The sequence below is a fragment of the Crocuta crocuta genome, unplaced genomic scaffold (assembly GCF_008692635.1).
Source record: "Crocuta crocuta isolate KB4526 unplaced genomic scaffold, BGI_CrCroc_1.0 scaffold229, whole genome shotgun sequence".
Taxonomy (NCBI): domain Eukaryota; kingdom Metazoa; phylum Chordata; class Mammalia; order Carnivora; family Hyaenidae; genus Crocuta; species Crocuta crocuta.
In genome coordinates this window covers 10,914,407-10,986,495 of record NW_027536464.1, presented here as the reverse complement: position 1 = coordinate 10,986,495, position 72,089 = coordinate 10,914,407, and positions in this window count along the sequence as shown.

Genomic DNA, 72,089 nt, shown 5'->3' with positions numbered 1-72,089 from the left:
ATTTGGAATCACCTCTTCTTTCCCTTCCATCAGGAAAAGTGGCAAGTGAAATGATGCTGTCTTTGGAAATCTGTGTTCTTTATACAAAACTTGAGAAACAGTACTCTTCAATATTAAAAGTAATATTTAATGGACATGTTTCTATATGGATTGGGAATTATGACTTTTTTTCTCTGTTTTCAAGTGTTTGGAATACCTGGCCCTTTGACTCAACGCCATGAGTGAGTTTCAGGAGCAATAAACAGTGTCATCTTCCTCCTAACACTCTTTGCTTCTTGACAGTGTTAGAGGTGAGGGTCTGAATTGGAAAAATTGGTCTATTTCCCCTTTCTATGTCTGAGAAGTGGAGAGCAAGAAGGAGGGGTCGAAAAGTTGCATTCTTCAAACAATCCACATCCCAGAATAAACAGTATATATATAGTCATTTCTGGATAATTATATGTTGGCAATGCTTGCTAACTAGTTTTGTCTGACTTCTCAACCTAGATTCTTCACCATTATATTGCATAGCAACACATTCCTTGTACCCAAAAGACATTTGGGGCCTCGTCATCTTATACATGTGGGGAGACAATGATTGCAATCTTTAATATGGGAAATTTTCTCTGCATGGGAAATCCCTCCTGTCTTGCATTTGAATGCCTCATTGATGCCTCAGAACCATGTGGTACCTTTTGAAAATTATGTTTTCTATGGGAACTTAAAATATCACCATAAATTTATGGCTTATGACAACATAAATTAATTATCTTACAGTTTTGTAGGCCAGAAGTCTGTTGTGGGTCTCACTCAGCTAAAATGATGGTATTGGCAAGCATGTGCTCCTTTCTGGAAATTGTAGGGGAGAATCTGTTTCCATGTCTTTTCCAGCTTCTGGAGGCTGCTACCATTTCTTGTCCCATGGCTCCTTTCCAATTGTGAAGCCAGCAATGGGGTATTGGGTCCTTCTCATGTGTATTACTCCAACGTTCACGTTCATCATTACATCTTTTCTGACTCTGACACCTCTTCTGCCCCTTCTTACACTTACAAAACTCCCTTGTGATTACATTGGGCCCCCACAGATTATCTGGTATAATCTTTCCATTTAACGTTGGCCTATTAACAAACTCAATTCCATTTGCAACCTTTATTCTCCCTTGCCATGTAATGAAACATATTCCTGAGTTCTAGGGGTTAGAGTCTGGACATCTTTGGGGGGCCATTATTCTATCTACCATACTGTCCCTCATCTTAGATTTCATTAATGAGGGGCAGAGGTTGAGTTTTTGAACTGGGTTAGCAAGGGTTAGCTGATCTTGGCAGAAGTGAAAAGGATATTGCTTGGATAAATGGTCAGGAGCCTTACCCTAAGCCATCTTTCAGAGCAGCTCTACAGAATCAGGTAAGAACCGAAAGATTCAGCCTATAGGATTCCCAGAAGAGTGTCATAAATGAACACCATGTTTTCTAATATAAGTATAGTAGGACTAAAAAGGAGGGAATTTACATTTACCGATTCTACATTCTTTGGTTCTAGTCAATAAATATTTTATTATTCTTTGTACATATTTGCTTTTGAGAAGACAGCACATTCCCTGAGAGGGTGATCTGGGCTCCTGGGTTTCTACCTTTGCTCAGTCACTGAGGACAGTCCATCTGTGGGTGGGCGCCTCCCATTAGTCCCTGTTGGACAGTGTAAGAGGGTGTTTCAATCAAGGCTGTGTTGGTTGAATCTTCCCAGTCCAGTTGTGGAGATGTGCTTTAACTCCTTTGAAGTGTCAAATTTCCTCCTTTCTCATTTGAATTCCAGAATTCTAGCTAGGTGGGCAGGTTTTCGATTTGACCTCTGCTGTTGCTCTGCTTAGCCTGGACTTCTGGATTTGGCTCCTGAATTCAGCTCTTTTACCTTTGCTCATTACATCTGATTGGGCCAGTTACTCCAAATTGGATTTTCAATACTTTTTTCTTATTCCTCTGTTCTTACCCACCGTTTCTACCTTCACTCCTACACTCAGGTCCTCCCAAGGCATGTAGACCTCTGTGCCAGGTCTCACTGACCTTGCCAGGTTTTATCTCAGTCCTTTCCGATTTTTCTCTTGCCGACTTCCTGTAACTATGAACAGATACTTAGACAATGGTAGCCTCATTAACGTAGAAAGAGNACCCACTGTCTCTCTCATTCTCTCTCTCAGAAATAAATAAACATTAAAAAAATAGGAGAAACAAGGCAAATCATGGTAGAGCACATTACATGTAATTTTCTAGCAATGCTTTATAAAGAATCGAAATATAAGGAGTCAGTCACTCATTCAGATTTTTATGTCACAACTAGAGTACAGCTGTGGAAAAGAAAAGAATCTCAAGCACTGTGTAAAAAAAAAAAATCTCCCTTTAAACTGACAGGCATTTTTTTTTTAATAAAAATTTTTTTGGCTTTTATGTGTAAAACTTTCCCAAATTNGAGTGCTTGTGTTTCTTTGGGATATTTTCCAGACTGTCAAGAATGTTTGGGGTGGCTTGGGGATGCAGAGGGCATGTGTGTCTTCAGGAGTGAAATGAAGAGCGCCATGGGGTAGAAGTTCAATGGTCAAAGGCACTCTGAAGCCAGTCCTTCTTCTCAAGGGGGAAAAATATATATATATATACATATATATACATATATATGTATATATATATGTATATATATATGTCCACAGTGGACATGTGGCCCTGGGGCCTCATATGTAATAAAATTCTCTAAAGAAACCCTTCACAACATGAAAGGGATCTGGCTGAGAGTATTATAGACTTAAATGAGAATTTTACAGAGAAGACACGGCAAGGGCTAGAGATTCATCTGCAGCCCGCACATTCCTGTACAAACCTTTAGGCCGCAGCTCTGGGAGTCACGGAATGTTGAAAAGTAAATGGTTTCAGAGTTAGGCAAGTGTTGAGAGAAGTACTGTGCTTCAGTGTCCTCCTATCCGTCTGCTGGTTCCCAGCCAAAAATTTTTTCCTCAGAATAGATGTTTGGTCATGTTTTGTGCTCCGTGAAGTCAGGTGAATTTGGATCATGGCTTCCCTGGTTGCTCTCCAAGTGACTCCAATGTATTTAGCCTCTATAGACCTTCTATGTAATATGGGAGTAAGAAGATACTAGCCTTTATTGTGGAGTTCTGACGTGCATGTGAGGTAATACATGTCAAACATTTAGCACTCCTCAGGGTACACAATAGGGATCATTAAAATTGAACTGCAGTCATTATCATTGCTAATATTATTGTGGTTACTTGAACTCAATAACTTAAGAGAAGCTTATAGCAGAGGCTGGAATTATGTTTCCTGATCTTGTCCTACGTAAGGGTTAACTTGCACATAGAAGCAAGCTCTCCCTTTCACTTTCCAGGGCACGGACTTCAAAGTTTAGGCTCTCTACACCCTACAATTTGAATTTGAACTACTTTTGGTTCAACTGTGAAATTGTGGTATGATAGGGCTTACTCAGCCAGACTTACTTTTTCTATTTTCCCTTGCAGCTGGCTTGGCATTACATAAATCTCAAAGCTGGTTTCACACTCCATTGTATCAGAGGTTAGAGGTCAATTTGAAACATGGCAGGAGTGGACAGTAATAGCATTTGGCACCTACAGCCCCCTTTTATACAGTGTGAAGCGTTTTAGAAATACTAACCTCAGTGGGGTGCTCAGATTAGTTCTGTTCTGAATTAGTCCCTCCAATCTGGGTGGTAAAATGCAAGCAGGGAGGTTAAATGAACTTATTCAGGTTCAGAAACAGAGAGCTTTTCGAAACCGATATTCATATTTAGAACATAAGCCTTCACTGCTTTCTACTCCTGACCCTTCCTCTTGGCCTTCTCTGGGATTAAATGCATTCTGCGACATTTCCAAATCTTCTGTACGTATGGGGAGATGGCATTCAAGTGCAATATTTGTCTACTTTTTTTCCTCTTTCTTGGTGGATTTTGTTACTGGACAGAGCGCATCAGGAAGGGAAGAAGGGAAGAATCTTGCCCTGGGTCTGCTACTGGTCACCACAATGTTTACAAAGTCATCAAAGTGAAGGGATTGCAAAGACTTCCCAGGGAACTGGCCATCCTAACTGGTGGCCCACAGGGGGGCTTTGGGGCCTTGGTCTTGGAGAGGGAACAGTTCACAATTGATGCTGAATGTTCACTTTTATTTTCTAAAAGTGGAATTTTCAGATGACACCACCCTCCCCTCCCCCACAAGGAAATTTCTAAGGCTGCTGTTGTTGGCTCCGCCATCTTTCTGAGGTGGAAATGATACAGAAGAAGGACACGAACAAGAAAAAAGAGGAGCAGGAGGAGAAGGAGAAAAGGGAGGAGGGAAATATGATTTCTCTTAAATTACTTAAGATAAACATATCACGTGGTAAAAGTGAAACATCATAGCATTTCTTTGCTTCTATTATCATTTTTTTTCTAGTATAAGAAAACACTTCAAATATTTAAATACAGGATCAACCATAACTGCATTTGAATAACAGGTAAACATGTTTTTGGGGGATGTCTCCAATATGAATGGATGGTAAGGTGATCCAATCACAGACAGCTTCTTTCTATTTGGTGTCCCTGCTGTACAATGTCATGCTGAGCTTTTGAATTTATAATAAGGGGAATTATTGTTTTGTGACTAAAAATTCTACCAATGCTCAAATTATTGACCCATCCATAACACTAGAGATCTTTTGGTTATTTGCCTCACCAGTTTTTTGATTGGTAAAAGTTATTGTAGATTGTGTTTTAGTAGGGGCTTTATTTAAATTTTTCTCCTATCACTTGGTAAGGAGTAGCTTTCCAGTTGTTTGCTATGAATGTGTCCACTTTACGAAGCTAACAAATGCCTTTTTAACATTCTGCACAATGTGTACTCCTTTTATCATGTGACTTTCTATTCAACATTGGGTTCAACGTAGCTATAGACAAAGGCAGCCAGGGGAGGTGGGACTTTATTGCCTTAGCTTCCTGGAATGTTGAGTAGAAACCCCACATCCCAACCTTTACAGTTAATGCTAGAACACACACCAGTGTTCAGCCTAGGCTCTCAGTAAAACATCAAAAGTTGGGAGTCAGTTCTGAAATGTTATTTTAGGGAGTGTTATAGATGTGTTTCTGGAAAATTTTACGTAGTGCTATTCAGCTGTTCTAATGAGTGTCCAATGGGAATGAATGGTGAATCTCAATGTTTCTTAATAGCTCTTAAAGTCCCATCTAGATAAAAAGTTGCAAAATACACATCTTTCTCATAGACTTGTAACATGGGGGTAACATGTTCATGGAATCCTCAAATATGCATTCAATTAAAATCATTTGAATACAGCTCACTGGAGCACCTGGCTGGCACAGTCAAATGCCTGACTTTGGCTCAGGTTATGATCTCATGGTTCATGGGTTCAAACCCTGCGTCAGGCTCTGTGCTGACACCTCAGAGCTGAAGCCTGCTTTGGATTCTGTCTCTCTCTCTGCTCTTCCCCCACTCATGCTCTGTCTCTCTCTTTCCTCTCTCTGTCTCTCTCAAAAATAAATAAACATGAAAAAAATAGAATATAGCCCATTTATTGACATTCTACTTTGAGAAATAGAAAGTCAGTGCCCATCAGACTTCTAGATATTCCCTCCTATGGTTAGCTTTTATATCTCCAGGCAACTAGGGCCAGTAAGTCTGAGTAGATATGATATTCAGCATCCTTTCCTTTTCAGATGCTAATGGATATCATGGAGAACCTCAAGCATTAAACTATTCACCTTTGGGCAGCACCAATTAGTTTTGCAAATCAAGTAAATTGGCATAAGATGCACTTTAAATGGGTATACGATGTCCTTAAAGTCACTTGGAGTGTCATTCTAACTTGAAAAAATGCCTTATGGGGCCAAATGGAAATCTTTCTCAGTTTTCTCTGACAATATTCACTGATAGATTAATATTGAAAATGGCTTGCCTTACTTAGTAGTTTTGGATATTTCTAGTTTACACATATTCTATTTTGAGTTTCATGCCATCAAGAAGGGAATAGGATTTTGAAGAACTATCTCTAAGCCACAATTCTTTTATGATATTCCCAGATTCTTTGATAGTCTAAGTTCATCTAACTTCTTGGTAGAATAACAGATACTCCAATCCACTGTGTTCTTAATTCTGTTTAAAATCCTTCTGGACAATGAACTTGCAGAATGAAGGATCTTTTACTATATTACTGTATCTCAGCTGAAATTCTGTGGACCATTTACCAGTTTAGAGTTGTGAATTATCTTGAGCCCCCATCTAATTTAGGGGGGAAGTCTCCAGTACCATTTCCTAGTGAGAAATTATTATATTTTTCTTTTTCTCATGAAGGTGTAATGTCAAAAAAACCCCAACAAAACCCCTCCAACAGTCTTCCTGATGTTTGTTGGGTAGTTCTGATGGTATTCCTCCTCACAAGAGGGTGATTTCCCAGGAAGGTTTCAAATAGTTCGCGGCACCCTAGGCAGCTGTGTCTTCTGTGTTTGAATGGCTCTTTCCACAGTATGTGTCTTCATCACCAACAACACCCTTGATGGCTGCAATCTAGAAGTGCCCTAAGGAACACCTACATCATGGCTTTTCACACTATACATGGAGAATGACAAGTTTTCATGCCTTATTTCCAAGGAAAGAAAATACTGACAAACATGTCTGCTGATTAGGCAAGTCAGCTGACTACAAAGTTCCTAAATACTTTCAATTTCTATGCATATAGTACCATGGATGGGTAATAAACAGTTTGGAGACAGCATTAGTACCTGGAGGAAATTTTCAGTAGCACTGACCTAGGTCTCCTTGGTAGAGGACGTCTTAGCTCCACGGTCTGGACAAACTAACTTTCTGGCTGAACCATGCAATGGACTCTGATATTCAGAGTTGGCTCAAGTTGCTTTGGGAAAGAACTTCCTGTAACAATCCAATATGTCATCTTTCTCACAGTCCAGTCAAGTGTCCTAGATTAAAGGTTTGTTTTACTGTATTCCTTTAATAAGGAGGTGTCTTTCTGCTCAGAGAATACCCTTCAGATTTCTTGTTTCATTGTACTAAAACCATGTGAATTAAAGAATTTAGAGAATTTGGCAAAAGTCCTAAACTCCTCTCAGATTTCTCCCACGTGACAGAAGGACAAGTAGGCAATTGAGTATCAGAAAGAAGGGGGGGGTAAATGTTTCCTAGGGGTGAGTATGTAAATCACACATTAATAAGAATTCTAGGCTATGTGTATTAGCATTCATACATGGACAATGAAACTTTTAGAGCCAGGGAACAGTTGCACAATTTTAATACAGGAAGCTACTTGTCTCTATATATGTGAAAACATTATTTATAAAAGGATGATAACAGCAGCAAAAGCTTCTAGTAAACAAGCCAGTTCTTAGACTTTTATTCTGCAAAACAAATACCGCAATGCTGTCTTTCCAAAATTTGCTATTCTGGATATGTCTTAATTGTGCAATTTGAAGAGCTTAAAAAAATTTTTTTGTAACCTCTTTTTTCCTTCTACTCAATTGTTATTCCTTCTAGTTCTTTTTCTTAAGAAACCAAAAATTCGGTGGTGCCAACAGAGACTTAGTGGGTCTTCGAGGAATCTTTCTTATGCCATTTTTAGCATGTAGGACAAATCTTGTTCTATGATTACTAAGAATTTGGAAAAATCAAACTCTCTTATATATATTTACAGATTAATAAGTGAAACTGACTGGTAGGATTTTTACCATCTAACTAAATGTAGCTTTGACATAAAAACAATGAGCTTCTACTGGATGGTTATGCTCACCCTAAGGCAAAATATTTTGGGGTTGGTCAACTCAGAAGAATTTCTGAGGAAATTTCTTTTCCAAGGAAAAGGAAAAAAACATATTTAGTACATAAGGACGATGTGTACTAATATCACATCTTTTATCGGAAGGGAGATTTCAGGCAGCATGTCATTAAAAATGTCAATTAATTGAATTAAGAATCTCTCAATAATACGCAGTTAGCCACCTCTAAGTTCTTTAAAAAAATTTTAATGTTTGTTTATTTTTGAGAGAGAGAAAGAGCATGAGCAGGGGAGGGGCAGAGCTCCAGGCTCTCCAGGCTCTGAGCTTTCAGCACAGAGCCCAATGTGGGGCTTGAACTCACCAATGGTGAGATCATGACCTGAGCCAAAGTCGAATACCTAATCAACTGAGCCACCCAGGTGCCCCTCTAAGCTCTTTAAGGAGAGATAAATAATTCTTGCCAGGTAACAAAATAGAAAAAGTTAGGAGTAACTTGCCTTTCATGCTGTGAAACTTCTTTGGATGCAACTCATTCTTTGCAGATGAATCTATGGTAGTTTTTCTACATCTTTGGAAGGCATAGATGCAAAATGAGAAATTCTCATAAAACACTATCGTGATGATCCAGTTCCCTGTAGTTATTGACAGAATTCCAATGCAAGGAAGCTTTATTGGTGTTTTCCTGTCTTTAACTTTTAAAGAGAGAAAGAACAGAGAAGGGCTTTTTGTGTGCTCTAGGCAGGATCTAAGGGAGATATTAGGGTTAAGATTGATCCAATCTATGGTGAAGTCACTTCTGTTCACATCTCCCTTGAATCAGACACCTTACCTTAAGAAGTTATGGGGCGCCTGGGTGGCTCAGTAGGTTAAGCGTCCGACTTTGGCTCAGGTCATGATCTCACGGTTCGTGGGTTCGAGCCCTGCATCAGGTTCTGTGCTGACAGCTAGCTCAGAGCCTGGATCCTGTTTCAGATTCTGTATCTCCCTCTCTCTCTGACCCTCCCCTGCTCACGTCATCTCTCTCTCAGAAATAAGTAAAAAAAAAAAAACCATTAAAAATTAAAAAAAAAAAAAGAAGTGACGAAAGGAGAGAAACACATAATCCTCACCCTATGTTTTTGGAAGACTTACAACAAAATGAAAGTTTTCTACATGCATAGAAAAACAGCTTATCTAGGGAGCTATCCTACATATATGGGGAAGAAGCTTATCCAGGGAACATTTCTAGCTGTTTTAGTCACAATGAAAGAGAACAAAAGGAAATCTAGTGTTCTGAGTTCTTGCATCCTGCTTTTTAAGGGAGCCTTGTGATCATTTGGGTTTATTGATTTCCTGAGTAAATGAAGGTACTTTTTCATTAAGTCCCTTGCCAATGCCCCATCCCTTCCTGTGTGCCAGGACCTGCGCTGGGGCTGGGGGACAATGAAACAAGCGCCTTCCCTCCAGCAGTTACCCAGTCTGGTGGAGTGAGACAATTACTCACAGCACATACAAATGGTAGGGATATCATGGGAGTACTCAGGAGAGGCATATAATCCAAGATTTAGAGCTCGGAAATAGGTGTCCAGGAAGTGGCGATGTCTCCTTGGGACCAGAGAAAGAGTAAGAAGGTGGAGCAAGGTGTTGAGCATCCTGGTGGGAGAAGCACTTCCCAGGCTGCAGTATGAGTGTGAAGATCGGGAGCGTGTGGGAACGGAGGGCAGGATGGCAATTCACCAGGAGAAGGGGTGGGAAGGGAACTTCTAGAACTGGAGGGGGGCTTCAAGATCCTGTCACTCACATGCCTTTCAGATAAGCTAACTGAAGCAGGGGAGTGGGATTATCCAAGCTCAGATCATTGGTTAAAAATTAATCAGGACTAGAACTCAGGTTTCCTGACTCCCATTCTCTACTGGCTTGTACTCTTTTCTTATAATTCTACTGACTTGGTCATTTTGCTCAAAGCTAAAATGCATTGAAAAGAGCTGATAAAGGAAGGGAAGGCTGAAGAAAGAAGATAAGCCAACAACAACACCCCCAACAACAAACACCTCTAAATTTTTATGATAAAGATGGGTAGTCATAATGCTAACAAAGAACAGATTAAATTTAGAACTTCATGTTTAATAAAGCAAACAAGTGTGTCATTTGGTTTAGGAATATTTAATGTAAAATGATTAAAATTAAAATACCATGCCCTTTTCAAAAAAGCATTGAACATCTACTTAATAAAATATACATAAGGGGTGAAGTTTTAATATCCTAGAAAAGTATTTTATATAGAACACATCATTCCCTAATACTAATAGATAAATAAGGTATCGGAATCCAACCGGAAATCTTGAGGAGACTGTATTATCAAAGGAGAACATATGCTCTGCATACTTGTCCTATCATTCTTCAGCTAATCCTGAATAATATCTATAAGAATAATACCATTCTTAGACTACCTTTGCACTTGACCCAGATATAACCAAGAGCTTAAGGATGGCTTTGGGAACACCAAAAGCATCATATGCAGAGCGCAAACATCTGTAGGGCAGCAGTTAAGGGGACAGAGAACACTTCTACTTAAGGCAAATCAGTAATTCACTGAGAAAGGTGTTGATGCTTAGCTGAAAGATTTTTTTTGAAGAACAAATATATCCTAAAATGAAAGAAATATAATTGACTACTTGATATCAACTGAAAATCCTCAGAGTGGCAAGAATATTTAGAGTAGGAGGGCAGGCAGTAAACCCTGTGGAGGCAGTTAATGATTAATGTGGGAACTTCAAATTCTCTTTTACCAGGGACAAAGCTACCCCTGGAATGCAAGCACGTGTGCACGCGCGTGCACACACACACACACACACACACGGAGTTAGGTCCAGTTAAAGCTCTAAAAGTAGGGCAGGCGTAAATTAAAAAAAAAAAAAAAAGTCACACTGACATTGCAATATGAAGCCAGGATTGGGGACCACTGCTCTAACCCAACCAGGTGTGTGTGTATGTGTGTGTGACTGGATGTGTGCGTGCGTGAGTATACCGGAAGGGAATAGTTAGGGGCACATTCAAAGGGGAATTCTGAAGGATGAATAGGAGTTGCCCAGATGGTGCAAGAACACATAGATGACCTGAAAAGGCAGCTGGGTTCTGGGAAATGGAGTGAACGAAAATAAGGCTGGAGGGACACAGAGTGTGTCCTAAGTGGGGACTCAATCCACACACAGTGAGGAACCACTAAAGTGGGACCGTCGGATTTGCGTTTTGGACAGTTCACTTGAATGACAGACCCCAGATATTGGGGTAACTCTAGCTCAGAGTCCTCATCAACTGTGCAGCGTTCCTTCCTGAGCTGTTTCATGTCAGTGACTTGCATTGATAATCTTTCCACAGTTCTGGACGACACACAGTAGGAGGAGAGGGAAGGAGATGACAGAAGTGAGGAGATAAGTAGGTTTAGGTTCTGGTAGAAAAAAACTACCTTAGCCAGATCCTGTGGTGGGGAGCTCCTCATGCTATCCCTCGTGGGGCACATAGGGATATAGGGCTCCTTTCACTCTTCGTGTAGGGGGCTAGTTTGCCCCTGCATGTGGCTTGTGGCCCTTTCTCTAGGCTGTTGCTACTCCAACTGTGAGCTCCTGGACCAGCAGCATCAGAATCACTTCAGAGTTCTCTGGAAATGCAAAATGTAATACTCTATGTGGATCTACTGAATCAGAAACTGCATTTTAACAACATTCCTAGGTAATTTTTGTGCATTGAGTTTGAGAAGCATTACTCTAGAATAATGTTTTTCAGGTTTTTTAACCCAAACCCTCCCACAAGGCAAGACATTCATTTTACGTTGTGACCTGGAAGATGTGTATGCATGCACACGCACCTGAAGAAAAATTTTCAGGAGGAAAAATGTATGTGGTCTATAACATGCTGTGCTGTGCTATTATGTCCGATTCTGAAAAAAAAAATATTGGGGGCACCTGGGTGGCTCATTTGGTTAAGCATCCGACTTTGACTCGGGTCATGATCTCATGATCTCATGGTTTGTGAGTTCAAGTCCCACATTGGGCTCTGTGCTGACAGTGCAGAGCCTGCTTGGGTTTCTCTCTCTCCCTCTCTCTCTGCCTCTACTCCACTCACTCTTTCTCTCTCTCACACAATAAATAAATAAACTTAAAAAAAAAAAAGACTGGTCAATACCCACTCCACTGATTTCATAAGTCACCAATAGTTTGTAATCCATCTGGTTTGTGTTCCTGAAGAAGCAAAAGAAGCCTAGCCGTGAATTAGAATACAGGAAGTACTTTCCCAGTTTTCAGGAAGAATAAATTACATGGAAAACACTTTGTCAATTCAAAGATTTTTTTTTTCTATAAACTTTAAAAAATGTTTTTTATTGAATATTTTTTAAAATTTACATTCAAGTTAGTTAGGATATAGTGCAACAATGATTTCAGAGTAGATTCCTTAATGCCCCTCACCCATGTAGCCCATCTCCCCTCCCACAGCCTCTCCAGTAACCCTCTGTTTGTTCTCCACATTTAAGAGTCTCTTATGATTTTCCCCTTCCATGTTTTTATATTATTTTTGCTTCCCTTCCCTTATGTTCATCTGCTTTGTATCTTAAAGTTCTCATCTATACACTTTTAAAAAGATCTGGCTTTTGCCATTACTTGATTGCTAGCAACTATCTGTAAGCATAATAAAGAATAAAGGGAGACAAATATTCATGGAAAAAGAACTACAGTCAATCATGCTTAGTCTAATTAAAAAAAAAGCAATGTGATTTTGATTGAGATTCCATTATCATAAAATTAATATTTCTTGGGATAACATTTTTTTTGATATGAAAAATTTGACTTAATGATATCATTAATTTATTAGTACTTAATATCACCTGATTACAGTTGACAATCACTATTCTGGAAAAATATTTCTCAAACTATATTTTACCATAGTGTGATTGGCAGGGGAAAAGACCCCAAGGCCCACTTATTCTATCCATTCCCACCCTGTGGAGGGAAAAGAATATAGTAATAATAGGGAAAATGTAACTGTATAAGCACATTTTTGTGGTTTGCCTTAGCATAGTGGTGGAGATGACTCGTATTTGAATCACAATGTATACATGACTTAAAGCCTAGTGATTGCAAAATTATGGTCTTCAAGTACCATTGATAGAAGCATATATCACTATACATGCTGGGGTTAACCAAACAATCCACAACAAAGTTAACTGTGAATAGAGAAGTTAAGCCAAAAGTAATTCCTAAGTAGAAGGCATTTGGAAACCATGACCATGTGAAGACCGCATCAATAACCAAGGATGCTTCCTGAAATCTGCAGGAATTTGACAAGTTGTGCAACCTTCTAGCGTTACATGGTCATGTAGGATCCTGAATTAGAATCATCAGGAAGCTCTACTCAAACAAGAATTAAATTTTGCCAATACACTATTTTGGTAACTTTAACTCATTCCTTCACTAGGTGGCCAATACGTGATCATTCTGTGTATGTAAAAATGACAGTATATGAATTATGCATCATTTCGCTGTAAGAATCAAAGAATGTGCATTACCAGGAGACCCAGTGTAGATTAGAATCCATATTTCAGAGCCACTACAAGAGAATCATTTATGATCAAGGCCCCAACTGAGTTATCTAGTGACAACTCTGGAATTTTATAGCTTTTTAAGGTGATAGATTCCCCCCCACCCCTTGCTTTTCAGAGAATATAGGAAAACGCACTGAGATTTGCCTGGGAACTAAGCCCGAGTAATTCTACATATTTCCACCTTCTCAGTCCTGTCTAGGCCAAGGATTACAAAAAAGTTTCATCTCACAAGCAAGATCTGATTGATTTGTAATAGATGCCTGAGGGGTTGTGTTGAAGCCAGAAAGGGGTATCTTGACTGATCAAGGATGTTGGCCATGGGTATTGGGCAAGGGAAGGGCAGTTGCATGCCTTGATTTGCCCTTTTTGTTACAGGCTCTCTTCTAAACTCTGAGGCGAGGCATGCATGGATCATGTATGTCACTTTGTTGAGCTATGCTTTTGTGATACTATTAGTTAATTGAGTCTTGACTTCCTCCTCACCATGTCCAGACTCATCTAAGGTTGCCCGATAAAATATCGAGTGTTTAGATAAACCCGAATGCCAGGTAAACAACAAATACAGTTTGGTTCTAAGTACACCCTGAATATTGCAAAGGACATGCTTCTACAAAAGATACTGTTTATCTGAAATTCAAATTTAATTGGATACCTTATATTTTTATTTGCGAAATCTGGTATGTTAAATTTAGCATTTAGGACACTTGATAGTGTCCTAATCTCTGGATTTATAGGTCACCTATCTCTCACTTCTTCAGGGAATGCCAACTCAACTGAGCCCTAGAATAGTTCTGGGTATCCCAGAGTGACCCAAGGTAAATATGCAAACTAATCCTGAATTACAAAAGTTTGATAAATCCACGGAATGTAGAGAAGGGGAGTAGGGAGGAGATTTAAAGGATTAGGGGGTCAGTGGAATGTAGGAGTCAGGAATGTTCAATATTGTAGGTTGGGATTAAGCTGTCTGGAGGAGGCCAATGTAGGTAAAAGCAGTTGGGTAGGGGTGACTCTTCGGCAGGGATTTAAGAGGAGGAAAGCAGTGTGGCTTCGTGTTCGGTCTTTTCAAACCTCCAATGACTTCCACATTAAGAGTTTCTTGAACAGTGGGAAGCAGCAAGAACAAGGCATTTCCTGGGGCTCAGGCTGGCACTTGGTTTAGAATGGAAATTATAATTCTATGTGTGATTCTGAAACATGGTGGTGATAATCTTTGGAGTCCTGTAAAAGCATTCTAAAGTAATACTCTTAACACATTAACAAGGAGGGAGGTGGAGAGAAAACACATTTGTTCACAGACTGCCAGGAGCAACTCTACTCTTTCACTCTGCTTCTCTTTTTGTCTCTCTCTCTTTCACTCTATCAGGTTTCTGGGAGTAAAATCTATTGGTTGATGTTTGCTTCGAATGAAGTGTGTGTGTGTGTGTGTGTGTCTGTGTGAAAGAGAGAGAAGGGGGGATATAGTTCAATTTAAATGATGATCATTTTCGGTAATAATTCAGATTCATCTTAAGCTTTGTAAAGCAAAACAATGGAAAAGCTGAAAACCAGAGAATAGTGAAAGATTAAATTTGTGACTAGCCATAAAAAGATGGACAGTTAGGCACTACTGTTAAAACTAATTTCCCCCGTGGTTTCATTAGATTTTCTGTATGCAGAAGAGCTACACTGCAATGTGGTGGATCTTTTTCATCTTGGTAAATTGCACGAAATCAACAAAGTGTCTAATGGCTGTGATTTGGAACTGTGATTGAGTTCTGTGTTATCCATCTGAATTTGCAGTAAATGTTTGACTTTGAGCTTATTAGAATTCAGCACGGTCCTTTCTTTTGCCTTATTGGCATGTTTTATTAAGCATGGAGATACCTGCAGCGTGCCCAAAAGACTTCAGGCAAAATGGGGTTAAAGATACTCACCTGATCATTTTCACATAGAGTCTTGATATTCAGCAATTTAGGATAAAATGCGTCCACTAGCTCCCAACTGAAGCCTCCCGTAAACTGCCTCTACTGCCTTGGCTTCCAAGAACTCTCTGTGGTGTTTTCTAAACTACAATGGTCATTTTTTGAATTACTTACTGCAAGGTCCCCAGGAAGACGAAGGCAGGGGAAACAGATTATGTACCAGGCAGCTGAATTTCTTCTAAAGGCTTTTCCTTTTAAAGAAACTTCCTCCTTTCCCAGGTTTATAAACAGCCCTTCCTGTGATTTTTGCAGCACAGAGTGTGGTGAGCGCTCCTGCTAGCTCACAGCACAGCCAGGTGCTAAGCATCTGAGGCAGTGAGCTCCTGCCTCTTCAAGCTGCCTCCTCGCTCTAGGTGTACAGTAGGCATTGTGTCATTGTTTGGGAAGCCAGGAGGTTGGCTGTACCTCTCACACACAAACCTTCCCAATTGGTCTTGCAGGTAGCAAGATAATCACTTAAATGAGAACTGCCAATGCTCTGCTTCTGTTTCTTTTCCCTGCTAAGCCAGTCCCAGGGGTATCAAAAGAAGCAGGGAGCCCAGCCAACATGGTGCATTATTGCCGTGTGGCCAAGACGTCCCGGAGGATGCAGCAGAGATAGTCTCTTTTTCCATGATGAGCAAGGGCAATTTCTATTTTCTTCATATAATTTCTTTATGTAACAGTTGAATTTCTGTCGTGGTAGGTAAAGTATAGTGATAGAAGATATTCTCCATGGAAAAACACGTGACACTCATTCAGGTACATATTTAATGAAATGGATTAATAGTTAGTCCTTCTTCTAGAGGTGAAAAAAAACAAATATTGGGGAACACATCCTATATGCATGATTACTAGATTCTGGATAGCCCTATAACTAGAAATAAAATGAAATTTGTCAGTGAATAGCTGAGTAACTGCTCTACCTTCATAATTATGGATTTGATTTATAAATTATGTTAATAATTTGTATCAATGCCAGAATTGGTGGTATCAAAATTAACCCTGACTTGTGCTTCTGTGTGATTACACCCCTATCTAAGTGTTTGCCAGATGCACCTCATTTCATATGCTTTATATGATAGAAAAACATGTATACCTTGAATCTCAAGAAATCAAACTACATTTTAACTTTATGATGGAGGAACAATTTATGACGGTTGATATTTGCATAGTGATTACTATGTGCTGGCACAGTGTTAAGCACTTTGCATGAGTTTTCTAATGTTAATCCCTGCAGCAACCGTAATGATTTATGATTTATAAAAATCGCCATTTGATACATGTAGAAACTGATCCAGAAGGGTTAAATAGTTTATTGTAAGTATTTATTGTAAGTTCAGATTCCAACTCAGGTGGCCTGATACTCTTGGGGTCCATACTTTAATGGCGATAAGTGATCTGGACATAGTTGTCACATAGGTAAACCTCAGACTTGCCATGGTTCAGACTAGAGCCAACTAGATAATTCTGGCTAGACAATTGGGTACCCCATTCTTTCTTCAGTGCCAAACCTCGCTTGTAAGGTCAACATTCATGAAGTCAGGCTTTGTTTGTCATTCATCTCTGTATTGTGAACCATAGTTATCATGAACACAGAAGTTAAGGCATTCAGTAACGTTGCTGAATAAACGGGTAGGGTATTTATAAATGTAAATTAATTTTGTGGTGTTGTTTTTGTATTTTGCCATATGTAAGAGGTTAAGATAACATCACTATAGTTATCAATATTACTCTACTTGTCTTTAGAGTCTTTATCCTGCCAAAATGGTAGAAAAACAATTTTAGTCAACTTAGGTATTCCTATACTTTTCATATGCACTGTAGCTATGTTTGGGGGGTGAACTGAAGGCCCAAAATAGGTAAAATGGGTACACGGGTACTCTTTCCAGATTCCCTTTCCAGCATGGAGGTATCCATTCCTTCAGCTGCCAAGAGTGTTGTCTGTCCACAGCTCCCAGGCAGTTGCATTCCATCCTGGGACTTGACCTTGGCTGAAAAGAGGTGGCCCAGGTTACAGCCTTTTCCTGAAGGCAGGACACATCCGATGATGGTTGAAATGGAGTACAAAGGTTCAGTCCTCAGCTTCATTATGGGACAATCCTGAGAGTCCTGCCCAGCCCAGAGATCCCTACAGAATTGTCTGAGACCTCAGTTATAACTGCATTGCACTTCATTTTTCCCTCTGCCCACATCAGCTTTCTTCACTTCCTTCCATTTGTTCCCAAATATATTTCCCAACAATTAACCCTCCAGCACACAATTCTCTCTTCTAGGGGACCTGACCTCAGGCAGTAGGTATCAGGAGCAGCCCTGGGAAGGCAGGCTCTAGAATGAAATTTGGAAGCTAGACCACTTTAAGCAAAAACTCAGCCATAGGTAGGAACACGAACAGTCACTGGCATACTGTGGCTGTGCTGGTGTTAACATTTTCACCAGAGGTGAAATGGAGATGTGTTATCCGTGGGGGGTGGAGAATGCATCATTTGGTACTATTTCTCAAAAATTTGAGAGCTATGGGGAGAGAATCTTACTTCTAAGGACTTTGAAATTGGATAGCTGCTATTGGGTGCTATGAATGCACTGCAGAAAGCTGAGTCGTTCATCACCAACTGAAGGTCAAGTGTGAAACTCAGAGAGCCTCCTTGACTCAATATAAGGAGACTTTCATTTCTTGCATTCAGAAGCCAGAAAAATCTGATGATGAAGATAGGTCTTTATGATAAGTGTAGCGGAATTCTAGGTAAGGTCCAATTCTCAACTCTAGCAAATGTGCTAGGTCAAGGTCAAGGCCTTCATTAGAAATGCATGAAACAACATATCATAGTGAAACTGGAAAAATATAAAGATAAAGAGAGAATTCTGAAAGCAGCTAGGGACAAATGGGCCTTAACCTACAAAGATAGACACATCAGGGCAGTAGCAGACCTATCTACTGAAACTTGGCAAGCCAGAAGTGAGTGGCAAGAAATATTCAGTGTGCTGAATAGGAAAAATATGCAGCCAAGAATCCTTTATCCAGCAAGCTTGTCATTCAGAATACAAGGAGTGATAAAGGTTTTCCCAGAAAAACAAAAACCGAAGTTCATCACCACTAAACCAGCCCTACAAGAGATGCTAAGGGGAACTCTGTGAGTAGACTGTTGCAAAGACCACAAAGGACCAGAGACATCACTACAAGCATGAAACCTACAGATAACATAATGACTCTCAGCTAATATCTTTCAATAGCAACACTGAATGTAAATGGACTAAATGCGCCAATCAAAAGACATAGGGTATCAGAATGGATTTAAAAAAAAGACCTATTTATTTGCTGTCTGCAAGAGACCCAGTTTTGACTTGAGGACACCTTCATATTGAAAGTGAGAGGATGGAGAACATGTATCACACTGCTAGAAGTCAAAAGAAAGCTGGAGTAGCCATACTTGTATCAGACAAACTAGATTTTAAATTAAAGGCTGTAACAAGAAATGAAGAAGGGCGTTGTATCATAATTAAGGGGTCTATCCATCAAGAAGAACAAACAATTATAAATATTTATGTACCAAATTTGGAAACACCCAAATATACAAAACAATTAATCGCAAACATAAGCAATCTTATTGCTAATAATACGGTAATTGCAGGGACTTTAATACTTCACTTACAGCAATGGACAGATCATCTAGTCAGAAAATCAATAAAGAAACAATGGACCTGAATGATCACTGGACCAGATAGACCTGACAGATATATTCAGAACTTTTCATCCTAAAGCAGCAGAATACACATTCTTCTCAAGTGCACATGGAGCATTCTCCAGAATAAATCACATACTGGGTCACAAAACAGCCCTCAATAAACATAAAAGAATTGAGATCATGCCATGCACAATTTTCAGGTCACAATGCTATGAAACTTGAAATCAACCACAGGAAAATGTTTGGAAAACCTCCAAATGCATGGAGGTTAAAGAACATCCTACTGAAGAATAAATGGGTCAGCCAGGCAATTAAAGAAGAAACTTAAAAATATTTGGAAACAAATGAAAATGAAAACACAACAGTCCAAATACTTTGGGATGCAGCAAAGGCAGTCCTAAGAGGAAAATACATTGCAATCCAGGCCTATTCCAAGAAACAAGAAAAATCCCAAATACAAAATCTAACAGCACACCTAAAGAAACTAGAAACAGAGCAACAACAACAACAAAAAACCCCAAGGCCAGCAGAAGAAAAGAAATAATAAAGATCAGAGCAGAAATAAACAATATAGAATCCGAGAAAGAGAAAAAAAACAGTAGAACACATCAATGAAACTAGTGCTGTTCTTTTGAAAAAATAAACAAATTGATAAACCCCTAGCCAGACTTCTAAAAAAGAAAAGAGAGAAGACCTAAAAAGATAAAATCATGGGTGAAAATGGACTTATTACAATAAACCCTTCAGAAATATAAGCAATTATCAGAGAATATGATGAAAAACTATATGCCAACAAACTGAACAACCTGAAAGAAATGGACACATTCCTAGACACTCACACCTACCAAAACTCAAATGAGAAGAAATAGAAAATTTGAACAGACCCATAACTAGCGAAGAAATTCAGTCTCTTAACAAATAAGAGTCCTAGACCAGATGGCTTCCCTGGGGAATTCTACCAGGCATTTAAAGCAAAGTTAACACCTACCCTTCCCAAGATATTCCAAAAAATAGACATAGAGCGAAACTTCCAGACTCATTCTGTGAAGCCAGCATTACCTTGATTCCCAAACCAGACAGAGAACTCACTGCAAAGGAGAATGATAGGCCAATATTCCTGATGAACATGGATGCAACAGTTATCTCAACAAGATACTAGCAAATTGAATTCAGAGCATATAAAAAGTGAATAAAAAGAATTATTCACTATGATCAAGTGGGATTCATTCCTGGGCTGCAGGGCTGGTTAAATATTTGCAAATCAATCAATGTGATACATCACATTAATAAAAGAAGGGATAAGAGCCACACGATCTTGGCAATAGATGCAGACAAAAGCATTTGACAAAATACAGCATCTTTCTTAATAAAAACCCTCAAGAAAGTCAGGATAGAATGTACATACCTAAACATCATAAAAGCCATATATGAAAGGCCCACAGCTAATATGGTCCTCAATGGGGAAAAACTGAAAGCTTTCTCCCTGAGATCAGGAACATGACAGAGATGTCCACTCTCAACAGTGTTGTTTAATATAGTGTTGGAAGTCCTAGCATCAGCAATCAGACAATAAAATGAAATAAGAGGCATCAAAACTGGCAAAGAAGAAGTCAAACTTGCACTTTTCACAGACAACATGATACTCTATATGGAAAACCCAAAAGACTCCACAAAAAGGCTGCTAGAACTGATCCATGAATTCAGCAAAGTCATGGGGTACAAAATCAATGTACAGAAATCAGTTGCATTTCTATACACCAATAATGAAGCAACAGAAAGATAAATCAAGAAATTGTTTCCATTTACAATTGCACCAAGAACCATAAAATACCTAGGAATAAATGTAACCAAAGATTTAAAAGATTTGTGTGCTGAAAACTACAGAAAACTTATGAAGGAAATTGAAGAAGACATAAAGAAATGAAAATAACATTCCATGCTCATGGATTGGAAGAATAAATATTGTTAAAATGCCAATACCACCCAAAGAAATCTACACATTCAATTCAATCCTAATCAAAATTGTACCAATATTCTTCTCAAAGCTAGAAAAGAAAACAACCCTAAAATTTGTATGGAACCACAAAAGACCCCAAATAGCCAAAGTAATATTGAAAAACAAAAAAAAAACAAAAAACAAAGCAGAAGGCATCAAAATCCCAGACTTTAGCCTCTACTACAAAGCTGTAATCATCAAGACAGTATGGTATTTGCACAAAAACAGACACATAGACCAATGGAATAGAATAGGGAACCCAGAATTGGACCCATAAATGTATGGCCAACTAACCTTTGACAAAGCAGGAAAGAGTATGCAATAAAAAAAAAGACAGTTGCTTTAGCAAATGGTGCTGGGAGAACTGGACAGCAACATGTAGAAGAATGAAGCTGGACCACTTTCTTAAACCATACACGAAAATAAGCTCAAAATGGATGAAAGACCTAAATGTGAGACAGGAAACCATCGTAACCTTAGAGGAGAAAGCAGGCAACACCCACTTTTATCTCAGCCTCAGCAATTTCTTGCTTGACACATTTCCAAAGGCAAGGAAACTAAAAGCAAAAATGAACTAATGGGACTTCATCAAGATAAAAAGCTTCTGCACTGTAAAGGAAATAATCAACAAAACTAAAAGGTAACTGACAGAATGGGAAAAGATATTTGCAAATGACATATCAGATAAAGGGTTAGTATCCAAAATCTATAAAGAACTTACCAAACTCAACACCCAAAAAACAAATAACCCAGTGAAGAAATGGGCAGAAGTCATGAATGGACACTTTTCCCAAAAAAGACATCCAGATGGCCAATAGACACATGAAAAGATGCTCAACATCATTTATCATCAGGGAAATGCAAATCGAAACCACACTGAGATACCACCTCACGCCGGTCAGAGTGGCTAAAATGAACAGCTCAGGAAACAAGAGATGCTGGCGAGGATGTGGAGAAATGGGAACCCTCTTGCACTGTTGGTGGGAATGCAAACCGGTGCAGTTGCTCTGGAAAACAGTGTGGAGTTTCCTCAAAAATTAAGAATAGAACAAGCCTATGACCCAGCAATAGCAGTACTAGGAATTTATCCAAAGTAAACAGGAGTGCTGTTTCATAGGGGCACATTTACCCCAATGTTTATAGCAGTGCTTTCAACAATAGCTGAATTATGGAAAGAGCCTAAATGTCCATCAACTGACGAATGGATAAAGAAGATGTGTAGTTTATATATACAATGGAATATTACTTGGCAATGAGAAAGAATGAAATCCTGCCTTTTGCATCAATGTGGATGGAGCTGGAAAGTGTTATGCTAAGTGAAATAAGTCAGTCAGAGAAAGATAGACATGGTTTCACTCCTACGTGGATCTTGAGAAATTTAATAGAAGACCATGGGGGAAGACAAGGGGGAAAAATACAGAGTTACAAACAGAGAGGGAGGGGGGCAAATCATATGAGACTCTTAAATACAGAAAACAAACTGAGGGTTGATGGAGTGTGGGAGAGAGGGGAAAATGGATGATGAGCATTGAGGAGGGCGGTGGTGGGATGAGCACTGGGTGTTGTATGTAAGCGATGAACCATGGGAATCTATCCCAAAAACCAAGAGCGCACTTTACACACTGTATGTTAGCCAATTTGACAATAAATTGTATTAAAAAAAGAAATGCATGAAACAGTGAGACTTGATAATAAAGACACCTAAACTAATGCACATAAGAAGCGTGAAACCCAGGTTCCTCTAAAAATTTGGGCCTACGGAATTGGCCTTCTCATTTCTGTTAGAAGACAGAGCTCCCTCTCACTTGAAGATATCTCAGTAGCCTCTAACTTACAAGACAATATGTACCCTACTTGCTGTAGTGTTCCGCATCCCGCACCCCCACTTCCCTTACTAGCCACCAAATTAGGAACCAAGTTATGATATAATCCAGCTAGGGAAAATGTTATCCTGCTAAGGAAGTAAAAAGGTTATATGCTGACATTGCTACATGGTCTAGCTAATATATACCTGCAAGGGCCCTGAGAGCAAATATAGAGATGATTCTGGGAGCCTTAGACTGTAAAACTGGACAAAGAAAAAGTGATCAATACAGGAATACTTTCCCAGGACACAGAATTTATCACCTGACCAGAATCCGGGAGTCTGCACTAATATATGGCTAGGAGGGCTTTTATGGGTTTGAAAAAAAAAAAAGAAAAGAAAAGAAATGGCCTATGCAAAATGAAATGCAAATGTCAGAATTTCCTGGGAGACAATGGAGTAATGTATCAAAGGCTTAGAGGATTCGGCATGCTAGATGTACCTTGGATATTCCAAGAAAGGCTGGAGAGCTCACCAGCTAACTATGTTCTGTATGAGGACATGGAATACTCTTCCTTTACCAAAGTTATAAGGAATATGATGGGGAGGGGGCACTTACCTTGTTGGGAAGTTCAGTAGTGGCTGTACTCTGTATGTGGGGGCTAATGATAGAATCCATAATACAACTTGGCTTCCTAATAGCAAAGGGATTTATAAGATTCCAAAATACTAGAGACCAAGTAATAAAGCTTAACCTTTGGATGAAAGAGGGTTTAAGGTTTGTAATAAGGGTCGAAGTTGGAGAGCAGTGGAGAAGACTGACATGTGGAGAGCTAAGTTGTTAAGAGAGCATAATATCCTAGGAGTGAGATAGATGGATGGCCAATAAAGATATTGCCCAATCTATATGATGAAAAATAAACAAGGGTGAGTGATCAGGTGGCTGAGGGAAGCTATATCAAAGAAAATCATGATTCCTCACCCAATTACTGGATCTATAATCCTCATATTTGTCACTTGGCCTGTGGAGATTAGAACTATCTTAGCATATAATATATAAGGCCAAAGAGAAAAATTTAAAATTGTCCCTGTCCCTACTCCACACCACTAGCCCAGCCAAGAGGTAAATAAAAAGCAGTGTCACATGCCGGTAGAAATGGGAGATATTCATGTCACTTTTAGAGACTTAAAGTGTGCATTATAGCCAGACTTTATTGATCAGTTGGGCCCATCAGAAACCAGATAGGTCCTGGTGGATAAGAGTGGACTACTTCAAACCTAACCAAGTAATAGCCCCATTTGTGGTTGCTGGGGCCAGGTCAGTTACTTTGCTAGAGCAGATTAACACAGCCTCAGTACATGGTGTGAAGTGATTGATCTGGTGAATACATTCATTTTTCCATTATTAACAGAAAGAGGTTCAGCACAATTTTCATTTATATGAGATGAAAAATAGTGTACATTTGTTCTGTTTTCTCAGGGCTAATCAATCCTCCCAACTTTTGTCATAATATAGTTGAAAGGGACTGGACCAATTGAATATTCTGCAGTACCTCGTCCAATATATTGATGAGATAATGTTAATTGAACTGATAAAGCAATAAATAGCAGATCTTTGGAGTTCTTTGTAACATACATGTGTTCCAGAGGATGAGAGAGAAAGTGTACCAAAGTTCAAGAGCGTGCCACATCGGTGAAGCTGTAGGGATCGAAGGGTCTTGAGTATGCTGTGAAATTCCTTGCAAAGAAAAGAATAAAGTATTGCATCTTGCATCTCCTCCCACTGAGAAAGGAGCACAATACTTGGTAGGCTTCCTCTGTTGCCATTGCCTACCACATTTGGAGATGTTGTTCTTACCTATTTATGGGATGAAAATCTGACCTCAGCTCTGCCAAAATACTTGCAGTGAAGGATGTATAATAATGCTTTCAATCCTTGATGTCATCTATCAACAGGTACCCATCATCCCATCTGGTTTTTAGCTACCACTTTCCTAGTGAAGATGTCATCATTCCCATCTGTGAGGTCTGTAAGTTTGGGGATGTCCTATGAAAGCACAGGAGAATTATTCTGCTTTTGCTGTGCCATGTCAGAAACATGAGCACCCATAACGTAGTTCTTGACTTTTATATCTAGGAGCACTACACTGTGTAGCCATTCTCATTCTTTCTCTTTCTTTGATTTTGCTGCCTGCCTGCTGCTTTTGGATTTTCTAATACTGAGGGGGTGTGCTCTCTTGAGAGACCAGTTGGCCCCTATGATTTGGATCAATCCATTTCTCACCACTTCCTTTCTCTTCCCCTTTATCTTTTCTCCCCCCACCCCCCCCCCCCCCGGNGGGAGAAGATTTTCAGTGATTGAGGGACAGGTATTGGCTGAAGAATTCACTTCTTAAGTCCTCAAAGTGCCTAAAGTCAGGAGTGTTTTCAATTCCCTTAGGGTAGAGTCTTTTGAAATAGAAAAGAGAGTGAGTGGTCTTCAGTACTTTTGCTTCTGGCCTGCTGTATGCCTCCCCTGAGAAAATGAATAGAGAAGGCTTAGGTGGTTGGATTGGACAAAGGGTAAAAGAGTACAGAAGTAAAAACTCATAAATATCCATAAAAGTCAGTTCATATATTTCAAAAATATAATCTGGCTATATCTAGCACTTCATTGTAGTGGATATATACTTGCCCTCCAATAGTCTGTTAAAGCAGCATCGATCTCTCTCTCTCTCTCTCTTAAAATCTAGGGCCTAATATACTATTTTGTGTGTGAGTGTTAATCATTGTTGTTTTTGTTATTGAAATTGTTAACTATAACCAACACACGATAATAAAATGCTTAATTTGTTTTTTTCTTTTTACAAATAGTTTATTGTCAAATTAGTTTCCACATAATACCCAGTGCTCATCCCCACAAGTGCCCTCCTCCATGCTCATCCCCCCTCCCCCCCACATCCATCAGTCTTCAGTTTTTGTCAGCATTCAAGAGTCTCTCATGGTTTGCGTCTCTCCCTTTCCCCCACCATTTCCCCCCTTGTTCCTCAGTTACGTTCCTCCTAATCCTCCTATACGTACAAACATAAAATGCTTAATTTGAAACATAAATATTGACATTAGATTCTTGAAAGTCAACATTAACCCATACCAGCCATACAGATGAGAATTTGCAGTCTTATCCTCATATCTGACTGACGTAGGCTTTCTTTCATATTTTGAAACTTAAAAACACCTTTCTTAGGATCCACAAGAATCTATTTACAATGTTCACGCACTTCAATTACTCACTGTAGTCAACACTTGTAAGTAAATATCTCACTTCCTGGTTAGATAATGAAATTTCATGAATGAAGCTGATATTATGAATCAAAGTGTTGCCAATGAGAGGAAATGAACCAAATCCAGGGTTTAAGTGCACCTTGTTTGCTCCATTCGCCCCTGAGGAAAGTGCCAAGGGGGTCTGAGGTAATGACATTTTGGCTTTATCACTAGAAGTGAATACTTGATCAATAGAAATCACAGTGTTCGAGCACATTGTTAAGAAAATGCGTGTAAAGCTAACAATAATGTACCATGTCATGACTCTGAAGTTGTCAAATATCTTCAAAGATCTTTGAAGTTGTCAAAGATAAGTACAACACTGAGTTGTATGGGTTCAAGAAATGGACATTTTTCACCCAACATGTGAGACTGTAAATTGGCCCGCTGTTTCAGAAGGGCAATTTGATTAATTTGGGACAGGAGCCTTAAAATATTTATTTTCCTTTTGATTTAGTAATTTTATATTCAGGGATTTATCCTAAGAAAATTACCAGAGATTAAGCAAAGCTTCATGTACAAAGATGCCAAGTCAATATTTATTTGCAATATTGGAAAAGTATTTGATAATAGAATATAGTCAAACAAATGATATCATGGTAATAATATGGAATAACATAGATCAATTCAATTTTTTCACAACATTTAATGACATAGAAGATACTTCTGACGTTATATTAAATAAAAATACTGTATTTACAGAATCATCAGAATTCTATAAGAAAGGAATAACCTCTCTGGGTGGAAAAAAAAATCCAGGAAAAACCAACCATGCCAACCCTTTGATCTTGGACTTCTAGCCTCCAGAGCTATGAAACAATGTATTTCCATTGTTTAAAGAAAAAAATAATTCCAGTAAGAAAATACATCCAAGTGTCATCAATGTTTTTCTTGGGGTAGCAGAGTGAAGGGGAGTTTTACTTTTTTCTTTATAATTTCCACATTTTCAATTGTACACATTGGCTATGTGTTACTTATAATTATGAAAGAACAATGGTAGCATTCTCATACAAGGGATATTTGTCTTTAGCAACAATATTGGTGCCCTTCATGTGGTGGGGAAGAAAGCATTCCACATGCACATAGAGCCATGCAATGATGGATATCTGAAGTTTATTGCCACAAAATGCCTCACCATTCTCTATCCTATTCTCAAAATCTCAGTCCTGGGTTTCTTTGGCATACACATATTATGAGCACAGCATTAAAAGCTCAATCTCTTCCTTTGTAAGGTGCCAACACAGATTGATTTCTTTTGTTATTCCTTGATGATTACTTACTAAAATGCTTCATTCATAACTATGCATAATTTGGAAACTTCCTTCTCTTCTTGGAAACTGAAAACATGTTAAGCTCTAAGCAAAGCATAGAATTTTGTGGCCCATAGTCTTTCTCAACTGCTGAGGCATGAATATTGACTGGTACCCAGGGGGATATTTATGAGAAAGGAATTTGAGCATCACCGGGTAAAAAGAGAAAATGTCGATTTCTAGAGAAACAACAATAGCAAGATCCTAGTTTCCATGTCTACCACATTAGAAAAGGAATTATAAATTACTAAGAACAGAAACTCATTCAGTGATGAACACAATGCAAAATTACAATGTCTAGTATTTCTCCAGGGAAACTGCTTTCTTCATCTGATTCTATATATCCTTTTTATTTTGATCCACTCCTTCCAAGATGTCTTCCAGCACAGGTTTTTCATACTGCAATATAGAAAATAAATAGACAAACAAACAAATAAAATGTTCTAAATCAGCCATATGTGCTTTAGACATACAGAATAGAGGGGGTTTTCCCCTTTTTTCTCCTTTCCCTCTTCTCTCTATCCTTCTAACCCTTCCTTCCTCCCTTCCTTTTTTCTTATTCTTAGTCTCTTGCTCCCCCTCTTTTTTTTTTTTGCTTCCTGATTTAGGTTGTTACATAAAGTCTGATCCTACTTGTGCCTTTGGAGGTAAAGATATATAAACTCTGAATTTCAAACACAGTACTTTAATGTGCACTAGGCATAACTGCTGTGCTAGGAACATGTTCTTCTCCGTGAGATGGCAGCTTTGTTTGGGATTCACCTTGTGATGTGTCTGCTTGGACAAGGATATTGATGGAATTTTTAGACTTTCCTAATTTTTAGACTTTGAGATGCCTGGTGGCTGTTTTTGAATGATTTACTCACCATGGGTTTAAAACCAGGGAATGTCTTGTTTCTTGTTTCTTTCAATAATTTTACCAAACATCTGCTAAGAGCTCCCAGGAGTATATTTTGCACAGGACTGAAAAATGACTGCCGGTAATGCTAAGGGCCTGCTACTTCCAGAATACGTAACACAGCTAATATGCATTACGGTTTAATAAATCCATGAATGGATATTATGTGGAGATTGCAGACCAGCTGTTCCCGGCTAAAATAAGCCAGAGGAACAGGATCCTGCAGCTAGAGGGATTTGGGTTCAAAACGAGGAGCTGGAAGAAGTTGCTAGGGAGATTTTTGAATCCCTGAGGAAGATCTTTACTTAGAATGGTTGAATGTTGTCAGCTCTGGCTTGTGATTTCCAAGTCTTGCGAGTTAAAAAAAGAACAAAATATCGACTTGGATTTGAAACTTAGATGAAAATCATTTTATTCACTGGAACAGGTCCTCAAGCAGTACTGAAAATAAGGAGAAAATTTCTACTCAAATTTTCAAGAGTTAAAATAGGCCCTGTTCACCCTCTCCTTCTCTATCTCAACAGAGCAAAACCAAATCCCCACAGACGGGAGAAGTGAATTCAAACCCCCACGTTACAGCTTTCTCGCTGGGACTCCCAACAAACCCCTGCTCATTACCCAGCCAACCAGCCCAGTCCTGCTTTCAGACTGAAGCAACAATGCTTCCTTCAGTTTGTTCTGTAATCTTCTAGTGTCGAATGCTTTCTTGTCTAGTGTCTCATTTAATCTTCCCAACAGCTCTACAAAACAGGTATAATTATCCCATTTCCCAATGAGAAAAGTAAGAATCAAGGGGTAACCTATCCAAAATTACCCGCTTTGTAAGTGGCAAAGCCAGAGGAAACCAAGTCCGTAAGGATGCTCCTTAAGGGCTCTTTGTACTACAGCTCAGTAATTTTGATGCACTCGTGTGTGTGTGTGTGTGTGTGTGTGTTCCATCTTATCACAATGTGGTTTATTCATTTGGAATGACTTTGGATATCCACTCTCTTAAGAAATTGCAAGGGAAATACTCAGGCTGGAGCTTTCCAGAAAGTGCGCTCAATGTAGACATTCTTACTGATCCATTCATTTGAAGCATTGATGATCTGATTTTTCCACTTACCAACTGTGTGGCAAGTTATTTAACATATCTCAATGTCCTCATCTGTATAAATGGAAATAATAAGGCACCTACCTCAAGGGGCTATTGTGAGGGAAAATTGAGTTCAGAGATACAAGGTGTATGGAAAAATCTTTGCTTGGAACAAAATAAATGCAGTAAAAATGTTGGTTAATATTAAAAATTTACCATTACCTGTAGACTCCAAGCTGGATCTTTCCATGTGGCAGCAGAATAATTGACTAATTTTATAAGTCATCTACACATATACCTCTTTTTAAGACATTGGGAGAATGTAGGGATGCATAAAAAAGTAGCGTCTGCCACCAGGAGGTATGTAATGCAGTGGGACAGATATGGAATATATGCACATTTCTGTAGTCCAAGGCACAATAAGTAATGTCAGACCAGAGCACAAAGGAAGGAGATATTCTTAACAGCTGAAAAGATATGATAAGATTTCTAGGAGTGGAAGGACTTTGAATATCTTGTTTGTCTTGAGTTTGAACAGGATATGGTTTAGTGCCTGCTGCACAGAAGGTACTCAGTGGATATGTGTGAAGTTGACTGAGTATGACAGGTAGAGGTCAAGGGTTTGGGAAAGCATCCTGGGAGGGCAAACAGTATAAGCCACATGTGGAAGCATGAAAAGGATCAATTTAGGAAGTTAATGGCTACTGGATTCACATATTGGGGTAAGTGGATAAAAAAATGATAAAAGTAGGTTTAGTCCTGGATGCTGGATAGTTTCAAATAACATTCTACAAATTTAAATTTTATGTGGTACCAGTGGAGGCATGCAGAACATCAGATAGTTCTGAGAAGGATCTGGCATGATTAGATACGGACTATAGGACCATGCCTTTTATGGTTCTGAGGAATGTTAGGACTGGTGATCTGGTATCCAAATACTACCCTAAGGTTGTCAAGGAAAATATCCATGTGGGGGAATCAGAGGTGAAGAAAAAGAAAATAATATTTTATTATTTTATGGACAAATATGTCCTCAACTCTTGAGAATTCTAGTAAGATGGACTGGGAATGTGGCTTGTAGCCTAGATGCCTAAGGAGCCTCTGTGTTGTCCCTAAGTCTAGACCCTAACCTGGGCACTGTGCCTTTGGTGGCCTTAAGGAAGGACAGAAACTTTTGAGTTTAGTGAACTGAAATGAACACGAAAGAGAAGTGATGAACAAGATGTTTGGAAGACTCAGTCTCCCCGAAGTGGGAGACGTCCTGGTCCACTTTGCCATTCCAGGTCCATAAAAGGAGAAAGAGGAAAGAGCCACACCCATGGGTCTTATCATTAATCCACAGTGACCTTGCTCACTAGGAAGTGTGGTGCAGGCACATGCCTGCGATCTGACTCATTAAATGAGTGTTTCCCCCCTGCAGGAAGTAGGCATAAGGGAAAGTAGATGTTTGTCTTTTCAGAGCCCTGCCTGGAAGGTGACTTAATGAGGGAAAGGGTGGAAGCAGAGTCAATCTGAGGTAGGTCAATGTCCATGAGAGTGGAAAAGGAGTGAGTTCAAACATACCAAAACTCTGATGTTCGGGTAAGAGATGCAAAGGCATTGAAACTGATTACCAGATAGGAGAATTCCTACCTTCCCCTGACTGGGAGGGCCACGCTGCTGCCGTTAACGTGGATAAGCAATGATGAGGCCACAGTGATTTCTATTCTTTCCCAGTTTAGTGTAGCCTTTAAACAAAACACATCTGCTTGTATCCTGAAGCTACCTCAAGGCCAAGCAGAACTATAAGTTAATTAACAGGTAATATTACAGTGTTAGGAAAAAGGGAAGGATCAAAACCACCTTTTTTTTCTTTTCCTAGAGAATAAAATGGAGGTAGGTAGAATTCTTGAGGAGGGAGGAAGACTCAGAGTTCCACAACAAATGGCTGCTTGTTTGACATTTTTTTGTGTGTGTCTCTGAGGATCTCAGAAAACATCTAAGAGGTGCTGAAAGGTTTTAGGAGGATTATGTCAAAAAAAATTTGTGAAAGAAAGCAGTCATCAAAATGATTCTCTGAGCAACATTTTCATAGTGGAGCAGAGAGCCTTTGCTCTGGGAATTGTTTAAGTATGTGACAGAAAAGAAAAGATTCCTCTTAAAAGCCAAGAATGATATTTTAAAAAGGAAAGGAGCAGTATGATGATACCAAGCTCATGAAGAAAAATACATTGTGTGTCTTAGCATTTGCTCTTGAATCATGGAAGGGGGCTGCAGGATAAACAACTGAGATTAGAAATGCTGAAATGTAGGGGTGACTGGGTGGCTCAGTTGGTTGGGCTTCCCACTTGGGCTCAGGTCATGATCTCATGGTTTGTGAGTTTGAGCTCCATGTTGGGCTCTGTGCTGACAGCTCAGAACCTGTAGTTTACCTCAGATTCTGTGTCTCCCTCTCTCTCTANAAAATACATTGTGTGTCTTAGCATTTGCTCTTGAATCATGGAAGGGGGCTGCAGGATAAACAACTGAGATTAGAAATGCTGAAATGTAGGGGTGACTGGGTGGCTCAGTTGGTTGGGCTTCCCACTTGGGCTCAGGTCATGATCTCATGGTTTGTGAGTTTGAGCTCCATGTTGGGCTCTGTGCTGACAGCTCAGAACCTGGAGTTTACCTCAGATTCTGTGTCTCCCTCTCTCTCTGCTCCTCCACACCCCCCCCACTCAAAAATAAATAAACATAAAAAAAAGAAATGCTGAAATATAGTTAACCATCCAGCTTAGTATTCCAGGAAGACCAGAAAAAGACTGACAAAGAAGGCACACAAACTCAGTGATTGCTAACAAATCACACAATTTCAGAGGCTCAACTCCAGGCATATATTGGAAGCCTCACAGACTTATACTTAGGCAACCATCACAAGCAAGAAGAGACAATGGCCAAGATGCATGGAGGAAGTTTGAACCATGGGGGTAGGATGTGGTGGTAAAAGCAGGCCTAGAACTTTGGCCAGTGCCTGGGAGGGAAATTCTAAGAACCCACTGTAGAAGCAGAAAGGACCACGATGAGTGAGAATGTTTTTATTTGGGTTCTTGTTAGGACAAGAGCCAGCTCTCAGGATGGGTTCCCTTGAGCCCTTTTAAAAGGATAAATGAGCACTTCATGTATGTAAGTGAAGTGATCCCAGAATAAAATGGAAGAAATGCAGAGTACTTGGTATAGTATGCTAGCAATTGTGTAAAATAAAGGTGTGTGGCTGAGAACTTCTGAAAGGATCTACAGGAATATCAAATAGTAGCTGCTTGGTTAGTGGGGGGTGGTTGTGATAAAGGAAAAGAAGGGATAGGAAGAAAACTTTAACTTATACCTACAAGGTGTTATGTGACCTATAGCAAAAAAGGGAAAAAAAAAAACCCAAACCGAAAAAACTAAAGATATGCATTCTAAAGAAGTGTGCTGCTTGGGGTTTTCATGTGAGCATTAATGAGGTTATATGTCCTTGAAATGGTTGAGAATGAGGTGAATGTCTCACATCATGGAAGGAAACGTTTTATTTTAACAAGTTGTTTCAAATATGCATCTTCCATAATTTGTGTTTCATGTGGAAGTTAAAGCTTGATCATAAAGTCAAAAGTGTGACACGTATATAGATTAGAGACCCATTTCCCTGGAGAGCAGAAATCAATCAAAACCATTGTATGCATTTTTTATTCTTTCTTGGGAATTGTATTGGGGATTGTATGAATTTTTGAATCTTTCTTGCTATCTATAGTGGAATGGTTAAAATTCAGGATCAACCCCAGAGGAGGAACAAACCTCTTGGATGGGAGACTGGAGTAAATTCCATGTGGCAATGGCTTGGTGATAAAGTGCATCCTATTTGAAGGTGTTTTTGTTTTGTTTTGTTTTCTAGTTGACATTGGCAACATTTTGGTTTAAAAACACTAACAAATTGACTGGTAATTGAGCCAAACCCAACAAAACAAACCAGAAAAGAGAGACAGAGTTAATGATGATAATAAGAAACACTGCAGTTCACAGTTTTGCTCTGAACTACTTTCATCTGAAACATTTTTCCTTCAAGTCCCAGCAGCTTACAATACCAATTCATGGCTCATTCCAAAGCTTCTCTTGCTGGAAGCTCTCAAGTGTGGTCAGTGGGCACAAAATGGAAAGTGATTTTAGAGTGAGGGTGTGCAGCCTCTTACTATGAATGAAATTCCATCCAGGGTGCCAGATGGAATGATTTGGGCAAGTCATGGATACTGCATAATTGTAAATAGGTGTTGAGTTCAAGTTTGGAAAACTGGAAATTCTACTGGAGTATAGATTTATACTCAGGCATTCCTACCTCATGACCATGCTAAAAATGATGGGCAATGAAAATGTTTTAATAAAGTGAAAAGAAATACTTAAGTAATTATAAAGAAAATGTTAAAAACAAGGAGTTTTAGATTTAATCCTGATTCTGGTATTTCCTCCTTTTATTTTCATCCTCGGCAACCTCAGGGCCTCCATTCTTATCATCTCAGAAGTAAGGAGATTGATGCTGCTGCATGATGATACTAAAAGGAACTACTTAAGAAATGTTATTGAGTCATTCCGCGTGGATGAAAAGTTACTATGATACAGAAATGCTTAATGTCGACGCAAAATGATTAATTTTTGGATTTACTGATAACACTCATAGTCTTACCTGTTCTTGAATTATGTTCCCTTGACACAACAGTGGTTGACTTAGCTGCTTTTCTTGAAGACATTTGGACTGAAACTGAACCAACGATGTTCCTTTCCTTACTTACGCAAGTTCTTTCCATTTTTAAACGTCTCTTCTTTGATCGAAAGCGAACTTGGAGACTGTTTCCTCCTCTCGACTGTAAGATAGATTCATTAAAAAGAAATTTTTCCAGTGCTCCAGTCTTGTTTATGGTAGTAAGTTCTTTAGAAATGCCCTCACTGATGTTTCCAAGGGTTCACGATTAAATATTAATGAATTGGAGCTGAACTACCAAACAGTGATTTCTGAAGGAAAGAATCAAACGGTCAACAAACGAACAAATGGGGGGAGCTATTAAGCACTCTGAAATTCTTGCTATTTATCATTGGTGTTTTGGTAATTGTGATTTATTGAGGAGAGTTACAATGCTCCGAGTTCATCAGGCTCCACTTCTGTACTGTGGCCCAGGCTCCCTGCTTTTGTTTGTAACATAAATCATGTCTGGATACTGAAGACTCCAGATCTGCTCAGCTTTAAGCTTTTTGTTTTGTTTGTATTCTTTGTGTTTCCTTATTAGGAAATTTTGATGCTATGCTTAAAAGCATATTATTTCCCTTAAAAGAAATACAGTCCAGAAGTACTATTTTATATAAAAATTACTACGAGACAGATGGGCTTCAAATTTATGGCACTCGATGCCCTTTCTCCTGTTTTTCAACTTTTATTGCTGTCATTTTGAACCAGAATCACCTAACCCAAAGGCTGTTGGTTTTTGAAATCTTGACAATAAAGAGTTCATTCTTATTTGGGATCATTAAAAAGTTAGCATACTAAATATTGCTTTGTGAAGTGACAGATTGCCTTCACTATTCTTTTAAGAATCCCCCCCTAGATCGCTCTGCCCTTAAATCTTTACTTACTAAGGTCCTTCCTGTCATGCACAGTTCACATCCAAAGTCATTTCCTCAATAGGAAATACTGTCTCAAGCTCCAGTGCTTTCTTAAAAAGCCCCCGCCATTACTCTTTATCACATTACGCTGTTTTATGTCAATATCTGAAGTCATCTTACTTATCTGTTTCCCATTTTATTGTCTGTTTCCTCTTAGCAGGAAACCTGCTGCGAGAGCTAGATCTTACTCTCCTTGTTTCAGTTGTATCTTCAGAGCAATGGACTCAGTATGTGATAGACACTCCACCAAACACTTGAACCAAATTCAATAACGAAATTAAATTGGAGTTTGAATTTTCCCTTCTGCAGCTTCCTGTCTGCGTCCTAGTATGCGCATATTATTTAATCCTGTTCATCTTATTTCTTCCTTTGTAAAGTAATTAGTTGAGCATCGTAGCTTAAAAAGTTGCATTACGATCAAAACGTGTTCTAGCTTTAACTTGGAAAATTCCATTTAATTAGTATTGTTTATGCCAAGAAAGCCCATTGCATTAGAGTGTATCACTCTACCAGCAGACACCTGTAATTACGTTTTAGTTGAAATGTTGTTTTCCTTTGATTTTGAGAGAAAATTGTCCTGATTTATATAGCGTTTTTCTCTAGTGGATACTTTTCCTTTCTGTTTTAAACTTCACTTGACATCCTGAGATGGAAAAGAAAGGTCAGGTCTGAAAGGACATCTATCTCTGGCACCTATCCACTGTCAGAACCTAGTCAGATTTGAACCATGTTACTGAATCTCCCACCCATTCAATGTGATCAGCAGTCTTTGGAAGCACTCATTAATACTTTTCTTTTTTCTGCAATTCAAATTCAAAGTCCAGATTTCAAGTGACTAAATTAAATAGATGATAACATTTGACTTTTGCACTTCCTATTTCTTTGATCAAACTATATTTTTGTGCATATTTTATGATAAAAGTTATTTTAGGTTTAGTCTTATGATAAAAATTATTTTATCTAAAATAAGATAAGGAATTTGATTCTTCCAAACCCCTTCTCATGTTAGTTTTCTCCTTGGTACATAACAGTTGATCACCATTCAACAACCCCCCCCCACAATTTATTTATTTATATTCATTTTCTTTTTTTTATAGAAATGCTATTATTTTTCAAATGTTTATTTATGTTTGAGAGAGAGAGAGAGAGAATGCAAAGAAGGAAGAGGTAGAAAGAAAAGAGGATGGAATATCCACAGTGGGCTCTGCCGACAGCAGACAGTCCTACATAGATCTCGGACTCATGAACGGTGAGATCATAACCTGAGCCAAAATTCGGCATTTAACCAACTGAGCCACCCAGGCATGCCATCTTCATTTTCTCTTCAGTAAGCTGGTAAATTGCACATCAAAGATTTTCCCCATTTTTGTCTGTTTTATCCTGTTTCTACTATGTGTCTGTCACCTAGGAAAAATATAACAAATATTTGTTGAATGAATAAATAAATATCTCCATTCTTAATTTCTGGATAATTTTTTTCATGTAATTGACTGCCAGAAAAGCGGGACCAATGCTTGCCTCTGGCTTCCCGTTTTTTTCAATTATGAAGTTGGAAATCTGGGAAAACTGCATGTGAGCAAAAACAAACTCTTAAAAGAACTTAAAAGAACTTAAGTAATTACTTAAGGACACACATTTGTCATCGTTGAGTTTAACACTATATGTTTTAAACATTACATGTTTTCTTTGGGAGGGGAATTAAGAAAAACCCCATAAGAAGATGTTCAAGTTAGCTTGTAGGCAAAAAGTCAACCTTATATTCCTATGAATAGGAAAAAGAGCATTTAAAAAAAGTTATGATTCTAGGGCTCCTGGGTGGTTCAGTCAGTTAAGTGTCCAACTTTGGCTCAGGTCATGATCTCGCAGTTCATGAGTTCGAGCCCAGTGTCAGGTTCTGTGTTGACAGAGCCTGGAGCCTTCTTCCAATTCTCTGTCTCCTTCTCTCTCTGCTCTTCCCACCCTGCCTCAAAAATAAATAAATGTTTAAAAAATTAAAAAAAATTGTGATTCCATGGGTACAGAGTTTAATAATCTCACAAAAAAAGCTTCCTATTTTTTCACTTTTCTTTAAGAAAGAGGAAATAAATTTTCCCTATGTTTCAGACCACAGACATTTATTTATATCTTGCCTATGAAGTAGGAGGAAAAGGTTTGGATTTTACATGAGTTGAAATTTCCATAAATTTCTTTTCTTTTTTCAGGAAAACCTGAGCTTTTTGAGTGCCAAGCACTCCTTCCTTTTCTTGTATTAAACTGGATTAAACTCAGGAGGAAAAACATTTGAGCAGCATTTCCTTCTTTCTGGTACATAAAAGCAAAAGTTGTTCAATGTTTCAAGTGAGGGGGGTGTTGCTCTGTGAAGCATTTTCCTCTCACAGAAAAACACAGCATCTGCTATTCACAGGACTGGCAAGCAGAACTGCAAAGAGAGCTTAAGAGCAACTTGTCAGGACTTAATAAAAATCTGAATGACCTTTCCTCCTTAGAGGAAAGGGTTACTGATCCAAAGCACACTATTGACACCAAGAAAGAAAAATGAATATATGGGGTTGGGAGAGTACATTTTAGTTCTGTTAAACTGAGGCCACCTGTTGTCCCTATTTATTTCATAAAAAAAAATAAATTCAAAGTGTTAGAAATCCCATATTATAGAAAGCTGTTTTTTTGGAATTAAATAAACCAAAACCAATAATTTTCTCCCTACACACATTCCCTCCATTCGTTTCCTTGCTCATTCATTCCTTTATTTCAAGGGCTCATCATCTACTAGACAGAGCAACCTGGGAATAATTACAATGGTAAGAAAAATGTCCTTATAAAGATGTAGACAATGCACAGAAAAGGATTTGGTTAACTCTGCCTTGAGAATTTAGACAAGGCTTTTGTCAGAGAGTGACATTTGAACTACATTTTAAAGAATAAGGAGGATTTTTCTAGCAGGACAATGTAGAAGGAACATATTGATCAAAAGGAAATGGTGTTTTCAAAGCAACCAAGATGAAAAAGAAGAAATTAAAAAACAAAACAAAACATGTAAGTCCTTGCCTTGTTCATGGGAAGCCTTGCTTGGCCACTTTCCATTTCCCTGAATGCTAATATCAAATGTTCTTCTAACAATTATATACCTGCTTTTCATGTTCAGCTCAACAGAGTTCTTAATACACCAGATTTAGATGACCGACTCCAGAGTGTCAGGGAGACATATTTTCAATGGAAATCATTTGCTTGAATCACTATGGTGAAGAAATGTACTCACGGACTGGCCAGTTACATAGCCTTAATGTTCTGCAAGCATTTCCAGGATCCCTATTCATAATGATCAGTCCTCTTGTGGGTGAAATGCTGCTGTTTTCCCATTACTGCTGATGGAATGTCTTGATTAATATCTCTCACTTTTCTCGTTCTACCTCCTGGGTGTTTTGGCCGTGACTTCATGGGAATTCAACGGTTGCTTAGTAGAAATATTTGTGCAGTTAGGACAGCTCATATATTCTTTTGAAACAGATATTTGTTTGCTCCCTTTACTCCTTCTGGCCTGGTGCCTCCTTTCTTAGCTGCCTTCACCTTCTTTCCATCCCCCTGAAAGGAGTTAGGACTTGTTCACGCCATGATCTTGGTATTCGTTATTCTTAATCCTTGTCATTTACTCAATACTGTGGATATTATAAAATTAAATAAATATTTCAAATCTGGTTATTGTGGCTTAATACTTTAAGTAAATGTGCAGTCATTTGAGTTTTAAGGTTATAATAGAGGAATTTTCTTGTGTGGACGTAATAACAATGCTTCTTACTTTTTATAATAACAATCTTTTCTATTATTTATGATAATATTACATTTGACTTCTTTCATCTTAATGAATTAGTACACTATAAAACTTATAATATTTAATGAAATAGAATATTAACCTTTAACATGTAGCTTTTAGATCTATATTTATACAAAGACATGGAAAGGAGAAAACTATTATACAGAACCTTTTATTTTCTGTCTATAATATTATTGTATCTAAACATAAATTATGCTATTATTACTTGTCCCCATAAACATCAATTTCTACAAATGAAATGTTTGTATTTTCATTTTTCTTAAACATGCCTAAAATATTTGAAACTGAATACAGCCAACATATTAACTACCAGCTTAGTCTGGAAAAAGAAAGCATTCTCAAAATAGAAACATAAAGATTCTTAAGTCTTTATGTTTTTAAAACTATAGCTGACCCTTGAACAACATGGAGATTGGGGGCACCAACTCTCTCCACTCCACTGGTGCAGTAAAAAATCTGCATGTAGCTTTTAACTCCCCCAAAAGTTAGCTTTTGGGGGAGTTAGCTCCCCCAAATAGCTTCCTGTTGACCAGAAGCCTCACTGATAACATATACAGTTGATTAACACCTATTTTGTGTGTTACATGTATTAGTCTTACAATACACTAAGCTGGAGAAGAGAAAATGTTATTAAGAAAATTATAAGGGAAAAATACATTTATAGTACGGTACTGTATTTACTGAAAAAATTTCATGTGTAAGTGCACTCACACAGTTCAGACTTGTGTGTTCAAGGGTCAACCATAGTAGATATCAATAACATCTAGGATGAGGTACTTCAGTCATCCCATTTTGTATATATATTTAAACATGATTAAGAGCATCTAATTTTGGGGCGCATGGGTGGCTTAGTCGGTTAAGCATACGACTTTCGCTTAGGTCATGATCTCGCGGTTCGTGGGTTCGAGCTCCGCGTCGGGCTCTCTGCTGACTGCCAGCTCAGAGCCTGGAACCTGTTTCAGTCTGTGACTCCCTCTCTCTCTGACCCTCCCCTGCTCATGCTGTCTCTCTCTCTCCCTCCTAGAAAAAAAAAATTAAAAAACAAAAGAGCATCTAATTTTTTTTCTATTAAGTGGAATCATTTAGTTGGAAAAAACGGAATTACCCCGAAAACACAATGTCTTGTCAACTTAATCTCAAAGATCATCAGTTCCATTGAATCATTAGTTTTTAATATCACATAGTAGTACTTACTTTGTACAGGCATTATTTTAAGTATATTTATTACCTTTTCCAGTAATCAGAACAGCCCTATGAGGAAGGTACTATGGACCACCTCTGTTTTGTAGGTAAGGAAATGGAGGCGTGGAGTGATGAAGGTCCAGATTGGTGAAGGTCCAGGCCATATGGCCCGTAAGGCGCTTCCTGCCTCAGCTATGATATTAACCACTGTACTTTATTGTATTTAATAATTAGGAGTCCAGTTGGACTACTCATTCTGCTAAATTAGCTGTGTATTGGAGGAAATTTTAATAAATAATAGAAAATTATATATAGAATCATGATCAACAGAAAACGGGCAGTAGCACTGGATAGTACACTTTACAGGTATCAGTTATGTCACTGTGCAAATCTAATTTCTCTGGTCATGGTTTCTTGATCTATGAAATAGGAATAATGATACATCTTTCACCAGGTGATTTTAAAGCTTCAGTCCTTTAAAGACAAAGTTTTTGTGAAACAACATTTCTCCTGGACCTAAAATGTGCATGTTTTTGTTGTTTCAGTTGGTGTTGGTAGTAGAAGTCAGTGAAAACCCTACATGAAGTTACGATGAAATGATTTTAAAAACTTGTATATCCTTAAAAGGTGCTGTATCATTATTGAATTTGTAGTTTGTAAAAGTAACTGGACTATAATAAATATTTTGACATTTTGCCCTGGTTCAAATAATGGATTTGAACCATTTCTACTTATAAAACCTTTCACTGTTGTATACTTTGACAACTATACAGATTTTGGGAGGTCTACCACCAGCAATTTCACCAGAAGTCATTGTGGTATGGCAATTCAAGCAAAAATCTCATTCAAGTGTTTTTTTAGTGTCCAGTACATGCCTGACCCTTTTTTTGTAAGTAGTGCGACATAAACATGAATAAAGCAAGTGGAGTCCCTCAAGCTTAAACATGCTTGCAGACAGACATTTAAGCTTTTAATAACACAGAGTGGGGTAAGTTCAATGATAGGAGGGTGTCTTTAAAGGAAAGAGGAGAATCTTTAAACCCGGCTTCTCAAAGGAGAGGATACTGATCTGAGATTCAGAGAAGAATAAGCCTTAGCATGGCAGTGGTTGTGTGGAAAGGTGTCCTGTTGAAGGACTTAGCATACACAACAAAATGGAGATGAGAACTATCACTTTGGTTGAAGGACCTGGCATGAGGGAATCATAATAGGGAGCAAAAAAGAGACAAGGCTGGGCTAGAACTCCTAGAGCTCTGAGCACTTATCTAGACTGTTAGAACTTGATCATAAATCCTATGGAGATCATTGAAAACTTTGTAACAGTTGCATTACCACATTTGAAATTTGGGAATATCACTCTGATGGAACAGAAAGGAAAGCCACCCGTCCAGGAGGCAGGGAGAGAAGCCTTCTGTACTCATCCAGATGAGCTATAAAGAGAGCTCAGGAAGAAGAAGAAGGGAATATATATGGAAGATGGAATGGTTTTAAGTTGTTGACTGCTTGAGTATACACTCCTTAGTTTCTAGACTGAGCAATTGGGAGTGGATGGTGGGGGAGCTAAGATAGGGAACACAAAGGGAGAGAAGTGAGCATGCTCAGGAAAATTTAGATGTTTGTGTATGGAATTTAAGGTAGTAGTTTGTGGCTTAGATATAGGGTTGACAGTGTTTTCTGGCATATGTAACTACCTTTCAGCTGGACAAAGAGAAGTGGTCCCCTCAAACATTAGATTTTCCTCACATGACCTCCTCTATCTGTGCAGGTAGACATTTCTCTTGAGTGATTCTTATGATCTCTCTAAAGCATTCAATATTAGCGGTATTCTCTCTTTGGGATAGAATCAAGGCGACTACCAATCAAGGAAACTCTTCTCTAATTCTAAAAGACTAATCTAGTCCCTGTGCTGATATGTTTTATTGGCCAACCATGGAGAGGGTCCCAGGTAAGAGGATTTCGGTCACTGGTCTTAGTTGGTACCATGAACAGAATCAGAGCAGTTTAGATGTAACATCATTAATATGAAGTGGGTATAAAACAGAAGCAGACTTCTGTGTTGACTATGATTATAGATAAGCAGACGAAATACTAGAATTTGGAAAGACCCATGTGGTGGCTACAGAGTCACAACTCTCACCTGTTGATCTACATAAGGTACTGAGAAAAGTGCCTGGCACATCACAATGACTATGCAAATGTTTGCTTGTGTATCAAATTGCTCCTTTGTAAAAAGTAAGTGAGAAATATCCTATAGAGAAGGGGAGTTGAGGTTTTAATATTCCTTCAGAGACAGAAGGAAATGAGGAATAAAATTTCAAACAGATAGGTGGGATTTGTCTTTTTGGTTTGATAGTTCCTCTGTTCTCAGTGAGGACTTAAAGTTCTATACATGAACAGTAGATCTTTTTTTATTGTTTTACGTTTATCTATCTATCTATCTATCTATCTATCTATCTATCTATTTAGTGCACACTTGGGGAGGGGCAGAGAGAGAGGGGAAGAGAGAATCCCAGGCAGGCTCCACACTGCCAGCACAGAACCTGATATGGGGATCGAACACATGAACTGTGAGGTTGTGACCTGAGCTGAAATCAAGAGTTGGATGCTTAACTGACTGAGCCACCCAGGAATTTCTGAATAGTAGATCTTAATTTTTCTTGATTAGCTAGGTCCAAAGCTTCCAAGAGTGAGCTAGCAGGTAATGGGTTAGGAGTTTTGAGGAAAGAAGTAGAATGTAGAACACCTGCCGAGGAGCATGGAAAAGATGAGTCTGGATAACTGGGAGGACTCCTGGAGTTATTAGTGTCTGAGCTTGGAAATTATTAATTAATATTGGCTCTCATCATCAATATCGCTGAGTGATATTCTTTAGCAGCACTCGGAGTCTGAGAGACAGAAACAGCAAGTTAGGCAATTAGATTCACCCATGTCTAGACTATGCTAGGGAAGGTAAGGAAGGAAAAACAAAAGAGCAAGAAAATGAGGGTTTAGAGAAAGGACAAGGAAGTGTTTATGTGACAGGCCTAACCAAATGGGCTGGAAAGGGAAGGAAGTAAACCTGGAAAATGAATTAATTATTCATTACTTAGGTAATTAAGAAGCATTGAGGGGTGCCACAGCCAGACTATTTCTAGGAGGGCAAGAGATAGAGTTTGAATAATGAGTTTGTGGTTGGAAAGTGGATATTGGAATTCAATGAATACTACATGGAACTTTAAAAAAATATCACCAAAGTTTATGGAAACTGATGTGTGAACATAAAAATTACTGAGGAGGTCAGGAAAGGTCTAAGACAGTAGAGGTCTAAGATAGAACCATCGAAATGGACATGGGGTCATCTAAGATGATAGACATAGACCACAGATTTACTGCTAAAAATCATTAGTAATATGGAGAAGGAAGGAGACTGCAAGTTGATGACAGGGATGAGGGGTTCCAAAGGGATATGGTCACTGTAAGGAGTCAGATTTGTAATGCTATATAAGTAACAATGGACTGTAGGGGGTCAAATTTGTAACGCTATGTAAGTAACGATGGACAAGAAGAAATTATTGAATAAATCCTACACACTTGCTGATCTCCACACCTCTCTGTCCCCTTAGCCTTGTGGGAATATGGAGTTGGAGAATGTGCAGCTTCTACTTGAGTTGACTAAAAGAAAATGGGAAAAGTCTTAATGAGAAAAACTTTTATCTTAAGGAAAAATAGAGGGAAATAGGAACTTAGGGATGGTTTTAGGTAGAGGGAACCTTTTGTGAACAGATAGAGCGTGATGATAGAAATAGAGTTTACACTTGAACATGCATTCCAGAGGGCATCCTTCAAAGCTTTGGCAAGGAGAGACTCCAAGGGAGGATGAGTTGAATGAAATGGGGTTTGCATGAGAGTTTGGCAGGGAAAGGAGAACAGAAAGACTTGAATTTTGGATAGAGGCCAACAATGGCAAAGATGTGACAGATAATGGTGCTGAATGGTCTAAAGATTTGGAATAGAATTCTGATGAATAATTGTTTCTGTGCCAAGAGAACTCTGGGCCCAAGGAAAAATATTATTCTGTATGTTGTCCTGTCAGCAATTTGCAGCCTTTGCTCATCATTACAAATAGAACCTTGATAAAATGATGTGTTTTGACTTGGCAAAGCTCAAAGTTGTATATAAAGAACAAAGGAGTTAGAACCCAATCAAGATGTTGTCACCAACCCGTTTAAAACTCATTGGATCTCATGGGCTCAAATATTTGCCAAATAGCTGATAGTGCTCATCCATATTAATTTCCTCTTCCTGTTCACACGTCCAGACTACATTTTCCAGTCTTCCTTTGGTTAAGTCCACATCTAACTCCAATGACTGAGTTCTACCCAAACAGGATTAATGGGGATGATATATATCACTTATGGGTCTATTCCACCAAACTCTCCCAAGCCTCTTTCCCTAATGCCTGTCTCAACGGGAAGGTCTCTTAGGACCTCTAGGAATCACAAGATGGGAAGAGCTTAGAGCACAAGATATTTCCCACACTGCCTTCATTGACCCATACTACATGGGACAAACAATATAAATCTTTATGGCATAAAACTAGTAAGAATTGAAGATAATTTATCATAGCAGTGGCCTTACCCATCTGCTAGATATATCTGGAAGATATCTTTGCTGTATGAGCTGATGGCAAACTCCATAGAGTTTTGGAGCAAAGGCATATTTTCTCAGCAAGTAATATTTTATTTTGAGGAGGAGACCCTGACTTGTTATTACAACCTCATAGAGACTAAACATATGATAGCTGTGTTATCCAAGCATAGTGTCTCCATCATCAATTCAGCCTCATATGATTGGCTAAGCCATGAAGTCAAGTGTTCCCTTAGTCACTTCCCCATCAAATGGAAGTTGAATTCACAGGCCTGGATCCAAGCACGTCTTGATGGCACAAAGTGGCTAATATACCCACAATGCCTCCTTCTACCATACTGCTACTTCTCTTTCAAAATACTATTATGTTCTCAAGAGTAGTTTTCTATGAGCAAATGACAGTGGGGAAAAAAAAAGGAGCCTCAATTAAGATGACTATATGTAATATGGTGGCATCAGCATCACAACCTCCTTCAATGGTGGCCCTGAGGGACAATCAAGGAAGAGAAATCCTCCCAGGGGATAGAATTTTGCATAATACTTACAAAATGTGAAGTTCACAGATAAATCAGCTCTTCTCAAAATACATTCTCTACATTATGAATAGTCTTTAAACATTAATTAAATAATATCCCTTGCTTGCTCAAAGTCCTTCTGTAGCTTCCTATTAAATTTTGCATTATTTTATACTTCTAACTTTGGTCTACCAGGCTATAAGTGGTATCTTCCCTCTTTATACTAGAACTTCAGTGTGGACTGCCCTTTCATTTGCTGCTCTAGCCACTGGCCTTATTTTAATTCCCAAGCATCAACTTCTTGGCCCCACACAGACCTTCACCTCTGCTAACTCGCAACTTGGCTGGCTTTCTCATCATTTGGAGTTTAGCTTAAATTTGATCTCGTCTGATAGGTCTTCGCTAATCTTCCAACATAAATTAAGCTTCCTCTGTGACTCTACCTTTTTACCTTTTCCAACATTTCTTCTGCATCTTGCTCTTTTCCTTCATAACAGATATCCATATTTATGTAAAGTTTTATATATTGTTTTACTTAAAAGTTGTCTTCTTCATTTTATTGTAAATTCTATTAAAGACCCTGTCCCTTTTGTTCACCATCAAACATAGGACAATTTCTGGCTCACAGTGGATGGAGGGGAAACTTGTGTTGAACAAAGCTGTCCTTGAAAGGAAATTGAGGAGAATGTGGGTCCCTAGGCTGAATGCAACTCTTCAGGTACCAGGAGATTCATCTGAATTATATAAGCCATGGCAAAGAAGAAAACCAGTAAGCTGGTGGAACAAAGTCAGCAATCCCATGAAGAAGAGAAAGAGGTAGATACGGTATAGATTTGGAAGATGGTGGAACAAGATAGGTCCTGCAGATTAGAGTCCAAACAAAAGATGGCACAGCAACTCACCCAGGACCACTGGTGGCATCCTTTAAGAGGAAGTCTATTTATGCTACTCTGACTGGCATTTCTTCCTTTCTTTTGTGTTCTTTTCTCATTATTTTCTTTACTTTTCCTAAACAAAACAAACAGAACACAACAGACAAACAAAAATCTAATCAGCCAAGATTTGAGGCTAAAACATCGAGGAAAATAAAGGTCTTTTATAGTGAGTGAAATTTCCAGAAGCCTCCTAAATCATTCATTGAAGAAAACAGTATCTATGTTGCTATTCTTTAACAAAATAAAGATTAACTTCCTTCATGAAATATTTAAATTTTATTGCCAAATTATTGTAATGATGCTTTTCTCAGCCAAGACAGTCCGGGAAATACAGCTTCTAATAAAAACTTGCAAAAACATCAAGAGAGAAAATTCCAGATTTCCAACTAGAGTGAATCCCTGAATATGATGAAACATTAATATCAAAGGAACACACACCCATATATAAAAAGCAGACCATCAAAGGTCACATTTTTGAAGGTAGAAGATTAAGGAAACAGATATCCCTGATGGTGACTCAATGTTACTGCTAACTTCAAAATAGTCTCAGTTTTAGTTATTTTTTCAAGATGTCAAAAAATCCTGTAGTCATTCCAGTCATTTCATGCCTAAAGTTTTCCCCACAGAAATAAGATATTTTTCAGGAAAATGTTACGAGAGGAACAAAGGACAAGTGTATTAAACATCTGCAGAAGATCTGTAAGACTGAATAAGACTTGGTTGCTTCATGGTATGTTTATTCCTTTCTCCTCCTGGCTTGTCGAGTTCCTTGTGACATAAACATTTTCTTTACTAAAAAAAAATTGTCTGAAGTGTATGTAAATCCAGAAATTACACCTGTTTAAGTAATCAAATATGACTCTCAGGAAAAAACCCCCCAGCAACTATCGTTTAGATCAATGGTTGGTGCATTGTATAGTGTAATTAACTGCTAGCAACAAAAATAAACTAATTTAAATCATTAAGAAACTTATCAGGAAATCAGTGGCAGCTCATCAAGTCCCCTAGAGGATCAGAGAACTGTTTTGGGGGATGCAATCAGGAACAATACTTCAAACTATGAAGTACACATGAGCTCTCACTAGGGGACGCAATCAAGGTAGCCAGTACCGTTAACTTCATTGGTGGGAGCTTCTGTCCCTGAAAACTGACGCAGGTGATGATTGTTCTGCATCCTCACACCCATTGTCCAGCCAACCACAATGGATTCTATGTGGACCCTGTTTTCTTGTCTTTTTTTCTTAGGATTCAAAGTTCAGGCAAGGTGACATTCTCCAAGTCTATGTTAGGAGATAGTCTTTCCTATAAGCTGGACATATATCTTGGACATAGGGAGGACGATGGCCTCACAGATGGCCTGAAGGAAAAATAGACATACCAGCTACTGTGGATATTAGTTACATTTAATAAGGGTTTTGTTATAAAAGAATGTGTACTTTTTAAAGTTGTTAGTAAAGCCAAAATGTGTTTGGAATTGAAAGTTCTGGGTTCAGATCAAACCGTTCGCATTTCAGCTCATCAAACCTTAGTATGCTCTCTCGTGTGTGTGTGTGTGTGTGTGTGTGTGTATGTGTGTTCATATGCGTGTGCGTTTAGATAGCATTATATTTTGTCCCTTGTTTCTGTCTCACATCATTATTGAAATGTTCCAATGAGATGTATGTGAAAATAATTTGAAAATGTAGAGCTAAAGGGATTTGAAGTGAGATAAGACCAGATTCGAATCTCCTCTGTGTCTTACTTGATGTATAGCTTTTGACTTGTTATTTAAATTATCCAAGCTTTAGTTTCCTATTATATTAAATGGGGATAAAAATGCCCACTTTTCAGAGTTCTCAAAGAGTTTGTCACATAAAATGGTTAAGAATTCATAACATAACTTAGAGAAAACACCCAACAAACAACAAACCCAGCAAGGAGCCGTAGGCATGTCAAAGTATTATTTGTTTTTTACTAAAAATTGTCATATGCAAGATAGGCATACACATATATCTATGTCTTCCTAAAAACACATACATATATATCCACCTTTTGAAAGTTTTAAAACGTCTTTGTACCCTAAGGAATAATACAATACATTCATCTAAATCACATTATGAAAAGAGGAAAGGTTCTTGACATCTGTTGGAAATATTACTGCAGAGATGTTTGAGCTGGTCAACCCTATAATATTTCTTTTGTACCGCATGTGATATCAGACATGTGGCAGTTTGTTTGTGAGCTATAACAAGCTCTCTTTCTGATTGGGATTTGCAAATGTTTCCAGGAAGCCGATAGCACTTGTTAAAACAAAGCAGGAAATTCCTCTTGGATGAAAGAGTATATTACCTTTAGGACTGGTGGGTTTATGCACTAAGCCCTTAGAAGTGAACAGCTAGAAAGGGCTATGACTTTGAGAGGGTAACTGCATGATGACATCTGTTGCCCAGTGACACCTTTGTGCTCAAGTGAATTTGGGCCCAACAGTCTTGTGATATTTTTCCTATCTGGGAAAAATGCCATCACATTTCATGCTTCAATGCAGTGAAGTTTGAGATAAAAGAAAATGAATCTCCCCCTTTATTCAACAGCTTTTACTGAACTCTACTATAGTCTGGTCATTATTGGCTCTAGAAATAAAATAAAAATTGAATGAGACACTGCCTCTTTTCACATTCCAGAAGAATAAAACAATTTTTTTAACAATTAAAATAGAAGATGACAGTTGTCATAACTGCCACCGATAAAGCAGGGAAAGTAATCCGCATATCTTTGGGAAGCCAAAGGAAGTCACAAGAGCTAGGACTTCAAAGATACATAGAGATGTGCTTGGGGAAAACGGGCAGAGAGAGACAAGGCTGGCTGAGGAAATATAGGTACAAAATCCAAGGGGCTTGGAGTCAACATAGGTCTGGTTCAGAGAAGGGCCGGTACTCCGGTGTGGTCATGTGAGGTGAGCAGTGAGAGCAGGATCAGAACACAGTGGGCATTATATGCTTGCTAAGGATTGATAAATTTTGTTCTAGAGAGGACAATTATTGTCTTTGGCTATCCCTTTAGACCAAATGATTTTTTTAAGTTTATTTATTTATTTTGGGGGGGGTGGAGAGAACACATGCAAGGAAGGGGCAGAGAGAGAAGGAGAAAGAGAATCCCAAGGAGGATCTGCACCATCAGCACAGAGCCCAGTGAAGGGCTCAAACTCATGGACCATGAGATCATGACCTGAGCCAAAACCAAAAGTCAGATGCCTAACTGACTGAACCACCCAGACAGACCTTTAGACCAAATGATTTCACACTACATTGGGTAATAAAAGGCAGATTAAGTCAGTGTGAAATCTTGATGTACGTCTTACTAAGTGTCAGGTACTGATCTGAAAGTTAATTCTTACAACCCCGTTTTTGGGGTAACTAGCATTATCCCCTACCATTTTGGTTAAGCTCCCATTCCAAAGTCAGATACCCAGCGAACAGCAAAGCAAGGCTCAAACCCAGGAAGTCTGGCCCCAGAGGCCACCCGTTTTAACCTTTGGTGTCCTGCCTCTCCAGACAGGTCTTCTATGCCTTTGTATCCTTAGCCAGTATAGTAGATTGTATTGTTTAATGATAAGTCACTAATATTTGCCAATGAATCCAGATCTTTGAAAGTTAAGAGGCTTAGTGGATATGATAGTTAAATGTTACATATTTAGACAGAAAGCTATCTTTTTAGTGTTCTTCAAATGTAACACCAGAAATGATAGAGTATTCAGGCCAATCTTCATCCTTACCCTGGATATTGAAAACTAAAGCTGGGAAACGGAAGGCATTTGTGCTTTTTGGCTGAAGATTGTAAGCATGTGACCTCAGAGCTGTCAGTGGTCATGCCTCCACCATGCAGAGAAGCACGAGAACAAAGAGATTTAGAGAGAGAAAGGACTGACTGTGTTCCAGACCTAAGTCTTATTGTGCCTTACAAGACCCCCCCTACCTTTTTTCGACTGAGCTACTTAGAGAGTTAGGATATTTGTGCATTAACTCTGAATATATGACAGCATATGTATTTGCCCTTAATTTTAGAATAGTTAAGTTCTTAAAATGTAAACTTTCATTGCATAAATTGTAATACTATTAATAATACCAAAGTGAAGTGATATAAAATGCCTCTCCTCCAAACATCTTCTTTCTTGATCTCATGCAAATAAATTTTTGCTATTGCCATTTAAACATCCAATACTCAGTGTTTCTTTCTGGATGCATAACAAGTGAGAGAAAGACAACAGATATATGGTTCAGAAAGAGAATAAGGGAAATAGTCTCTATAAAATGGTGTTATGACTCCTTTTAAAATAATAAGTCTCTTTTGGGACCTCTAGCAAATATCAACTGGTAGATGAATTAGGCTATCGGGTGCTAAGAAATTTTAGGAGACTCTCATTTGAGTGTGATAAAAATAATATATTATGACCATAATGCATGAACACTGACCAAACAGAATGGATACTGGCCTTCACCAGCCTGTATATAGTCATCTGGTGGGGTGAGTGCTTGCTGCACACAGGCTGCTCCTGACTCCAGGCTTTCATGCTGCCCTGAAGCATTATCTTGCTCCTGTAGTCTCCACCATTACCCTCAAAGACCCATCACACACACACACACACACATACACACACACGCACATGTACACACATACTTCATTGACTTAAACAGGAATTCTGGTTTTTCACTGAAAGCCGAATTGGGCCCATGGGCTTAACAAACACATGTTTTTCCTATTAAGGTGAGGGCGGCTTGTTTTAAAATTTAAACAAGGGCTCTGTTTTGTATGGCTATCATTTGACTATTTTCTGGCATTTTAATAACCTTTATTTATGGAATTCTTTTCATATTACAACTTCTATGTCTTTTGAGAAAATGTTAAATCTCAGTGTTCAAAAGAAAACCCATTTGACCTCAGTAACACTTTTACCCACGGGGAGTTCAAAATATCTTTGGCCTTTGTGCTTTGTGTTTGAAGGTGCTGTTTGTGCTGATTTTAGGTTCTGTGCTTGGCCTGCTCACAGGCAGGAACACATATGCATGGATTGTTGGAGGCAGAGGTGACTTGGGTGTCTCACCTTTGACCCTGGGACTAAGCAGCTCCCACAGTGAAGGCCAGTTTAGTGAGAAATGTGGTGATGAACGGATTCTCTATGTGGTTCTTTCACTGTTACATCAACACGTAGCTCAGAGGCTCCACACTTCTCCTTTTAAATTCCATTCCAACCTTGACTGTTAATTAACATAGAGAGTTTTAACGTATGTATAGTTATGACGAAAAGCTTAAAGGACAGTCAGGAATTTGAGGAAAGACCTTAAGGTGGAGGGGCACTCCATTTGGGTAGGGAGAAATGCGTCTCACAGGAATTGGGTAATATGGGAGGGAAAAGTCTAGAAACAGGGAGTTGAGAGGTACAAGTAAAGGTAAGAGTATGAACTATGGAGATCAAGGGGGGCAGAGAATAAATAGAGCAATATCATATGAGGAAGACAAAGTGTACAGGAAAGCTATCCTGGAATTCTTCACTTCCGTGACAAGGAATCTTTCTAGCTATCCAGGATGACAGAGACTTTGTTGTCATCCTGGAGAATTTGATGGGAAGTCAGCAGTTCACTTACACTGATTCTAACACTCACACTAAGAACATTCTCCAACACCATGGAGGTCCAGCAGAGATCCACCATATGCTTCTCTATTACAATCTAGTAATAAGAACTTACTGAAATCTAGAAACCATGCTAGCCATTTCTATAGAAATGAAATTCAGATTGTCCTGTAAGTTCAACATCATAAGAAAATTACTATTAAAAAGACAGCAAAAACAAAGCTTTCATTCATACAAATTCCCATGTGATTACTCAACACACGCACAGTAAATCAGGTCAGCAGTAATGAGTTTACATCCCTCACTGCATGCAACACACATTTAAAGCTTGCAATTTTCTCTATTAAGGTTTGCATTTTTAAATGGATCCAAAGATAAAAAAAAATTCGCATTACTTCTTCTTTTGTAAGAGATTTTCAGGTTGGTAGAAGCAGGAAAGTATGAACTGTGGACAGATAAGGATACATTTTTTTTTTCCTTTGAAGCTAGACGTATGGGCACCCTATAAAACATGTCATTACTCTCATTAAGAGGCCTAATGTAGGAAAGGAAAGAAAAGAAGCTGAAAATATAAAATGAAAGCTTTTCTGAATCAGGCAGTTTGTGCTTCACATGCTTACATATTGGTAGGACACTCAGTTAAACTGAGCATGAGACCAGGGGTCAGCAAACCATGGCCCATGGGTGAACTCCAGCCCACCAACTGTTTTTGTCAATAAAGTTTTACTGGAGAGAGCCACATTCATTCATTTCTCACTACAATGGCAGAGCCAAGCAATTGCTACAGAGACCATATGGCCTGCAAGCCTAAAATATTTACACTCTGTCCATTTACGGAAAAAGTCTGCCAACGCTTGCTTTGGACAGAGGCTGCAATAATACTTCGAGATATTTCTAAAGACTTCCAGGCATAGGGTAAACCACAGTAAGCCTGGTCTCCCCATGCTTGTTAGGAAGTATTGAGGTTAAGACCAACTTCAAGGGTAGGTTTGCAGACAACAGGAAGATAAGAGTATGTGTCCTAGTAGAACACGTGGATGGGGCTGCTGCCCTCAGGGTAATTATGATTCACTGACTGCATGGACACTGGCCTCAAATCTGTTTTGTAACCAGTAGACAGCTCTTACCCTTCATTCCTGTCATATGAAACATTAGCCACCTGGTCCCAGGAGCAGTGAGCACCCCCCAAAGTGAGGGGCTCAAGCTGATTAGCCTGATTTGTTATACCCTAGGATTTGGTTGTGAGAAGTCACACAAGATCGAGACATCGTGAAACACAGGCACTTATTGAACAGGGCTGTTATGTTATTAAAAAAATAAAACCCACCACGTGATGCACATAAAAGACATAAAATGTGTAACTTGAGAGAGAAAGAGCCACCAGCTGGCGTCAGGACCCAAGAATTCCCAAGAATGGCAGGATTTGAGGTAGGCTCTGAGGAATGGGTAAAAAGCTGATAAATGGAGAAGAGTGAGAAACGCAGAGATTTTCTCCTCTCTTCCTAGAGTAGAGCTAAGCGACAGCTGTCTGACTTCCTACAGAGAATGGCCTTTGTGCACAGGAACTGAGGACTCAGTCCAGGATTTATGCTCTTGGAAAAACACCACCTCAGACTTTCAAGATAGGGCAGCCCTCAGCAGAGTTCTCACCATTGTTCATTCCAGAATTTTTATTTGTCTTATCGAATTTCTCCCCAGTGCTGTTACATTGGAAAGCCACAGGAAATATTTGCAATTGACACATTGGGAAAGAAAGAAATGTTTATACATAAATCAGTTTAAATGGAATTCACATGGAATGAATTTAGGAGAAATAGCAGTCAACTTGCTTTCAAAGTAAGGGAAATCGGGGTGTGAGAGCAATTTCCTAGAGTGACAATTAGTGCCAGATTAGTCACTGAATTCAAGCCTATGGACTGTATAGTGCCAATATATAATCAACATGCATGGATGGGACTTGACTTTGTTGACATTTTTCTAAAATTCCTTTGTAGGGGTGCCTGGGTGGCTCAGTTGGTTAAGCAGCCAACTCTTGATGTCAGCTTAGGTCACCATCTCAGCTTAGTTCATGGAATCAACCCTCCTTGTCAGGCTCTGCACTGACATCAGGGAGACTGCTTGGGATTCTTGCTCTCTTTCTCTGTCTGCCTCTTACCTGCTCACTGAAGTGACTATAACTCCTGTTTTCCTGGAATAATCTTGATTTATATGTGTTATCCTTGTGTTATTAATAGAGTACCCTTTATTCCTCCTAAAACCATTTTAGTTTGGGTGATAAATTATATCACTCTACCAAAGGTCCTCTACTGTCCCCTCCCCTTGGATCTCCCTACACATAGCAACCAGTGGGTTAATGGCAATGCAGGCGGGGTCTACAGAAGGGAGTGTGGCCCCACACAAAGGCTGGTGATCCTGCCTAATCAGTTAGTAAATATTTTGACTATTATGCCTGCAGGTTTGGTCTTTTTCAGATTTTCACATTCTGTAGATGGCTGAGAGAGATTCTCATTTAGCCTGACTATAAATTGCACACGCAGAGGGGAGGACTCAAGTCCTTCTGTGGCTTACATGGCCCTGGATGGCATGGCCCAGGCCATATACCCATACCTCTCTCCAGGCTCCCCCCTATTCTCTGTCCTCCTGCCATGTGGACCTCCTCTCAGTTTTATGAGAGCAGCTCTTCACTCTGATTCTCCCCATAATGATCTTTCTCTTTCCTCATCCAGCTAGGGCAGCTTTTAGGTCAAAGACTCAGGATGAGTTCCTCAGGCAAGTTTTCCTTGACCCACTGAGGTAAGAGAATTTTTAGATGGTCCTGAAGAAATCTGCCTCTGTTGTATATATACACCTTGTCCCATTTATTCAGAGAAACCTAATCCAGATACTACTGTGAAAGGGTTTTGCAAATCTGATTAAGGTCCCAAATAAGTTGACTTTAAGATGGCAAGCCTAACCTTGGTGAACGTAACCCAAATTTGGCAGACCCTAGAAAGAGACTGGGTTCCCCTGGAAGAGAGAACTTTGAATCATGAGAGCTTCAACATGAACAATATATTCTGTTGCTTGCTTTGAAGATGGAGGGGACTAGATGACTCTAGGAGTCAAGCATAGTCCCCAGCTGTCAGCCCGCAAAGAAACATGAACTTCAGTCTTACAATGACAAGGAGCTGATTTCTTCTAACCATCTGAATGGAGTTTATCAGTGAATTGTTCCCCAGATGCTATAGACCAAAACTCAGTCTGCCCAACAACTTGATTTTAGTTTCTAAGATCCTGGGTAGAGAATACAGCCACACTGTGCCGGAGTTTTGACCTACAGAAGGTTGAGATATTAGGGGAATATTATTTTAAACTGCTAAGTTTGTGGTAGTTTGTTACATAGCAAGTGAAAACTACTATATCCACAGTCTACCTCATATGTCCTTCTTATCCTTGTATAAGAGATCATATTCTTTCCTTTCCTTGGTTTCATTCAGTTTCTAATTATGTATTAAGCTGTGTGGTGGGTTGAAAGTGTCTTCCAAAAATTTATATCTACCAGGAACCTCAGAATGTGACCTTATTTGGTGATAGGACCTTTGCAGATGTAATTAATTAAGGATCTTGAGTTGAACTTATCCTGGATTTGGGGTTGGCTCTAAATACAATATACGCTTACCTTACAAAAATGAGGGCACCAGAGACACACAGAGGAGAAGATGATGTCAAGACAGGGGTAAAGACTGAGTGAAGTATTTACAACTCAAGAAATGCCAGAAGCTGGGAAAGACAAGGAAAGTTTCTGTCCTAGAACCTTCAGAGGGAGCTTGGCCATGCCAACATCTTGACTTCAGAACTGTGAAAGAACAGATTTCTGAGATTTTAAACCACTCAGTTTGTGGTACTTTATTATGGCAGTGTTAGGAGCCTAATATAAGGTATATGATCTAAAAATTTTTGGACTCTATCTGTAAAGCCCGTTGAATTAAAGATTAGGTCTATTTTTGCCCAAGATGGCATCTCCAGTGCCTTTCCTAATGCTTGGCATAGAATAGATACTCCATCTAGTTAATGTGCATATGATTGTATGAATAGAAAAGGACTAAGGGCTTTGCCCTGTTTCTGATTATTTAAGTTTCCTTTTCAGCACACTAGGGAATAAATATCTCAGAAGAAATCTACAGCACAAGTCCAATTTTGAGATCAGTCAATATACTGTACATTTGGGGACCACAGAGCCTCATAGTCCTCCTTCTACAAGAGAAGCAAGAGTGTTCTTGGATTATTTCCATTCAGGGCTGGACATGGAATTTGACAAAAACATGCCTTCAGTCTTGGACATCTCTGGTACTGTGGACTACTATGCATGCCTGTACAACAGCTCAGTGATAGCTGAATGAGACTGCACCCAACAGAAACTGGCCTTGATTAATGTAAGCAATAAAACAAACAAATGAAAAGACAAAAAGGTAAAATAAAACAAAACAAACAAACAAAAAATGAGTGGACACTGAGTAGACCACAGAATTGTAGGAAGAGTTGATCCTCTAGATGTTTTGAAAGGGCAGGAAACAAAGCCTCTAAGATACCTGGGATATCTTAGAAACAAGCACTCATGACCATCCCTTTACATTGTCTGACTCCATTTCAACCATCTTTTGTGCCTCAAAGCCAAAGATTACATTTCCCAGGAGAGCAGATCTGATTGGCTAACTTGAGTCACATGTTCACCCTGTGGTCCGTGTGCCATGATTGGCAGTTTCACTAAACCGTATTGCACACATAGAGATGGTACTGTTATCAAAAGACAGAGAAGAGAAACTGGACAGACAACCAAGGCACCTTCTTTTATATTATCCATGTCAGCTGATCCTCCAACTGCAGTGATCTGACGAAAAGTTCGTTCTGTGACTTTCGCTTTTCTAGAGTCCACCTCCCTTTATGCTACCAGTACTCTTATTGCTTGGGAAGCTCTTTCTGCATCCATTTGGTGTGAATGGAGCTCCAGATTTGCATAGGAGACCCTATCCAGGCCAATTCAAACCAAGGAGTGTTCAAAGATTTTTGTGTTGCTTATTTGTCTTCTGGGAAGTATTAGAGAAAAAGTATTCTTTTTCTCTGGAGGTTGTTAAGAATATAGAGTATAATTGGGGCACCTGTGTGGCTCAGTTGGTTGAGCATCGGACTTCAACTCAGGTCATGATCTCACGGTTTGTGAGTTCCAGCCCCACGCCGGGCTCTGTGCTGACAGCTAGCTCAGAGCCTGGAGCCTGTTTTCGGATTCTGTGTCTCCCTCTCTCTCTGAACCTCCCCTGCTCATGCTGTCTCTATCTCTCTCTCAAAAATAAATAAAACCATAAAAAAAGAAGAATATAGAGTATAATTCTTGAGAGTCTAATTTCCATACAAAAGGAAGAGTCTATTCAAGAGTGGGGCCAATGCAAAGGGAATCAGAACTGAGGAGGGAGGGGAACAAAACTGAACCATAATACGATTTGTGTCCCACATTTGACCTAAATTTTGGATTCTTCAGTTGAAAAGGGCTGCTTCCATCCTCTCTTTCCCACCTCTTTTCCTCTCTTCTTCCTTCTTTTTTCTTCCTTTTACTCCTTCTCTTTTTTTTTTTCTTTAAAGTCTTGAGCACATATGAATTGTAGCCTCTGTCATTTGCAACCAAAAGAATTCTGAGTAAACTGGAGAGAGGGAGAGACATTTCTACTCATACATAGTGCCAACGGCTGAGTCCCCCAAATGCTTTCTGTGGATGCTCTCTCTATCATGGTGCATACAAAGGCCATTGTCTTCTGCCTTCTCTTCAGAGGGCACACAGTGTAGCTGGTGTTAGATTTTCATCCCCTTCCCTTTACATCCCCTTCCCTCTACATCCCCTTCCCTCTAGCTCTGATTGATTGTATCCAGTCCCTGTTGTCCTTTGATATGGCCCCTTGAGCTGTCCTATTCTTTCCATGCTTGCTTTGACAATTGCTTTCATTCTTGCAAAAGCTGCAAATATTTCTCGCTGTTGCTCTCAAAAGTGGGAATAGTGCACAGAGGCGATATCTGTCAGCAGAGCAGCCTTGTGAGGTCGACTTGCCAACTTGGTGGGACCCTTCACATTGTTTCCCTCAGGGTGTGGAGCTTTGTGAAGGTCTAGTTTACTTTTCCTGTAAAGAAGTCAATGCAAGAAGACATGTGTGCCTGCCCTGTGTGCAGACAGCACCTGCTTGAAGCTGTCTGGGTCACAAGGAGGGTCTGCATGAGGACCCAGCGTCATCCATCATTTTTGCTACAGCTCCCGGCCTCTGCTTTGAGAAATGTGCTTTGCCAAGCTAACACCGTGATCTGAGCCATGGCCGAACTAGGAAAGACAAAGTTAGGAGAGGGCTTCTCAGGGCTTCCTTGTTTGTCCTGGAGCAGCTGTTGGCATTGATGTAATTTCTCACTGCCTATCTCTGACACAGCGGCCGAGTGACTGTTAGAATGATTGGTGGCTAGGTGGAGAACAGTCATTTGATCATAAGGTAGAACACTGTCTTTATGGACCTCAATATATTGTTTCAGCAGACAGCTGGCCTTCCAAATCCATTTCTGTGAAGGTGGGATGTCATTCTTCTCACAGCCGCGAACTGGGTGTCGATCACTGTCCCGCCACGTTCGTGGCTTTTCTTATGATCATACCCCATGTCCGAACTGGTAGGGCCATTTTGTTTGTAAGCCCAAATGACGGGCAGTTGTTTTTTTTGTTTTAAAGAAAGCTTTACATTTCTATTAGTAAGATGTTAAACCTCTCATGAAGCAATACTGCAATTATAAATGGAAGATTCCTCAACATTCACTTACTTACAATTTGTAAATTTATTCTTACAAAAGGTGCTCTGGTGGCGTTCCTGGAAGTGCATGAAGGGTGGGTTGAAGACACTAGAAGGCTCAGAAGATATTTCAGAGACAGCTTCTGGAGAAGAATGATTTAGGGAAAGAAAATAAAAGTTACACAGATAAAAAAAAATACAGCAAAGGCATCGCAGATGAAGGGGATGACAAAACAAATATGGTCCTTTCAAGTGTTCCCATAATATTCCTAAGACTCATTTATAAGGATGCAAGATGCAACAGAAAACTCCTTGATGAATTTTTTCATACCAGAATATTAGAAATTGGTATTAGATTTTCCAAGAAAGCTTGCCATCACTTGGACACTTCAAGGCAAATAAAGCAGAAAGCAGCCCGATGTAGAACAGGTCAATTACCCTTCATGGGAAGAGAGAGCAGGGCATGTCCATCTCTGAGGATGAGCTTACAGATCTGGGCTCTCAGATAAGGAAGCTCACTGTCTTTTAATCCTGACACAACCTGGAGAGATCAGGCCCAGCTTTCAGCTTCTACTAGCTCAGTGATCTTTGGAAATTGTTTAATTATTGAAATTCATTTCTTCATCTGTAAAATGGATCTAATTATTGGTATCTACTGAGTTCTTGCTAGGGTCCAATGAGAAATGGCATTTAAGGTGCTTGCCACTGCTTCTATGGAAAGAATAAAAATAAACCACTTCATCCGTAAATAAAATTAAAGAAAATAATCTGAAGGAAAGCATGGGAAATAGCATCACAATGATCAGAGCAAAAATTATGAATTAAACATAAAGCTGACTTGATAAACTCAAGACATTTTTACATTGGAAAAATTAATATTCAAATTTATCAAAAACACAATATTATGTAATAAATGCTTTAAAAAACTCATATGCTTTGATTCAGGATTTCTAATTCTAGAAAATTCTCATGAGGAAATAATTACAGAAATGCATAGATTCACAAATATGTGTATTTTTTATTTTAGTAAAATAATAGAAACAACATCCATGAGTATGAAATTGTTCAGGTAAATTATGTAAATTCTTAGGTAAATTATTGTAGAACCAAATAATCAAAACCTATGCAGAATATTTACAGGTACAGGAAAACACCCAAATTATAACAATGTGTAAAATTAAGCTAAAAAGCTATATACTTAGATACTATTTGATTTTTTAAAAATCTATATGAATTTATAAGCCTAGGGGATGTGTTGGTGGATAGCTAATGATAAAGCCTAGGATATTCAGATACAATGGAGTAAGAGGATTACATAGCGAGTCTGATTTTCTTCTGTATATTAAAAAGAAAATCCTAATTTTGTTCAATAAGTCTGTCTTGCTCTAGTATCAGGAAAAAAATCATAAATTTGTCATTTTCTTTCAAGCCATGCTTTAGCATAGAAATAACTGAAAATCTCTGTCTCCCTCTCTTTCTTTCTCTTTTTTTTCCTTCCCTCCCCTCCCCCCACTCCATCCTGTAAGACATTTTGTTGGATTGGGTAGAGTCCAAGGTACAAACATGCACTGACACGAAAATTTTATGTATAAAAATGATTGTTTTTCAAATCTCCTTAAGGAATTACTAGGCAGGTGGGGGGGGGGTGTGTGTTGAAAATATCCATCATTCCCAGGCAAACTTCTCACATTGATTTATTCCCCCTTTTTAAAAAGTTTATTTATTCTGAGAGAGAGAGAGAAAGTGCATGTATGAGCATGAGGGGGGAGGGGCAGACAGAGGGGAGAAAGAGAGAATCCCAAGCAGGATCTGTGCTGTCAGCTCAGATGTGGGGCTTGATCTCAGGAGCTGTGAGATCATGACCTGAGCTGAAACCAAGAGTCTGACACTCATCAGACTGAGCCACCCCAGCACTCCCATTACTGCCTTTTATATTTTGACCCAAACGAGACATCTCACCCCAATGCGGGGCCTCACAACTACTCTGTCTTCCAGACTCACCGTAATCATATCCTTTTCTTTCTTTCTTCCTTCCTTCCTTCCTTTCTTTTCCTTCCTTCCTTCCTTCCTTCCTTCCTTCCTTCCTTCCTTCCTTCCTTCCTTCCTCTCTTCCTTCCTTCCTTCCTTCCTTCCTTCCTTCCTTCCTTCCTTCCTTCCTTCCTCTCTCTCTTCCTTCCTTCCTTCTTTCCTTCCTTCCTTCCTCTCTTCCTTCCTTCCTTCCTTCCTTCCTTCCTTCCTTCCTTCCTTCTTTCCTTCCTTCCTTCCTTCCTCTCTCTCTCTTTTTCTCTTTCTTTCTTTCTTTCTTTCTCTTTCTTTTCTTTCTTTCTTTCTTTCTTTCTTTCTTTCTTTCTTTCTTTCTTTCTCTCTCTCTCTCTCTCTCTCTCTCTTTCTTTCTTTCTTTCTTTCTTTCTTTCTTTCCTTCTTTCTTTCTTTCTTTTCTTTCTTTCTTTCTTTCTTTCCTCTCCTGGCCCGGCAACATCAAATCATATTTACATGATGATTAACTGGTTAATTTCTTAAAATTAGCTAGTTAATTTTTTTTTAAAGCCAGCTGGATATTTTCGTTCCCTTTTCATTTAGGAAATTTGGATGGAAAGTTAAGTCCATTCAGCAGTTTCCTGAAGCAATCAGGAGAAAAGATCCAGTTTCTACAAAGTTGCATACACTTCACACCGTGGATTCGTTTCTCTATACGTACACGTATTTCTTAACTTGGTTTATATTTCACACTTTTAAGGTGTCTTATTTCCTATCATTGTAGTATTGCCTGTGCCTGATAGCCAGTGAGTCCCGCAGAGCAGTAAACACGGGGCAAGGGTTGAGTTCCTCAGTTCGGTGCAAGGAAAACACTTGATCTTCCTGTCCAACCGCATTCTCTTCTGTAAAAGGAGAAGTTTATTTGCGTAAATTCTCTCTTGGTTGTTCTGGAAGGATTAAATGGCCAATGTCTGGAAGCAACATGAGCGATTCTGAAAATAAGGCCTTGGGAATCTGTGATTTTCTTTCTCCGAAGGATTTATTGCTTAGCATTGGAGCATGTATGTGTTGTATGGACAGAGCTGGGCGTGATGTTCCCGGTTCAAGAAAGGAATCTATTTCTTTAACAAATACATGTATGGTGCTTAGTATGTGCCCAGCACTACTCTAAGATCCTTACAAATATTGATTCATTGAATCCTTGCAATAACCCCATTGTGAAATAGGCACTATTATTATTCCTTTCATTTTATAAGATAAGGAAACTGAACCCCAGAGCAGTTAAGTACTTTGCCCCAAATGTTTCATTTACTGAATGATACAGCCACATTGTAAACTCTGGCTACCTGTCTCTAGATTCCATGTTTTTAACCACAATTTCATGCTGTTGAAAGGAATTTTTGAGAACAACTGTAAGTTCCCACCACTTTGAGGTTGGTTTGTTTTAAATATAATCTAACACTGCCTACTTCCTGATTTCTCACTTAGATTTATCCCACATGGGCAAGTGATTCCTGAATTTAACCTTTTGAGGTGATTCTTCCTTTTAAATGCCTTCCATGAACTAAGAAACCCTTTCTGTCCCATGTACTTGAATGTATTTGAACTCATAGGTTGAGAACCACCAATGGAGGGGAGGGGGCTAGGGGATGGCCCTCTTCTGCAGCTATCCATCAGGCAGCTCAGAGCACTAGCAGCTAAGTTGTTTTGATGATTTTAAATCCACGAGCCCAGCAGATTCCCCACTGTGCTGATGGATGAGAATCACTGGACTAGCTCCGCCTAAATGTAACACCACCGGCTTGGCCCTTGGTGGAATTAGCTTGGCTGTCAATGACATTCGGCAGCTGATCAAAATTAATGTAATGCAGCTGCAGTTCCAGGTAATATTTGCTAACTTTTAAAAAAATCTATTTTCTGTTTTATCTAACATATAACATGTGCCCGTCGTCATTTTTTTCCTTTTTCCTTCTTTGCTTCGAACAAGTAATATAGGTGGAAGTACCTGCTTTTTCAATTTAGTGAAAGAAAAATAAGGCCCTGGAAACCTGACATGTATGTTGCCATCAAGTCGTTTGATTTCTTTCTAAATGCACACACAAAATTAAGTGCCACCAATCTGAAAATTGACTCTGGGTATCAGCATAAAGCAATCTCCTTGAAACAACTGCTATCTGTAAGAGCTATAAAAGAACTTGTGAACTTCGTCTTCATCCTCCTGAGGTGACTTGATATGATATTCTTAGTCTTGGTGGCACTTTACAATCAGAACTGCTCGGTAACAAACTCTTTCCTAACAACGTAACACACCTCACTCAATAATTTAATTTCATACTCCTTGTCAGGGTCAGATGAATATCATTACTTTTTTTAAAAATATTTTTATTTATTTCGAGGAGAGAGAGAGAAACAGCGTGAGCAGGGGAGGGTCAGAGAGAGAGGGAGACACAGACTCTGAAACAGGCTCCAGGCTCTGAGCTGGCAGTCAGCACAGAGCCTGACGCGGGGCTTGAACCCACGAACCGCGAGATCATGACCTAAGCGAAAGTTGGACGATTAACCGACTAAGCCACCCAGGCGCCCCTGAATATCATTACTTTTCTAAGCCAAAGAAAAAAAATTGCAAATTGACACATTTGAAGCATGGTTTGTTCTAGTTAAGGCAATAATGATGATGAAGAAGACAATGTGAAAATTCAAACCCAGTAGAGATAATAGAACAAAAGAGATCTATACAAACTAACACGGAGAGTGGATAATACTTTTTCTTTTTTTAGTTTTTTATCTATTTTGAGAGAGAGAGAGTGATGGTGAGTAGGGGAGGGGGAAAGGCAGAAGAGTGAGGGAAAGAGAATCCCAAGGAGGCTCCACATGTCATCGCAGAGTCTGTCTCTGTGCTCCATCTCATGAGCTGTGAGATCATGACCTGAGCTGAAATCAAGAGTTGGAGGCTTAACCAACTGAGTCACCCAGGTGTCCCAACGGACAATACTTCTTATTTTTATGTTAAAAGACTTAGATACAGAATGCCTCTAACCAAATTCCTCTGTTTAGTTAATTAATTAATTTATTTGTTGGCAGAATAGAATGGTTGGTTGGGGCAGGCAGTTGCTAGGTCAAACCAAGAGATTTCAAGTATATTGTTAAGACTGGAATATATTTCTCCTGCAGTATCACCCCTGTTTAAGTTCTGTCTATACAGATTCAACCGAAAGGCTTCTAAGCAGCACTCCTGTGCTCTGCACTTGCTCTCTGGAGACAGAAAGCAGCTCTGACATCCCAGCAACTGATGGAGGCTGTGTGGTCCAGCCCAGAGTTAGTGGTGAGCTTCTGCTCTCGGGTATCAACTCTGTTTCCTTTTTGCCTCTCCATCTCCTATTTGCTCTATACCTCCTTAAACAATGGGTGTCTTGGATTAATACACTTCTGTTTAAAGTACCTCAAATAAGGGCACCTGGGTGGCTCAGTCAGTTAAGTGTCTGACTGTGGCTCAGGTCATGATCTCACGGTTAGTCAGTCTGAGCCCCACATTGGGCTCTGCTTGTCAGCTTGCAGCCTGGAGCTTGTTTCAGATTCTGTGTCTCTCTCTTTCTCTGCCTCTCTCCATTCTCACTCTCTCTCTCTCTCTCTCAAATAAATAAACATTAAGGAAAATAAAAAAATAGTACCTAAAATAATTCAATTTTCCTGAATAGAATTGAAGCTTAATTTAAGCACACTTCGAAAATAAATGACATTTCTTTGATTTTAATGACATCACTCAGAAACTATTCTTCCACTAGTGAGTACTAGCAGGGGCTTGTAGAGATATGCTGAAAGCAATGTAAAAGTTGTTATCAGACAATGTCTAATTAATTGCATTCATTCATTAAACATTTATTGATGTCATATTTATTATTATATGTCATTTTTTAGATACAATATCATATTTATACAATTTATTATACATTACTATATATAATATCATATTTGTTACATACATTTAATATTCATTTCTAAATTTTACATATTTTTACATTTTACATTCACATTTTACATTTACATTTTCTAGATCTTACATATCTTTAACAAGATTACTAAACAAGAGTGTGATGGGAAGCAGAAATAAATGCTAGTGTTAATTAAACACCCCCGGGGGTTAACAAGGAACAATGCAACTCTGGTCAGTCCTAAGCAAGACAGTTAAAAATTTGAAACTGTCAAAGTCGCTTAAAACATAGTTAGAAAATTGCCAAGGATCGCAAACTTCTAGAGTACGTTTTACAACACCCTGGAAGAAAATAATCTTTAATTCTAAAGTGATATTTGCAATTTTCTAATAGTAATAATGTGTTTCTAGATGCAGAAAGAACTGCTTTCAACTTTTGTAAAGCTCACAGAACTCTTAACAACAAGTGGGACCGGCTAATGTTTGGCTTGGAGAAGAAGGGAAACAAAGTCAGGTGTCCAGGGGCAGGTGTGGAGTCTACCCGAGTCAGCATCCTGGTCCTGTCATTCCTTATAGCTTGTGGAGTGTAGATTTCCTGTTTGCAGGCGATGACTGTGATTATAATAATAGCAAAAAGCTCAGAAGGTTACAGTGAAGATTACATCTCAAGTACTTAGAATAGCATCTGGGAGATAATAAACCTTCAGTAAATGTTATTATTAACAATGGTTATTATGGCTGATATGGTCACGGGGCACAGGCAGCCTGGACACTAGTGAGTAATTTACCTCGGATCAGTGTGCTCACCTCAAACCTCTTCCTCCCTCCCTCTCCCGCTCCCATCTTCTCTTCTTTTCCTCCTTCTTTTCTCCCTTCCTTCCTTCCTCCCTTCCTCCCTCCCTCCTTCCCTCCCTTCCTTCTTTCCTTCCTCCCTTCTACTTACCCTCCCACTCTTCTTTTTTCTCTCTGTGACTATCATTTTGTCTCTTTGTTTGCTTTCACCTCTCTCTCCATTGCTCTGCCTTCTCCATGCATTGACTCTCACCCCACCCACCCCTATGTTTCCCCACCATCATCCCACCCCATTAATCTCATTAGTATTTTCCTCATCTTGTCACGATCTGTTTGAAATGCATATACTATCAGTTACTCTTCCTCACTTATCTAAAATGTCTATAGCCCTATTTTAGTTATTTAAAAATGAAGCCCTCAAAACCAACTAAAATTATTTTACACATGTAATTACCCTGGTTCAATATTTGCATTTACAGGGCAATAACAAACAAAACTTTCTTCCCTTTCACTGTGGTAGAACATCAGTGGCTTTCTAGCCCCAAAGCAATAAGGAGAGAAAAAGAGAGAGAAAGACGTTAGGGCTTCTACAGGGTCCCAGAGATTAGCAAGTGCTGAATGTTACCGGGACACGCAGTCAGCAAGCTGGCGAGCGCGCGAGTCTGGGGCCACATGCCCCAGGCAGCTCCAACTGCCGAATGGCTGGCCAAGTGGAGGCTGGACAGTGGCCATTGCCAGGCATGTGGCATGGGGAATTCCTGTCCCAGGGGAAGGACCTGGAGGCCAGGCCTTGAGCCTCCTTCTGGGATATTAGGAAGGCAGCTTTTTGTGTCTTTTAGGTAGACATATTTGGAGCAATGCTTTTCTCTCTTCTTGCCTATATTTCAAAGTGACTGAGGCCTTCAACAGGATTCTGGATGAGATGAACTAAGAGAAAAAGTTCAAGTACATTCGAAGAGCTCATGATGTCAACAGTCCTTGGGAAAGCGTCTGTGTGTATGTATTCACTTATTCAGTGAAAGGTCTAATATAATACAGAGAAGTTTTACTTGGTAGACAGGAAACTTGTTATTATGAAGTCCTTGTAAAGCTACTCCATGAGAAGTAAGGATCATTTTTTCCAGAAAATATTTTACCATTATTTACATAGTTTTTAATAGTACACAGTCCTCTCTATTATGAAAAGAAGTGAAATTGAGATGGAAACAAAATTCTAGCTTCCTTCCCTACAGAAAAACTTTTTACTTGGTACCCCGTTTATCTGGGGATGCCACAAAGTGATGCACAATCTATTGGTGTCCCATGGTACGCTAAACAAAATTAAGATGGAAGTCTGGAAAAACATCAGAGCTAAAATCACCCACAGAGTAACTGTGCATTAAATGTTGTGTCCCTGTGTCCTCATACATTCTGTTTTCATCAGAAATCTTTTTTTTAATTTTTAAAATGTGTTTTTAACACTTATTTTTGAGAGAGAGTGAGTGAGTGTGCAAGTGGGGGAGGAGCAGAGAGAGGGAGACACAGAATCTGAAGCAGCTCCAGACTCTGAGCTGTCAGCACAGAGCCCAACACTGGCCTTGAGCTCGTGAACTGTGAGATCTTGACCTGCGTGAAAGTCAGTCGCGCAGCATACTGAGCCACCCTGGTGCCCCCTCATCAAAAGGCTTAATAGAAATAGTGATTAAAGGCAGTGGCTGCTAAGTTGCCATCTCAAAGAATACCCGGTCTTGAATTTGGCCATGTATCTGACATTTACAACATTGCTCACCGCACACTTCCATCTTTCTACTAGTTTACACTTGTGGAATGTATTTAGCTTCATAATGATCTTTTACTCACATCATGGTGTTTTATATTTCTGGGGTATTTTAGCATTTATAAAGCACGTTCACCTACATGGTGGCATTTGAGTTTCACAACAATCCTGCTGCAGAGGGACGCAGCAGAGACTGGGAACTATAAATCATCCCCAGGTCACACAGGTAAGAGGGAACTCAATCCTCTAATAAGGGCACATTGAGAGTCAGGGCTTCCGATTCCTTTTCTCGTAGGAAACCACCAATCAACACCACAAAATTTGCAGGTTCGTGCAGAGGAACTAGTGAATGGAATCCAGAGAGAACAGAAGTCACAACATGAAATGCCCACATGTGAGGTGCAGCCCTTCCGAAGGCTAGGGCTGTTGTCTTTTTTCCACATTCAATCATTCCAGTGACACAAAATGCATTCAGATGACACCAGCAGACCACTGGCTTGATTTAGAACTGAGCCACACACCTGTTCTTCTAAATATAAACAAATTTGCAACCTGAGCCATTGGCAGTCCCCGTGGGGTAAGGGAGTGAGAGCTGGGGCCGGTGCTTGCCTGTGGCCTGGCTCGGGGCTTACACGAGCACAAGGGCCAAGGAAACATAATGCCAGGCAGATATTTGGAATTGTGATCTGGTGGTCACAGTGACCTTTTATCTCGCCGGAGAGATAATAATTAGCTTTATTATCCTTATTGTTATTTTTAAACGTGCTTCATTTGCTCTTGTGGTTCAGCTTGTACCCAGCTGGCTGAACATTCCAGGTCCTCTTGGTTTATATATGGGAACATTGCCGGAGTTGCCATGTGTGAAGAAAGCTTATTCTAAAGGAAATTGGTTGCTGAGCTCCAGAACACTAAGTTAAATCATGAAGTGTTTTTATTGTCTATGTGAAAGCAATAGTGTTTTGGATTCTACAGTTCCTGGCTATTCAAACTATGGGACTGCTCCCTAATACTGTCATGCCTCTTTTCATTCTTGCAAAGAGGTGAAGACATCCTGCTGGGGTCCTTGGAAACATTTCATATTATTCCTAACCAATGGGAAGCTACGGAGGTCACGTGGATGTACGTAGCCCAGTGACAGGCATGTTATTCTGCGTGTGGCAGAATTATATAGAACTGGGGGACTAGATGGATCTGATGGGCCAAAGCTCTTAAAATGGTCCAGATCACAATCATTAGGTTCTGCAAGCATTATTTCCAGATGCTGAGAATCAGCCTTGAAATCTCTCAATTCTCTTTCAGAATTAACAGTTAAATCTTTTTTGTGCAACTGCAAAAGATTTGCATGTTGAAATTTTGACTATACAGAAAAGCCCCAAGGAAAACAAAAACTATTGCCATTTTTATTTGCTTATATGTTCTCCCACCTCCAATCTGGCAATTTGGAAAATTCTACTAAAATGTCTTCTAGTGTGAGTAAACATTTGAATTCAAGGGATGAATCCCACTTGTGTATGATGAAATGCTACATATTTGGACACAGATTGAGGTATAGAGATTAATATTGTAATGTAGCTTGAACCAGCTGTGATGGCCTTAGAGGCAGAATTCATTTCTTTGCAGAAAAGAGTCGTTGGCAGACAATCTCAACTACTGCAACTTGGAATCCACCTTAGTATTCATGCTCTGGCCACCCTCTTCTAGTCTGTTCTCAGGCAATAGACTGAGAGCAGCAGGGGGATTAGAATTGGGCCATTATTGTTCTTTCTCCCCCCCTCCACCAAAAGCATAAATCAAAACAGTGCTATAGCCCCAGGAAATGGTGGAGCTTAATCCCACCATTAATGACCTATAAGATGGAGGGGTGGTGCTGGTGCTCCCCATCATACCATCATTTGATTCACCAGTCTGGCCCTTACAAAAACTGGATTAATCCAGAAGAATGACTGTAGTCTACCACAAGCAATCGTGTAACTCTGATCACAACCACTGGTGTTACTGCTAGAGTATATTTATGAGGCCTTATGTACATAGCATGAGTCCATTGATTTGATAAATATATTCTGTTTTAGGGGCAAATACAGTTCAGATTCATGAGAAATACACACCAATCATTACAGTTTTGCCTCCTGGCTGTGTTAACTCTCTCTCTCTCTTACTTTCATAATACAATCTAAAGAGATCTTGACCATCGCCATACCCCAACGAACACCACACTGCTACTAAATATCAATGACATCATATTGATGTGGCCTACTGAGCAAAGAGTTGTCAGCATGTTGGAGAAATTGGTGAGACCATATGTAGTCTAGGGGCTGGGAGTTAAAGTCAGTAATGAATCAGGGACCAATTCTTTACTAAACATTTAGAAATTCAGTTGTCCATAGAGTTCCTAGATATACCCTTCAGATTAAAAGCCAAATGGCTACATCTGGGACTCCGTACTACTAAGAAAGCAGGGAGCACTGCTCCTTATAAACACCTTCAGGTTCTGGAGACATCACCCAGGTCCTAGGAATACGGCTCTGTCCATGTGCTCCGTGACATGAAAGGCTGCCACCTTTGCGTGGGATTCACAATAGGAAAAGACTCTATAGTAAGTCAGGCTGTAGTGTATGTAGTTCTGCTATTTGGGCTATAATAGTATCCAGCCAACTCTATGTTGGAGGTATTGGTGTTAGGAAAAGATAAAGCGCGGGACTAATGGCAAGCCTGACTGGGAGAATTACAGAGAAAGTGTCCTGAAGCTCTAAAGAAAGTGTACGCCATTTGAGTGAGAATTATATGCTATTTGGAAAACAGCTCTAGAGGAGGCTAAACACTTCACTATGGGGCAACAAATGATCAGGCATCTAGAACTATTTACTGTGAGCTAGATCCTATCGGCCCATCAAAGTCCTACAGTTGGCTGGGGGCCACAGTAATGTGTTATAATGCATATTATACACCTGGGATCGAACCCAAGCAGGACCACATGGTGGGAGGAAGTGGCATGAGCAAGGAGCTCAGAGTCCCCTCTGTCCCACCGAAGTTGCACCAGCCCTTCTCTCAGTTTGTCCCTCTGGCTACACTACAAGGAGACGTTCCTATATGGCCAGCAGAAGTGAGCCTAAAAAGCCCAAATGCAATTTGCAGATGGGTGACTGGTTGAGAAAAAAAAAATCTTTCCAAAGATGCAGCTTTGGTCAGTGCACCCGTGTGGAAGGAAGAGTGCTCCTGAACTAAAGGGGAGAAGTAGCTAAACGGGGTGAGGGCCCGTGAGGAAAGAGATGGGGACACTGGAGGCAAGGAGGTCTGGAGCAGAAGCATGTAGGTGGGCATATGTGAGGGGCTGGGGCATGATTTCTATATGATGGCCCCAAAGCACTGGCCTCTGAAAGGCACTGGAAAACTCAGGCAGCAGATGAGTTAGACAGTTCCTGCTAGCCTGTCTGGCCATCCCCAAACTGGCAGAATGGACATATGAACTGAGCAGCTGAGCTAGGGGCAGCATACGGACTCCTGCTTCCCATAGACGATCGGCTGAGCGACACCTGCCTCTAAAAGTTCAACCTGTGAACAGCAGAGACCAGGGCTGATACCCAAGCTGACACTTTTCTCTGAGAATCTAGTTAGCTATTTGGCAGCAAGTTGACTACATTGGGTGTCCACCCATTTTCAGGGCAGATCCTTGAAGGGACAGAGACTTCTTTTGGTAGGTGTTTGTCTTTCTCGCCCACAGAACCTCGGCCAGCAGCACTTGTGGGGGCTTATGATTGCCTGATCCACAGTCATGGGATGCCACAGACATGGAATCTAACCAGGACACCCATGTCCTAGCTGAAGGGGTGTAGGAATGAGCTTGTCACTGTGGACTCCTTGGTTACATTATATACGATCAGGAAAGAGGCATACGAATCAGGCTTAGAACAACCTGCTGAGGGCAGAGCTGAGATGTTGGCCAGGTTGCAGTCCTCTGCAAGGTGAGGTTCTGTATTTCAGGACCCATGTGTACTGAATAGGAGACTTCTCTACGATGCTGTGTCCCTAGCAGGAAGAATATAAGAGTCCTCAGACAAAAGGTGAGAAGCAAGAGCAGCACCATTTACCATTGTTGCCAATGACCCAAATTACAGAGTTGTTTGTTTAGCAAGTAACTGGGAACAACAGACATGTCAGATGAATTATGGTATAATAATAAAAGAGAATGAGAGTTAATAGCTATAACTTTTGAAACGAAGAATGTTTACATACATATTGATATCATGTGGGTTCATTTTTACCTTTCATCCCCACGACTCTGGGATCTACAAGATTGGAGGTTCTGGTTCCCAGCGGGCTCTCACTCTTCCTAGGGACACAACTAGGTTTCCACTTAAATATAAACTATGGAGGTGCCTGGATGGCTCAGTCAGTTAAGTGTTCGACTTCGGCTTAGGTCATGATCTCACAGCTCATGGGCTCTGTGCTGACAGCGTAGGGCCTGGAGTCTGCTTGGGATTCCATGTCTCCCTCTCTCTCCACCCCTCCTCAGCTTGTGCTCTCTTTCTCTATCTCAAAAATAAATAAATAAATACACATTAAATACATTTATTTATTTATTTATTTGTTTGTTTATTTATTTATTTATTTATATGGCTGCCCCAGGGCATGGACTCAGTATGTCCAGGGACCAGGAGGTAAACGGAGGCATTGCTTTCATTCTGAGACCCACTGACCCTGACCAGTAGAAGAATGAAAGGCTGCTTTTGCAGAATGGAGAAACATGTATGAAGCCCCAGTAATCCACTCCCAGTACCCTATTTACTTCATTGTGCATGAAGAAGGTGCGGAAGGCATCATGACCAAGTGCTCATACCACAAGGAATAAAGGCTTGGATCACTCCACCAGGTAAACTATCAAGACATACTAAGGTGATAGCTGAGGATGAGGAGAACTTTAAGACGGCTTAAGAAGAGAATGAGTTGTACCAGATGTGGTCCCAAATCCTGTCACAGTGACCGGGACTGCATTTTCTCCGAGTGACTTCCTTCTCCTACAGTTATCCTCAGGAGGAGAGGCTGTAGGAACTGTAGACTCATTGCTCCCTGACTGTGTGGAGAAGTGGGCATGTGAGGTGTGAGGGGTGCATGCTGACGGCCATCGAGGCTCATCACTCAGATCACCCTCTAAGAAAATCCAGTGGGT